The sequence below is a fragment of the Rana temporaria genome, chromosome 8 (assembly GCF_905171775.1).
Source record: "Rana temporaria chromosome 8, aRanTem1.1, whole genome shotgun sequence".
NCBI classification, from domain to species: Eukaryota; Metazoa; Chordata; class Amphibia; order Anura; family Ranidae; genus Rana; species Rana temporaria.
Window position 1 is genome coordinate 13,480,880 of NC_053496.1, and position 72,089 is coordinate 13,552,968.

At 44.2% G+C, this 72,089-nt stretch overlaps 5 protein-coding genes across 5 annotated transcripts; all 5 read right to left on the bottom strand.

The window, feature by feature from the left end:
* Nucleotides 1–2,209: 2,209 nt before the first annotated feature.
* Nucleotides 2,210–3,275, bottom strand: LOC120910368 (olfactory receptor 50-like). Its single transcript, XM_040322128.1, has one exon. The coding sequence runs from the start codon at nt 3,273–3,275 to the stop codon at nt 2,334–2,336; it is 942 nt and encodes a 313-aa protein (XP_040178062.1). The 3' UTR covers nt 2,210–2,333.
* A 12,273-nt stretch (nt 3,276–15,548) lies between these two features.
* Nucleotides 15,549–16,481, bottom strand: LOC120910369 (olfactory receptor 50-like). The gene has a single exon (XM_040322129.1). The coding sequence runs from the start codon at nt 16,479–16,481 to the stop codon at nt 15,549–15,551; it is 933 nt and encodes a 310-aa protein (XP_040178063.1).
* Nucleotides 16,482–35,876: 19,395 nt separating this feature from the next.
* Nucleotides 35,877–36,828, bottom strand: LOC120910330 (olfactory receptor 50-like). The gene has a single exon (XM_040322105.1). The coding sequence runs from the start codon at nt 36,826–36,828 to the stop codon at nt 35,881–35,883; it is 948 nt and encodes a 315-aa protein (XP_040178039.1). The 3' UTR covers nt 35,877–35,880.
* Nucleotides 36,829–57,571: 20,743 nt separating this feature from the next.
* Nucleotides 57,572–58,411, bottom strand: LOC120910370 (olfactory receptor 50-like). Its single transcript, XM_040322130.1, has one exon. It carries the CDS (start codon nt 58,409–58,411, stop codon nt 57,572–57,574), a length of 840 nt encoding a protein of 279 aa, XP_040178064.1.
* Nucleotides 58,412–64,833: 6,422 nt separating this feature from the next.
* LOC120910331 (olfactory receptor 50-like) lies at nt 64,834–66,175 on the bottom strand. Its single transcript, XM_040322106.1, has one exon. The coding sequence runs from the start codon at nt 66,173–66,175 to the stop codon at nt 65,228–65,230; it is 948 nt and encodes a 315-aa protein (XP_040178040.1). The 3' UTR covers nt 64,834–65,227.
* Between the last annotated feature and the right edge of the window lie 5,914 nt (nt 66,176–72,089).

Consider the following 72,089-nt stretch of genomic DNA (forward strand, 5'->3'; position numbering starts at 1 on the left):
TTGACCACGCGGTCTCTAAAAAGAGAGGCGAAGGACTAACGGGGCTGGTTGAGCGGGCTAGATCCTCTCACTCCCTTTTAGGGAGTCCCTCTGCCCTGTTGGGCTTCAAAGCGGAGCAGGTAGGGCGGGCTGTGTGGGAGGACCCCCTCACACACCCACCATTGCCACCCGGGGCATGGAGAAAGGTGGCAGATTGCCTCTGGGGGAGGCCTGCCTACTCCCAACTACTGCAGTCCGGCTCCTCTCTCAAGTACACGCACAAAAAATACACTTTAAAAAAAAACAAAAAAAAGAGCAGTGCTGGATTTAACTCTTTGGAAGCCCCTAGACCAGTGATGGCGAACCTTGACACTCCAGATGTTTTGGAACTACATTTCCCATGATGCTCATCTACACTGCAGAGTGCAAGAGCATCATGGGAAATGTAGTTCCAAAACATCTGGAGTGCCAAGGTCCGCTATCACTGCCATAGACAATCTAGTTCTTGAGGCCCCCCCACAGGTTTCTGGAGATTTCTCTTGTGAGTGCTCTAGTGGGAGAACATTGAACTGTAGTAGTGTGCACGTCAGCTGCTAGATGGAGATCACTATTGTACATTACACATACTTAGGTTGCACCAAATTTTTTTACAAAATTGACAGCTGAAAGAAGATGAGCTTTGAAGGGATAAACTGTTAAATGAACCTGATGTCTATGGTTTATGTCATTTAAGTTGGTATTGTGTACATTACATTAATACAGTATTTTCTTTATAGAGTCTGTAATGATTATTAGTTTTTGTTTCTTTAACCACTTCCCGCCCGGCCTATGGCCGATTTACGTCCGGGAAGTGGTTATGAAATCCTGACAGGACGTTCTAGAACGTCCTGCAGGATTTCATGCCGCGCGCGCCCGTGGGGGCGCGCATCGCGGCGATCGGTGATGCGGGGTGTCAGTCTGACACCCTGCATCTCCAATCTCGGTAAAGAGCCTCCGGCGGAGACTCTTTACCACGTGATCAGCCGTGTCCAACCACGGCTGATCACGATGTAAACAGGAAGAGCCGCCGATGGCTCTTCCTCACTCGCGTCTGACAGACGCGAGTAGAGGATAGCCGATCTGCGGCTCTCCTGACAGGGGGGGTTAGCGCTGATTGTTTATCAGCGCAGCCCCCCCTCGGATCGCCACACTGGACCACCAGGGATGCCCACCCTGGAGCACCAGGGTGGGCAAAAAAAAAAAAAAAGCCCAAAAAAAAAAAAAAAAGTCTAAAAAAAAAAAAAAAAAAAACCATAAAGAAAAAAGATGCCAGTCAGTGCCCACAAATGGGCACTGACTGGCAACAATCAGTGCTGCCACCCCAGTGTCCATCAGCGCCACCCCAGTGTCCATCAGCGCCACCCCAGTGTCCATCAGTGCCACCCCACAGTGCCCATCCATGCCCAGTGCCCACCTAGCAGTGCCCATCTGTGCCACCCATAAGTGCCCATCTGTGCCGCCCATGAGTGCCCATCTGTGCCGCCTATGAGTGCCCAGTGCCGCCCATGAGTGCCCATCAGTGCCGCCTATGTGTGCCCATCAGTGCCGCCTACGTGTGCCCATCAGTGCCGCCTACGTGTGCCCATCAGTGCCGCCTATGTGTGCCCATCAGTGCCGCCTATGTGTGCCCATCAGTGTCGCATACCAGCGCCGCCAATCAGTGCCACCTCATCTGTGCCCGTCAGTACTACCTCATCGATGTCCATCAGTGCCATCTCATCGGTGCCCATTAGTGCCGCCATATCAGTGCCCGTAATTGAAAGAGAAAACTTATTTACAAAAAAATTAACAGAAAAAAATAAAAACGTAATTTTTTTTCCAAATTTTCAGCCTTTTTTTAGTTGTTGCGCAAAAAAAAAAAATCGCAGAGGTGATCAAATACCACCAAAAGAAAGCTCTATTTGTGGGGAAAAAAGGACGCCAATTTTGTTTGGGTACAGTGTAGCATGACCGCGCAATTGCCATTCAAAGTGCGACAGTGCTGAAAGCTGAAAATTGGCTTGGGCGGGAAGCTGCGTAAGTACCTGGTATGGAAGTGGTTAAGTTGATTCGCTTCTTCTCTCTTTTGTAAACAATATAAGAAAACTTCATTGTAATTCTCTTTCTAAATCAAATCAATATTATTTTGATCTTTTGTCACGGGGCCCTTAAAAAGGCATGGAACCCACTCTGCCGGGTGCCTACTCTGCCTATTTGATGATCCGGCACTGCTGATGAGGGATTTTTAACACCGTGCCAAATCCATGTTAAAATGTTCTGTCCCTTTGTGCACATGGCTCTAATACAGTAGATTACTTACAGTATCTGGCAAATAATTATTCATTAATCATATTCCATTTCCTTTTTAGATACTTTATAGCATTTAAAATATCTTTGTTCCTCAAAGTGTAGACAAACGGGTTGAGCATTGGAACCACCGCTGTATAAAGCAAGGTTAGCAGTATGTCCATTTCCTTAGAACCTTCAGATTCTGGTTTGCCGTACAATATAACGATTGGACCATAGAATAATATTACCGTAGTGAGGTGGGAGGTGCAACTGGAATAAGCTTTCAGTCGTCCCTCTGAGGAATGAATTTTCAGTATGGTGGAGATGATGAACATGTAGGAGGTCATAATAAGCAGAAAAGGAAAAGATGCCAACAGTACGTCCTCGCATAACATAAGTATGTTTCTACTTGTAGCGTCACTAGAGGTTATTGAATTCAGTGTTTTCTGATCACAAAAGAAATGGTCAACCTTTTGTGTGTGGCAGAAGGATAACAGAGATGTGGATAACACATTGATTGTTGAATTAGTCACAGATATAAGCCAAGGGGACAAAGCCAATGAAATGCATACATCTTTACTCATGAGTAAGGAGTATTGTAAGGGCTTACAGATTGCTACATATCGGTCATAGGACATGGAGGCCAGTAGAAGCAAATCACAAACACCTGACAATGAGAAGAAGTACACCTGAGCCATACAGGCAGAGAAAGACATCCGGTGGTCATGTGTTAGGAGTATGGAGAGAAGTTTTGGAAGAGTGACTGAAACATATATAACATCACTAATAGCAAGATTACTCAAGAAGAAATACATTGGAGTATGGAGCTGGGGAACCCAACACACCAATAGAGCAATGGTCATGTTTCCAAGGACAGTCATCAGATACATCAATAGAACTGCAGTGAAAAGGAGACATTTTCCAGTTTCAGAGATAGAAAATGCTGAAATGTAGAACACATTTTCTGTACTGTTTGTGCATTCCTCCATCTTTTTTGCATAAAAAAAAATAAAATATAGTTGTTATTTTTTGAATATATCTAATATGAACAATGTTTGTTCCATATAAAATGTTTTGCATTTACGTAGAAACAGCTAAGAAGAAATCCTGTACATGATCGACCAAAAGTATGATTGAACAGGTTGGTCCAATCCTGTCATTTCACCTGGATAACTACCTTAGCCAAATCAGTCAATAGCTTTATCTTTTAAAACACTAACACTAAATTCAAAATCCTCTTCAAGAGCTACTGCTGCAGAAAAACCCTCTTTATCTAACACACGTCTGGTAGTATCAGGGGCCTGGCTCCCCAGTGAACATAGTAATGATGTAGGGGCCTGGCGGAAGGAACCAGAGTGCTTGGCAGAAGACCAGAAATCTGACAATCCTGGAAATGTGTCAGTTGAAGAGGATCTTCTGGGCACTGTAGCTCATGAAAAGAGCAAACACTGGTGGCACAAGGAAGCCGGTACCTGTATTTTCTGTTTTTAAACTCCAGGGCCCGGATTCATAGACACTGGCGCACATTTATGCCGCTGTAGCGTATCTCCTTTACGCTACGCCGGCACAGCGCAGTAAGGCAAGCATGGAATTCACAAAGCACTTCCTCCCAAAACTGCACTGGGTTTCCTAGGCGTAAGCCGGCGTAGGTAGAAGTGGGCGTGAGCCATGCAAATGAGGCGTGACCCCATGCAAATGATGGGCCGAGCGCCAGACAGATACGTATAACGAACAGCGCATGCGCCGTCCCGTGGGCGCATCTCAGTGCACATGCTCACAATCACATCGGAACAACTGCCTAAGATACGCCGGATCACTGCCTACGGCGTGAACGTAACCTACGCCTAGTCATATTCACGTCCAACGTAAACTACGTAAAATACGCGGGCTTGTGTTCCCTGGTGCAGCCCTTTGCATGGATGCTGCTGAGTTACACCTCCTTTATGGGGCTTAACTTTACGCCATACGTACAACCTACGCGCAACCAGTCGTAGCCTGCATCGGGCGCAAGTACGACCGTGAATCGGCGTACCTCCCTCATTTGCATATTTGAATAGAAAATCAATGGGAGGGCCACATGCGTCCAGCGTAAATATGCGCCCTCTCTACGCCGGCGTAGGCAAGTTACGTTGGTGGAATGAAGCCTGTTTTTAGGCGTATCTTAGTTTTGTGGGCATGGCGCACAGATACGACGGCGCATATTTGCACTTACGCTGCATATATCGAGATACGTCGGCGCAAGTGCTTTGTGAATCCGGGCCCAGGTCTTCTTTCCTCTATTTTTCCAATAAGGAGATAAAGTCAATAAAGTCAACCCGTTTCAGGGGAGAGGACCCCTTCTTCAGGGTTATTGCTGCATGATATTTCAATGGGAAAAAGCTTCTAAGCTGGATAGATATTTACAAGGTATCGGAAGGCAGATTGATAGAATGACAGCTGTGGTTGCAGGTGTGTGAATGTTTGGAAATGCTTATACTATTAAAGTGTCAGTTTTTTTAAATTTACTGTCCAGCTCTCCACCTGTTTGGCCTTGCCCATCCACCTGTTTGGCCTTGTCCAATGCATTATTAAGTGTAAATGTTTCCCTGAACTTCCTGTCAGGGAGTACTTCACTACAAGTTACCTGACTGTCCTCAAAACTATATTGCATCTTCACTAGCACTATGCAAAATACATTCATGCTCAGTCCTTATAGCTGCTGTCAATTTCTTCCCTTGGGGTGTGTATTTGAAAGAAGACACTCCCCAGTTTCCACTCTTGGTCCCTTCATGCCTTGAACTTTAAAATATTACACCTATCCTCTTTCTATGCAAGAGCAGGCAGCATCTTGACATTGGGTTTTAGTTCTCAACCGGAGGGTAACTCCACTCTGCAAGGCAATGGGGCCACCATAGAAGAGGAAAACTGGGGCAGTGATGTTTGAACCAGCTCAAAGAGGATGAAAGGCAAGATTATAAACCAGCAGCAGACAAATTAAGTGCTGATTTTATACTTGTATAGGGTGCAGTGCCAAAATGTAATATGAAAACAATCAACAAGTGAGAAGAAAAAGAGAACTCACAAAAAAAGTCATTCACCATGAAACTCAAGTGAATATATAAGAAAGTGCCCCTTTAAGAGCAAATATCATATATTGTAATATAGTAAAGTCTCCTAATTAAATCCACATGTCTGTGTGTTTCTTCCACCAAATAAAGAATAATGACACCACTGTGTTATGCAGCCACCATCAAAGCACGCTTACCGACTCCCAATCTGCATGTAGGTAAGCAGCAAACAACACATGTTAAACTTAAAGCCAACAAGCTCTGTAGGACTTCCTCAGTTATAGGAGCCAAGTGAACTTCCTCTTCAGAAAGCCATCCACACACCCCCTCTCTGGTCAGACACCCCATCACTCTCACAAGTTTGTGTGTGCTGAGGAGTGAAACCAAAACATATCTCTTAAAACATAAATCCCTGGGGTGGAAAGGCAGGAAGGGCATTTCAAAAAAGAGAAAACAATATTTTTAAGCATTTCGAAGTGAAAATTGATTTAAGCAGACATATAACCAGCAAATTAATTAATAAACTACCTCATACCCATCCCCCCATACAGTCACCCATGTTTTTAGAAGTATTTTTTAAATCCATATGTGTCGTGTAAAGCAATATTAAAGGCTAAATTCACCTTTCTGAACATGATACATGTTACACCCGTATTTCGGAGCATGCCCCCCCCCCCCCCCTGAATTAGTCGTGTATTCAAGGCTTACATAAGTAGCAGCACCATTTCTGTTTTTAAATCATTTAATTTTTCATGTCTATAGGGTGAGCACAATATATATATATATATATATTTTTTATATTATTATTAATATGTCTTGTAAGTTCTCGCTAGAAATTTTTTAATCATAGGTGATAAAACGTTTATTTGGAAACAACTATTCACCATTTTCCATTCTTGGTCCTCCAAGCCTTGAAAACATTATGCCTATCCTCTTTCCTTGCTGTCTTGAAGTTCACATACACAAAAGTTGTTGTTTAGGGTGTGTCGTGCAAATAATTAGCTTCGCCTATAAGCAAATAATTCTGTTGCGCTAATAAACACAGTTACGGTTCTTTTGTATAATTCCGGGAAGGCACAAACACAGAGGCTGGTATCACGTTGAGCTTAAAAGTCCTGCTGGACTAGGACAGGTCTTGTTTTTTTATAGGGCTGAAAAGGGTTTAACAAAGAAAGGTGGTGGCTTCACAATCAGCCAATCAGACACTTGTATAACTTCAAAAGAACCATCCAGACACTTGTATACTTTAAAATAGATATCCAACAAGCTCACCCATATACTCTGTAATAGCTTCAAAAAATTTGATAAGATATGGAACCCATAGATCAGCTATAACTCGACTCTGTAGGGAACTCCAGGATGACCCTCTCTTCCTCTCTCTTCTTTCTTTTATCTGTTTAGCTTCCTTTTTCTCCCTTTCTCTCCATTTCCTTCTTATTTATTTCTGTTTCTGGTATTTACAGGTACGATACTTTTGATAGCTTATGTGGCCTCACACTATAGTGAGCCCTAAGATAGTCTCAGGGAAATTCACCAAGACTACTCGGTGGCTTCCCAACCATCCTTTTCTCTAACTCAAACCCGTATTCAAGTTCTCCATCACTTACTATATGTGATGGCATTCTTGATCATTGATGGGAAGTACCTGTTCAGTCCCACAGCACTAAGTTGTTTGTTTGGCCTTTTGTTTTTTGATGTAAGGATAAAAGTTGAATATATATTGGGGCCTTATTTACTATGTATCTATGATGCTATGTCGACGACCTGAGAGTCAATTGTGTTGCATTATTGTGTCTGTTCATACCAAGTTTTGTTTCTTTTCCAATAAAAATATTGAAATATAAAACAGATATCCAGCAGTGACATATGCAATCGTTAATGTGCAGACTGCAGAGCAACGTGTGCAGTATCCCGTTGCTCTGATCAGGGCCGTGTGTCCCACCATTACCATTGGTGCGAACCCTACTCCATGAGGCTCACGAGCCATGGCTTTGTACGGTTCTACTATTGTTTCCATGTACGTGGGTCTATTTGCCGGGATGCAGTCACTATGAGGTGGCCAGTCTCTTGGTGAGGCATTTAAGGGAACATCCCTTACATGGTGAACAGATCTCCCGCATCTACGGGAAAGGTTCTGCAAAAAACGGTTCTCCACCGGTGTCTGTATGTGCGGACACGCTCGCATGAGCGTATTGCAGCAAAACTGACACTGGGAGACATCTGATAATATACATTAATAAAAATGTACACAGCAGGTGAAATGTAGGTGATCAGATGGTGTATGTATAAAGAAAAATGCAGAGATGGGCTACAGAAAAAAACAAAGTATACCATGGCTTGATTTCGTTTTTTTATACTATCTTGTCACTTACCATTTTTCATAGGTTAACCAGAGGACAACAGTCTGAAGGACCATTTTCATCAGTCAAAACCGATCGTGTGTGGGCCCCATAGGTTATTTAACCATAGGTTAAAAAAAAGCCAACTTGCTTTAAAATTAACCTATGGATTCCTAACCGATAGATCAAAACCGATCGTTAGCAGGCACGACCATCGGTTAAAAATCCACGCATGCTCAGAATCAAGTCGACGCATGCTTGGAAGCATTGAACTTAGTTTTTTTCAGCACGTTGTTGTGTTTTACGTCACCGCGTTCTGACACGATCGGTTATTTAACCTATGGTGTGTAGGCGTGACGGACCATCAGTCAGCTTCATTGGTTAACCTATGACAACGGTCCTTCAGACCGTTGTCCTCTGGTTAACCTATTGTGTGTACAAGGCTGTACTTAACCCCATGACAAGTGACTATAGGATAAAATGACTGTTGAGGTTTTGCTAACTTAATCATCTCCCCTTCCACTAGAATGTTGATTGGATACTGATAAGGACATCCCTCTGCTTTCCGCTCCTGGAAGAAAGCTCTAGACCAGGGGTCTCCAAACATTTTAAACAAAGGGCCAGTTTATTGTCCTTCAGACTTTAGGAGGGCCGGATTGTGGCCAGCAGGAGTAGAAATTGAACTAGCATCAGCGAGAGTAAACATCACCACATTTGGTATTGGGAGGGGGAAGGTAGCCTCATTGTTGGTATCCAAGGGAAGAATAAAGCCCTCATTATTTGTGTCGGTGGGAGAAATGGTGCTCCATTTTTGGTGTCAGATGGCAGAATAGTGTCTTGTTTCAGTGGGAGGAATAGTGCCCCAAGGGCCGGGTAAAGGCAAGCAAAGGGCCACGTCAGGCCCTCGGGCCACAGTTTGGAGACCACTGCTCTAAAATGACAATATTTTACAATGCAACACCATATTGATGGCCATCCTATCTCAGTTTTAGTTCATGTACACAGGAAATTAAACAAAAAATATTTCATATACTTCTACTATAAGATCTAAAATGTAAAATTTACCAACGCAAAAAGATAATATAAAACAGATCAAAATAGCTGCTGAACACACCAGGAAAATGTACAAAAAAATCCCAGATAATAAAAATAAAATAATATAGTACAGCGCTAAAGTAACATCATCAAATAAGTAATGATTTTTTCTTACTTATTTGATGAAGTTACTTCATTATATTATTTTACATACATATATTATTATTTTACATACAGTATACCTATAAAAGAAATATGTAAAAATACACCCAAGTGTTTCAATTATCAAACAGCAGAAATAATTTAGTTTTTTATATGCATTTCTTCTTCCATCTACTTTATTTCAATGCATTTATAAACCATCAAAGGATCATAGTTAAACCTATATCTCAATCATACTTTTAAGTATGTCTACATAAAAAAAAAATGCTGTGCACATAAGGGTTATAACTAGAAAGCTTTCTTGCAAACACTATGGACAGCAAATGTTACCTCACAGCATGACACATACTTAAAGGATCACAAATGTCTCCTTACTCTGTGATGATATATATAAAGAACATCTGTGGCCTAAGGGAGGACATAGATGGCACCTCAGTGGGATTAAGATACAAAATAAAAATGATTGGAAATAATGATACACTTGTGAATTAAATGATAAAGTAAAAGAAAAAAAAATATTCCAATTTAGAAGCAAATCTAATCCAGTCTGACTTTAGGTACATTTGGGGTAATATGATGGATTTGGATCAGATTTGGATCTGCAGCTTCTGTGGGTGATGATAGTGTCATTGTCTTTCATAATGTCAACAGATGTCTTGGGGGCAGAGAGAGTCAGATCCTTAGATACAGGATTGTATTCTACCTTGTGGCCAAGAAGCCAGCACAATGTATTATCTGATGCCATGATTGGTCCTATGTCCCTTCTGGCTTGCAAAGTATGTTTCAATATGGTCACCATAATGCATTGTAGCCAATATAGCCAAGATAGGCCCCACATGACCTGAGGAATGTGATGCTACAGTATGAAGGGGATTAGTGAATTTATTTTTCATTTCTTCACACTTTTCATGCCCATAACTAAGATGACACCCTTCTTGCCCATGTACAGTTGCTATCCATTATTGATTGTAATAGTTGGTCACATTCAGCTAGACTTGTTTTGTAATGTTGAAAACCTTTGGCTACTTTTCCAAGAAGCTTTGTTGGGTCTATTGGGTGCCCCCATCATGCCCCAGAATTTATAACACACAGGTACCCTATTCACCACAATGTGCTAAGCCTCATGGAATGTGTCAAGTAAGATGTTGATTATCCAAAACTAGGGATGTGATTCAAGTTCAGGTCAAGGTAGGGTTATCCTTTTGCATGTCCTGTGTTCGAGAGCACAGCAAACTATTGAGTTACTTTGCCTCTGCACCCAACCCTAATTACTGTAATGCATTTCATGAACTGTGGTCAGGTGGCCTTTTATTGGCAATAATAGGGTATTGTAAATGTTCCAGCCCCATTCCAAAGCAGTCAACTCTCCCAACAGCCTTCTAGAAATCAGTTTGTGCTGGAGTTGGATTCCCCTATTTTATTCCCAGTAAATAGACTTAGGCCCAGATTCACGTAGGAGTTACGCCGGCGTATCTCCAGATACGCCGTCGTAACTCTGAGTTTGAGGCGTCGTATCTATGCGCCTGATTCTTAGAATCAGTTACGCATAGATTTGTCTTAGATCCGACCGGCGTAAGTCTCTTACGATGTCGTATCTAAGTTGCATATTTATGCTGGCCGCTAGGTGGCGCTTCCATTGATTTAGGCGTCGAATATGGTAATGAGCTAGATACGCCGATTCTCAAAACGAACGTGCGGCCGGTGCTTTTTTTTTTACGTCGTTTACGTTAGGCTTTTTTGGGCGTAAAGTTACCCCTGCTCTATGAGGCGTACCAATGTTAGGTATGGACGTCGGAACAGCGTAGAATTTTTCGTTTGCGCAATTTGTCCGTGAATAGGGCTGGACGTAAGTTACGTTCACGTCGACTAGGCATTGAGCGGGCGCAATTTAATTAGAAAATTCGGCGTGATACTGAGCATGCGCCTGTTCGAAAAAAGCATCAATTACATGGGGTCACGATTCATTTCCATAAAACACGCCCACCACTTCCACATTTGTATTAGGCGGGCTTACGCCGGCCTATTTACGATACGCCGCCGCAACTTTGCTTTGTGAATACTGCACTTGCCTGTCAAAGTTGCGGAGGCGTAGCGTAAATAGGATACGTTACACCTGCTCACAAATACACGCTCCATACGTGAATCTGGGCCTTAAAGTGGAATTCCAGTCTATACCTAACTAATCTTAGGCCTTGTACACACGACCGTTTCCCTCAACATAACCCATGAAGAAAATTGGTGGCAGAGCTTTTTTGCCGAGGAAAACGGTCATGTGTATGTTTTTCGTCGAGAAAACTGTTGTGGACATGTTCTCTTTTTTCTCATCCGGAGTCTCAATTACCTCGTCGTGTTTCTCGTTGGGCTGGTTTACGATGAGAAACGCGTTTGTGTGTATGCTTAGAAACCCGCGCATGCTCAGAATAAAGTATGAGACCGGAGTGCACCTTCGGTAAAAGTAGCGTTCGTAATGGAGATAGCACATTTGTCACGCTGTAACAGACTGAAAAGCGTGAATCACGCAGTAACATGAGATTAGCAAAAGCAGCCCCAAGGGTTGTGCCAGTGGAATAGAACTTCCCCTTTATAGTGCCGTCGTACGCGTTGTACGTCACCGCGTTTGAGAACAACGAGATTTTGTCTTGACAGTGTGTACGCAAAGAAAGCTTAACAAGATTCTCGACAAGCCTGACAAGAACCTCGTCGAGGAAAACAACGTTTCATTTACGACAAGATTCTCGGTCGTGTGTACGAGGCCTGACTAACTAACCTTAAAAATGCTCCCTCCCCCACCCTGACACTTATGCTGACTTGCCTGTGTAAGACAGATCTGTATACTTACACATTTTGAGGCCAGTGTGAGCACATGATCTTCTGTGCCCAGGGCAGCCATCACAAATGTAACCCTTACACAGCTTTTAGGCAGGGCCTTTCTGGAGCAGAGAACGAGCCCTCCTCTCTCCTGCCACGAGATGATAAGGGGGTGGGGGTTGTTGCTGACAAACAAAACAAAGTTAACTCAAGTCTTCTCTTCTCTCTCCTGCCGCGAGTTGCTAAAAGTCAGACAAAAAAAAAGAAAAAATGAGGGGGTGGGGGGGGGGGGGGGCCCTGGGGACCATCGGACCCCTTACAGGTGTAATGCCTGTACCCCCCTGATGGCGGCCATGTCAGTGGTGGCTGCAGGGGAGAGGAGAAAGCATTGACAACAGATGGGCCACAGGAGCCTTTAGGTGATGTCACTGCTCCTAGGCATTACCAGCCATTGTCAAGCTCTGAAGGAGAGGTTTTTTTTATCACTTTAAATGCATTTCTCAAGTCTGTAATTGGAGAAATTGGTGTTTTTATCATTATCGAAGTATGTTATCGAAGTTCTATAAAATGGAAGGCCCTTTTCCTGCTACACAGTATTTCTTCACACTGTTTTTTGCATTGGTACAAGTCCCCCATGGCAGTGCCAAGTACTCAATGGCCTTTGCTTGACAAGTCTGTGCCTATTAGCCTTGAAAATGTTCAGAATTGATTTCCAAGATTTGTCCCCCCATTGACTTCAAAGGCCCCGTACACACGACCAGTTTTCTCGGCAGAATCCAGCAAGAAACTCGATGGGAGACGTATTCTGCCGAGAAAACCGGTCGTGTGTACACTTTTCGCCGAGAAACCCGTCGGGAAACTCGTCGAGCCAAATAGAGAGCATGTTCTCTATTTCCTCGTTGGGCAATGGGAACATTTGGCTCGACGAGTTTTCTGACAGCCGAACAAGGAACTCGACGAGAAAAACGATGTGTTTTGCTCGTCGAGTTTCTCGGTCGTGTGTACGGGGCCAAACACATTCGCTCTTCACTATCCAAGGCCAATCAACATCTGAAAGGCCCCGTACACACGAGAGGATCTATCCGCTGGAATTGATCTGCGGATCAGTTCCAGCGGATAGATCCGCTGGTGTGTACAACCCAGCGGATCTTTTTCCGCGGATTTTTTTCGGGCCGACCGATTTCCAGCAGATAAAAATTTCTTAGCATGCTAAGAAATCTAAAAATTGTTAATATGCAAATACAGTGCTACCTAATGTGAAAAAGGTACCAAATGTGATATTAAACAGCGCTCACAAATTAATACGTGAAAAATGAAACAACATATATAATATTAGTACAGTGACACAGTGAAAAATATGTGAATAATCCACCCTCTAAGTGAGATAATATATACGTGTCCAAAATATGTGCCAAAATTGCACCAAAAATAACAGGTTGGCAAAAAAGTCCATTAACTGACTAGGTGAACATAAATAAAGTTCATAGGTGAAAAACAGAAGAAATTCCTTCACAATCTTCAGTGAGTGCTTTCACCACACCATAGTGACTGCGTGCTTCCACCACCAGAAATGCAAACTCACCGCAACAAATGGCCTGACACTCTCGTGTTTAGGCACACAGGCTTTTTAACTGACCCAATTAATAACTATTTATGTTCACCTAGTCAGTTAATGGACTTTTTTGCCAACCTGTTATTTTTGGTGCAATTTTGGCACATATTTTGGACACGTATATATTATCTCACTTAGAGGGTGGATTATTCACATATTTTTCACTGTGTCACTGTACTAATATTATATATGTTGTTTCATTTTTCACGTATTAATTTGTGAGCGCTGTTTAATATCACATTTGGTACCTTTTTCACATTAGGTAGCACTGTATTTGCATATTAACAATTTTTTGAATTCATACTTTTATAGCAGCAGCTCATGTATATTTAATAATTTATTCATTTATTTTATTAATATCACTATAGTTCACATTTATTCTCCAGCTACGCGCAGTGAGGGTGGCCACAGTAGACGGCCTTTATCTCCACCCCCTTTTTCCATGCTAAGAAATCTATCCGCTGGAATCAGCTTCAGCGGATCGATCCGGTGGTCTGTACAGACTCACCGGATCGATCCGTCCGATTCCCTCCCTCGCATGCGTCGTAATGATTCGACGCATGCGTGGGTATCCTTATATGACAGCGTCGCGCACGTCGTCGCGTCATCATCGCGGCGACGGCGCGACACGTCATCGCGATAGGATTTCGGCGCGGATTTCGATCCGATGGTGAGTACACTCCATGGGATCCAAATCCGCGGAAATCCTCGAGAGGATTTATCCGCGGATACGGTCCGGCGGACCGTATCCGCGGATCAATCCTCTCGTCTGTACCCGGCAAAAGTGTGTTAACCACCCTGTTCTAATAAAGTAGATTCAGGTGATATCCTTTCACATTACATGATGGTAGGATAGTTTCAAAAGCTTTCACACCTTTTCTAATATTCTGGGGCAGTCAACAGCTATCTTGACTTGGTCCATGGTGATTGGAAAATGTAACTGGTTTACTTGTGTTGCTATAAATGCAACGGTATGTTGCTTGCCTTCATTAGAAATTAGGTAACAGGTTGGATAAGTAGCAAAACATCTTCACCATGACAACACAACTGCTTTTTTAATATGACTGATTTCTGATTATAAAATAATCTGGAGAAATTAGAATCTTCTCAATCATCTAGGACCAGACAGCTGAAGGAATAAGCTTGACAAACAACCATGAGTTTGACCCAAACCCAATTTAAATTAAACAAAGTTAAACTCTGTAAGCATTTTTATTCTTGTGATCACTAGATGTTTATTTTGTATATACTTATACCAACAAATGTACTATGAGTATGATATTATTTTATGTTATAGATGGATTACCCTTTTGATTATCTGAATATCTTTTATATGGCTCAGTCCTGAAGAAGCGGCGAAGAAAACGTGAAACGCATTGATGAAGATGGTTGTTGTTTTATCTGTGAATGATCTATGCACATAATTTATAGTTATTTTAACCATTTCCTGTCTGGCCATTGCACATAAATGACCAAATGGGAGCTTCCCGGATGTGGGTGACATACCTGTACATCTTTCTTCTTCTGCCGCTTGTGCACAGAAGCAAGAGGATGGGCATGCAGCGACACCTACAGCCTACAAGCCTACAACCTACAGCCACACCCCCCTACAGTTGTAAACACACATGAGGTCACACATAACCCCATCAGCGCCCCCTTGTGGTTAACTCCCAAACTGCAATTGTCATTTTCACAGTAAACAATGCATTTTAAATGCATTTTTTGCTGTGAAAATGACAATGGTCCCAAAAATGTGTCAAAATTGGCCGAAGTGTCCGCCATAATGTCGCAGTCATGAAAAAAATCGCTGATCATCGCCATTAGTAGTAAAAAAAAAAATTATAAAAATGCAATAAAACTATCCCCTATTTTGTAAACACTATACATTTTGTGCAAACCAACCAATAAACGTTTATTGCGATTTTTTTTACCAAAAATAGGTAGAAGAATACGTATCGGCCTAAACTGAGGAAAAAAAATGTTTTTTTATATATATTTTTGGGGGATATTTATTATAGCAAAAAGTCAAAAATATTGAATTTTTTTCAAAATTGTCGCTCTATTTTCGTTTATAGCGCAAAAAATAAAAACCGCAGAGGTGATCAAATACCACCAAAAGAAAGCTCTATTTGTGGGAAAAAAATTACGCCAATTTTGTTTGGGAGCCACGTCGAACGACCGCGCAATTGTCTGTTAAAGCGACGCAGTGCCGAATCGCAAAACCTGGCCGGGTCCTTTAGCTGCCTAAAGGTCCGGGTCTTAAGTGGTTAGTGAAACTCTGCCTTGTGCTCCTAGGTTCCACTTCCTTTTTATATTTTTTATAGCGTTGAAAATATCTTTGTTCCTCAAAGTGTAGACAAACGGGTTGAGCATTGGAACCACAGCCATATAAACCAAGGTCAGCAGCTTGTCTAGGTCCTTAGAACCTTCAGATTCTGGTTTGGCATAAATTATAATGATTGGACCATAGAATAATATTACTGTGGTGAGGTGGGAGGTGCAACTGGAATAAGCTTTCAGTCGTCCCTCTGAGGAACGAATTTTCAGTATGGTGGAGATGATGAACATGTAGGAGGTTATAATGAGTAAAAAAGGCAAAAATGCCAACAGTACGTCCTGACATAACATAAGTATGTATCTGCCTGTAACATCACTAGAGGTTATTAAATAAAGTGCTTTCTGATCACAAAAGAAATGGTCAACATTTTGTGTGAGACAATAGGATAATAGAGATGCAGATAACAAATTGATAGTTGCATTAGTCACAGATATAAGCCAAGTAAACAGAGCCAATGCCATGCATATATCTTTACTCATGAGTAAGGAATATTGTAATGGTTTACAGATTGCGACATATCGGTCATAGGACATGGAGGTCAGTAGAAACATATCACAATAACCTGACAATGGGAAGAAGTACACCTGAGTCATACAGGCAGAAAAAGACATCCAATGGTCTTGTGTTAGGAGTATGGAGAGAAGTTTTGGAAGAGTAACTGAAACAAATATAACATCGTTAATAGCAAGATTACTCAAGAAAAAATACATTGGAGTATGGAGCTGGGGAACCAGAAACACCAATAGCACAATTGTCATGTTTCCAAGTATAGCCATTACATATATCATTAGAACTGCAATGAATAGGAGACATTGTCCAGTTTGAGTGAAGGAAAATGCTGAAATGAAGAACATGTTTCCGGTACTGTTAGAGCACTCCTCCATTTTCCCTGCATGAGAAAAAAATATATATAGTTGTTACTTTTTAAAGTGAAAGTCCATGATAAAGCTAAAATCTCTGCATCTATAGACACCCATGATCTAATGCCGCGTACACACGATGAGAAAAATGCTCTGGAGCCTACACACGGCCGTTTTTCACGACCAATTTAAAAAATTGAATTTTTCTCGTCATGAAAAAACGGTCGTGTGTTTGCAGCATTACACTAACCTATCTAGCCCTTTAAAGAAAAAAAAAGTAAACATTCATTTTTTAAAGGCGATCCAACCCGATCCCCAGTGGTGGAAGCTCTGACATCAACGGCTGTGAAATTAATGGGATGTGACGTCACCCTAAGGTCTCGTACACACGATAGGATAGCCATAGGACAACGGTCTGAAGGACCGTTTTCATCGGTCAAAACCGATCGTGTGTGGGCCCCATAGGTTAGTTAACCTTCGGTTAAAAAAATAGGAACTTGCTTTAAAATTGAACTGATGGACGCCTAACCTATAGGTCAAAACCGATCGTTAGTATGCAAAAGCATCGGTTAAAAACCCACGCATGCTCAGAATCAAGTCGACGCATGCTTGGAAGCATTGAACTTCGTTTTTTTCAGCAAGTCGTTGTGTTTTACGTTGCCGCGTTCTGACACGATCGGTTATTTAACCTATGGTGTGTAGGCGTGACGGACCATCAGTCAGCTTCATCTGTTAGGTAAAAGATGGCACTGAAAAAAAAAAATAAAAAAAAAATTTGTGTCTTATGCAGATCACTAGTGAAAAAATACTAATGACAAAAGAGGAAGTCCAATGAACAATCTAAAGGATTTCTTCAGATGTGCATATTAAAAAACGGTGATGTGGTAAACAGTTCAATGTAGAGACAGCTGTTGAGAACGTGTTCCAGCAAAGAAATGTAGAAAAACCAAAATTAGTCCAGGATGCCTGGTGTAGCAGACCCTTACCAGAGTTAATGATCCACAGGATCAAAACGAGCGGATAGCCATACACCTGGGCTAGACAGGAAAATGGATCCACAGCCAGACACAGACACCCGAGGATCCAGCAATAGTGAACATAAAAGAAAAAAGCTCCAATGGTGTGATATTGTATGGTATATAAGTAAATAACCCCAAGTGACTGGCAAACGGACAGTGTGACATAAACCTCCACCTCAGAACACACTGGTCCTTACCAGATTCATGTGAATAAAGAGCAAAGCAATCGTGGAAGATGACTATGCAGCTGCTGAAGGGAAACCTCAAGTCCAGCGATCCTCAGAGAAGCACTCAGGGCAATGATCCAACCATCAGAGAAAAAAGGCCACAATGGTGTGATATCGTTTTGTAAATTTAATAAAATAAAATATCTCACTTACAGGTTGGTAGATAAATAACAGCAGACAAACAGAGTTCCGACCGGTACGGAACTGCTCCTCACAAGCGGTGACGTCAAACACGCCTCCTCCCAACGTTTCATCCAATAGGACTTGATCACGGTTAACCTAAGGCCTCGTACACACGGACGGACAGTTCGCTGAAAACGGTCCGCCGGACCGTTTTTAGCGGACATGTCCGCCCGGAGATTTCTGTCTGATGGTTGTACACACCATCAGACAGAAATCCGCGCGTAAACAATACGCGGGGACGTGGCCGTGCCGTCGCCGCGACGATGACGCAGCGACGTGGGCGGCCCTGGAAGTTCAAAGCTTCCAAGCATGCGTCTAATCAGTACGACGCATGCGAGGAATGGCGGTCGGTCGGACGTGTCCGGTGAGTCTGTACAGACGACCGAACACGTCCGACGGACAGGTTTCCAGCGGACAGATTTGTTAGCAGGCTAAGCAATTTTTGTCCGCTGGAAACTGTCCGATCCACCGGACAATTGTCCGCTCGGGCCTACACACGACCGTATCTGTCCACTGGAACTGGTCCGTCGGACCAGTTTCAGCGGATAGATCCGGTCGTGTGTACGGGGCCTAAGACAACGGTCCTTCAGACCGTTGTCCTCTGGCTATCCTATCGTGTGATAGACTTACTTTGCACCCACCTCCACAGAGAGGCCACGGCTGACAACTCAGCGTGGGATCAGGTCGAATCGCCTACGGAAAAAGCATATATACTGATTTTTTCTTTATAGGGCAAGATAGGTTAGTGTTAGATCGTGGGGTCTAAACAGTAGATGCAGGGATTTAGGTTTAAGCATGAACTTCCACTTTCATTTGAAACATATCCTTTCCATAAAATGTGCTTTTCAATAATATACTAACAAATTAAAATACAGCTCAAGAACTGCCCCTGCAGTAAAATCCTTTTGATCCAACCCACATATGGGAGTGTCAATTGCCTGGCCACTCGCTGAGCGTAGTAGTGGTGTAGGAGCACTCCGAGGCCGCGTACACACGGTCGAACCAAACCGATGAAAACGGACTGAGGTTCAGTTTCATCGGTCCAAACCGACCGTGTGTACGGCCCATCGGACTTTTGTCCTTCAGACCAAAGTTTTAGAACTTGCTTTAAAATCGGACTGATGGACGCCTGACCGTCGGTCAAAACCGAGGGTTAGTACACAAAAGTTTAAAACCCGCGCATGCTCAGAATCAAGTCGACGCATGCTTGGAAGCATTGATCTTTGTTTTTTTCAGCACGTCGTGTGTTTTACATCACTGCGTTCTGACCCGATCGGTTTTTGAACTGATGGTGTGTACGCACATCAGACCATCAGTCTGCTTCAGCGGTGAACCAATGAAAACGGTCCGTCAGACCATTCTCATCGGATGGATCGTCCGTGTGTACGTGGCCTAAGAAGCATGTCAGATGAAAAGGATTTTCTGACCAAGACCAACAGCATGCATGAGTGATCAGTGGTGGCTGGTGCTCAATATTTTGGGAGTGTGCGTAAACAAACCTGCCCCCTTACTCAGGAGATGGACAAGAGGCCGCTATCCCCTTCCCTCGTAGGAGTTAGACAGGAGGCCCCACCATAAAGAGACAGATGGGATCAAGAAGAACCAAGCTGCGAAGAATAGATGAGCTTGCAGAGGGAAGAGCCAGGGCTTCTCTTCCTGGCCTAACAGGAAGTGAGTCCTAAGACTCCTGGCCAATCGAGTATCAGGAGCAGCTTCCTGATTGGCCGGGAGAAGAAGCAGGAAGACAATAGCGAATATTAATTCGCTATTATCACACAACTGGGTGGGCTCAGGGCGCAGTGCTCTGCGCCCCGAGCCCATCCTTTTCTGAAGCCCTTTTTCTGAAGCTGGCTCTAATCATGTGCTTAAAAAAAAAAACATTGGAACCCATGAATCAGGCACCCTACATGTAGATTAGGGGCCGGGCGCATGGATTATAGACATATGCATTTGTTTTTGTCCGAATGCATTTTCGTCCGAATTTCAGGTATTTTCGTTAACGTTTTAACAAACGAAAACCAACATGCAGAATCCGAAAACCAAAAGATCCGACATAAACATATGCTTTATTTTCGTTTTTGTTGCTACATCAGTTCGATATATATATATATATATCATCCCGTGACCACGTCTATTTGCGACGAAACGCTGGGCATGCCACGTTCTGACGTCACCGCGACACCAGCTGAACCCGGAAGACACGGGCAGGCACATCGAGGAGCCGGCCGGCTCGATTGTTTTCATATGCTCCATAACAATTGGCTAATTGTAAGTGCGCATTTTTATATTTCATAATAAATCACCTTGGATTTTATACTATGCAAGTCCTTCTCTTTCATGGCACATCTTTACTTGTGAAAGTTACTACGAAGACCCCCCTGGTGGAGAGCTGTTAAGAGTCATCTGTCTCATGCGTTTTTGATCTCCTACTTTGAGATCAATCCAGCTGGTAAGAGGCAGTATTATCTAAGGTGGTGGCTTTCCTATCTACATGTTTTTCTGGAATTTGGGAGAATTTCCTTTACAATGAATCTATTTAGTTCAATTAGTTCAGACGCCACTGTCATTTGGCGGATCTTGCTGTATTTTATTATTGGACTTTATTTACGCACATGTCACTGGGTTGTTATGCTTATTTATGTTCCAATTCATGTTTGCTTATAATATTAAGTTGTAATTGATTTTCACCAATTTTGATTGTTGCAATCTGTACTCATTACTGTTTACACTTATTATTTGTGTTATTGCATTCATTCATTCATTACTTTATTTCCCTATCAAGAGGGATCTTTATTTAGTCACTTGTTATAGTGCAGCTTTTTTGTATCCACAACAGTTGGATATAGATAGGAGATTCGACATGACGCTGACAATAGCAATCTGTGTCTATCGGACCTGTGGTCGAATGTGCCTAACCTAACTTTATTAGTCCGAGATTATTCTACATAGAGAGGAAAGATTTGACATAAAGAGAAAATATTCAACATAGAGAGAGAAGATTTGACATAGAGAGAAAAGATCGCTGCTGGAATTGGGTGGGGGAAGTAAAATAAAAATGATGATGATGATGAATGTTATTGGCTGATTGTAACCAAAGAGGAGAACCAGTAAAATAGCTAGAAGTTTTCACTTCTACACCTGCACTTGCACAAATGTGAAAGTCGCGTGACTATTGGGGTAGACAATTCAACATGAACGACGAAGATTCGACTTATCAGCGAAAAACATACAAATGCTGAATCTGTCATGGAAGGCTTATGGTGTCTGTCGAAAGTTCTAAGAAGATTTGACGGAGCAGCTAAACTGTACGACGCCGCAATCGTACATTTCCGGTCAAATGCTCAGCCAATAGGCTATAGAAAAATTCTAATGTTGGTTGACTAGCAATAATAATTAATAAATATAATTATTACTAGTGTCATACAACATTAGAATTCTACTATAGCTTGTAGGCGGAACATTCGACGGGGAAATGTATGATTGCGGCGTCGAACAGTTTAGCTGCTCTGTCAAATCTTCTTTGAACACCATAAGCCTTCCATGACAGATTCGACCTTAATTAATTCGGATTTTCGGACGAATGCAAATTTTCTAACGAAAAACTAAAAAGGAATTTTGGAAGTAACTAAATAAATGTATTTTTCGGACGAAAACGAAATTCCAAAACAAAATATTTCAGTGTGCACATGTCTAATGGATTAGGGGGGCTGTGCCTCTAATGGACGGGCCACCACTGGTAATGATGTACGGTATTCTCTATTTTCATATCCAGATAAATTTTTCTGTGATGAAGAAACTTCTTATGTCATTGTTTGACAATTCTCAAACATGTTTCACTTCTTTCTATACAATTTACCAAACTATTATTTTGTTGTTTGAATTGTTTCATAACTGTTTGTGTTCTGCCTTTATACCTTTAAGGCCCATTTAAAGTCCCTAAAATAGGTATTCAGTTAGAAAGACATTGGCCCGGATTCACAAATTACTTACGCCGACGTATCTCGAGATACGCTGCGTAAGTGTAAATATGCGCCATCGTATCTATGCGCCGTGCCCACAAACTGAGATACGCCTAAAAATAGGCTTCATCCGACCAACGTAACTTGCCTACGCCGGCGTATCGTAGGCGCATATTTACGCTGGGCGCATTTGCCGCTCCCATGGATTTTCTATGCACATATGCAAATGAGGGAGATACGCCGATTCACAAACGTACTTGCGCCCGGCGCATAATATACGTGGTTTGCGTTAGTCGTAAGTCCTGTGTAAAGTTATTCCCCATATATGAGGCGCAACCCATGCAAAGGTATGGACCAGGGAACTCAAGCCATCGTATTTTACATTGTTTACGTTGGACGTGAATATGGCTGGGCGTAGGTTACGTTTACGCCGTAGGCATTGATCTGTCGTATCTTAGGGAGTAGATCTGACGTGATTCTGAGCATGCGCACTGGGATGCGTCCACGGGACGGCGCATGCGCCGCTCATTATACGTATCTGTCTGAGACTCAGCACATCATTTGCATGGGGTCACGCCTCATTTGCATGGCTCACGCCCATTTCCACATACGCCAGCTTACGTCTAGGAAACCCAGCGCAGATTTGGCAGCACTGGCTTTGTGAATCCAGTGCTTGCCTCTCTGCGCTGCGTCGGCGTAGCGTAAAGAAGATACGCTACGGCGGCATAAATATGCGCTGATGTATGTGAATCTGGGCCATTGTGCTAACAGGCCCCATTATAGTCTTCCCTCCACGTTCTTGTTGAAACTGTTGCAATAAAGTGGTTGTAAACCTGTACATATGCCCAGTGAAGGTAATAGCCACAGGTAATACGCAGAGATTAAACAAATCCTCCATAGGTTGTACCTGTCATAAGACATAGGTTGTACCTGTCTTTCTATAGTCTTCTCATCTTTACATCCCTTCAAAGTCCAGAATTTCTAAAGCTTGCCTGAGCTGTTAGAAAACAAACACAATTTTACACTGCAGAACCTACTAAGGAGAGCTCCCCCAACCTCCTTCACACCACACACAGGAACAGAGCTGAGGCTGTCAATCACAGGCTGTGTGCTGGAGCTCCTTCCCATGTCTCTTTTTTTTTTCTCTTGATGTCCGGAAACCTTGCCAGGAGTGACCCATGCAGATAGCAGAGGAACGGGGCAGCAGAAAGAAATGACACTTAGTGCGCTGGATTGAGACAAGCACACACTATAGAGGGATGTGCTTTGTTCATGTTTCATGTCTGAGGTTTACAACCACTTTAAACATGACTGTGCAGTCCAATAGATGCCAGAGTTTGACCGTGCTGCCCAGGGCACTCTGAAATGTTCCTTCTTTGGTCAAACACGCCCCTTCTATCCCTGTGCACTACAAGTCTTTCTGAAGATGCTTGTGCTGGGAGATGTGGCCTGTACTTACCTATGACGATATAGAGCACTGGAGAGAGAGCGCAGGACGGACATATCCACTATAAGAAAATATTGTTATTTTTAATACTTAATAACATTTTAGTAACATTCCATGGGCCAAATTCTCAAAAGAGATACGCAGACTTAACTGCTGTTCAGCCTGCGTATCCCTGTGCCTAACTTTGGAAACGATTCTCAAAAGGCTTTTTCCAAAGTTAGGCAGAAAATCTGACATGTGTAAGACACTTACACGGTCAGATTTTAGGATGCAGTACCGCATCCGCCACTGGGGGCATTTCTCATTGAAATCCAGCTTTGCGTATGCAAATGAGGACTTAAGCAGATTTTCAAAGCATTTCAGCACTTTGATTTCTGCCTAAGTTCCGAATTTGCCGGCGCAAAACTAGGGCTGGTTTTATAATGTGGAAAGTTAGCCAAACCTTGTAAAGGCCCATTCCAGCGACGGCATTTGGTATGCATTCCTGAGGGAGAACTCCACGGCAATTTTTAAATTCAAAACCGGCATGGGTTCCCCCCCAGGAGCATACCAGGCCCTTAGGTCTGGTATGGGTTGTAAGGAGACCCCCCCACGCCGAAAAATTGACGTAGGGGGCCCCCCTACAATCCATACCAGACCCGTATCCAAAGCACGCTACCCGGCCGGTCAGGAATGGGAGTGGGGACGAGCGAGCGTCCCCCCCCCTCCTGAGCCGTGCCAGGCCGCACGCCCTCAACATGGGGGGGTTGGGTGCTCTGGGGCAGGGGGGCGCACTGCGGGCCCCCCCACCCCAGAGCACCCTGTCCCCATGTTGATGAGGACAGGACCTCTTCCCGACAACCCTTGCCATTGGTTGTCGGGGTCTGCGGGAGGGGACTTATCGGAATCTGGGAGTCCCCTTTAATAAGGGGGCCCCCAGATACCGGCCCCCCACCCTAAGTGAATGGATATGGGGTACATCGTACCTGCCGGAGCATGATGGGACGGTGATGCCTATATAAATGTGATGCAAGGCGCGCTTCCATCATTGCAGCGACAAGAGGCGACGAGGCAACATCGGAAGAAAGGAAGAGAAGACCCTGACGTCACAGAAGACCGCGCCGGCTGCCTGTTTGAAATCGAGCTAACACACAAACATAGCAGGCAGCCAGCGCTGAAGAAGAAGGCACCGGACATCTGCAGAAGAACCGGGGTTCGCCGAGTCAACAGCGGAAGAGGGGAGAAGATGGAAGAAGCCCCCCGGAGTCCGGAGAAGCCCCCCCCCGGAGAGCGGAGAAGACCCCCGGAGAGCGGAAGACCCCCGGAGAGCGGAAGACCCCCGGAGAGTGGAAGAAGAAGCCCCCCCTGCTAATTGAGCTAATAACGAAGACAGGGGGGGCATCCGGAGCAGAATAATAAATTATTTTAAAAAGCCTTGTGTTGTGTGTTTACTAAATTTTACTTTTTGCCTCCAGGTGAATGGATAGGGGTACGATGTACCCCATATCCATTCACTTAGGGTGGGGGGCCGGTATCTGGGGGCCCCCTTATTAAAGGGGACTCCCAGATTCCGATAAATCCCCTCCCGCAGACCCCGACAACCAATGGCAAGGGTTGTCGGGAAGAGGTCCTGTCCTCATCAACATGGGAACAGGGTGCTCTGGGGTGGGGGGGCCCGCAGTGCGCCCCCCTGCCCCAGAGCACCAAACCCCCCCATGTTGAGGGCATGCGGCCTGGCACGGCTCAGGAGGGGGGGGGACGCTCGCTCGTCCCCACTCCCATTCCTGACCGGCCGGGTAGCGTGCTTTGGATACGGGTCTGGTATGGATTGTAGGGGGACCCCCTACGTCAATTTTTCGGCGTGGAGGGGTCTCCTTACAACCCATACCAGACCTAAGGGCCTGGTATGCTCCTGGGGGGGGAACCCATGCCGTTTTTTTCTTTGAAAATTGGCATGGAGTTCTCCCTCTCAGGAATGCATGCTGAGCGACGCTGACATTTTTTTTATAATTATTTGTTTTCCCGGCGCGTCTTTTTTTTTCACCCGTCGCAACTTTAGTGTCCCGTCGAAATTCTCAAAGCCGACCGGTGTTAATTACGTTCGCGCGCTGCACGTCGGGAAAATGACGTCACACGCATGCGCAGTACGGCCGGCGCGGGAGCGCGCCTCATTTAAATTTTAAACGCCCCCAGGAGAGGAGGACCGCCTTACGACGGCGGCACTTAAGTTACACAGCGTGTAATTTCTACCTAAGTGCTTTGACGATCAGGCACTTAGGTAGAAATTTTAAGTCAGTGTAACTTAACTGCTGAAATTTAAGTTACGCAGACTTTTTGAGAATTTGGCCCCATATTTTTAAGCATTTTCATGTAAGAATACGTTAAACATAATAACGTGCATCAAAGCAGAATTATAAAAAAAATGTTTTGAGACTTCATTTGGAATTTAAACATTAAGGCCCAGATTCTCAGAAGAGATACGACGGCGTATCTCCAGATACGCCGTCGTATCTCTGCGTTGCGCGGTCGTATCTATGCGCCTGATTCTTAGAATCAGTTACGCATAGATTTCCCATAGATCCGACTGGCGTAACTGTGTTACACCGTCGGATCGTAACTGCATACTTACGCTGGCCGCTAGGTGGCGCTTCCGTCGAATTCCGCGTCGAGTATGCAAATTAGCTAGATACGCGAATTCCCTAACGTACGCCCGGCCGACGCAGTAAAGTTACGCAGTTTATGTTAGGCTTTTACCGGGGGAATAGTTGCCCCTGCTATATGAGGCGTATATGCGGCGCACCAATGTTAAGTATGGACGTCGTTCCCGCGTCGAAATTTGAAAAAGTTACGTCGTTTGCGTAAGTCGTCCGTTAATGGGGCTGGACGTAATTTACGTTCACGTCGAAACCAATGACGTCCTTGCGGCGTACTTTGGAGCAATGCACACTGGGAAATTCCACGGACGGCGCATGCGCCGTTCCGCAAAAACGTCAATCACGTCGGGTCACAGTAGTTTTACATAAAACACGCCCCCCTGATCCAAATTTGAATTAGGCGGGCTTACACCGGCTGATTTACGCTACGCCGCCGCAACTTACGGAGCAAGTGCTTTGAGAATACAGCACTTGCCCGTCTAAGTTGCGGCGGCGTAACATAAATCGGATACTATACGCCACCGCAGAGATACGCCGCTGACTGAGAATCTGGCCCTAAATATACAAATTACATAAATGGATTGAGCTGTATATCTTACTGCATGATCCCTATAAATACAGTACAATCAAATATATTAATAATAATTAATAGTATTTATAATAATAAATAATACATATTCCTACAGCGCAAGTTAGAATACATTAACATGTAAATTGCAAAGTCTTGGAGAGCAAAAAATAAATAAAAAATACACAACCATTTTTTATGTTCCTAAAAATGTGCAAAACTGTTACTAACATGGAAAGTCAATAAAACGATAGGGCTTGTATAATAAAAGATAAATGTTCACAAACATTTGGGAGGCAATTTATGATAAGACAAAGGAAAATGCATTTTGAAAGGTTTTACTTTAATCTTGTTCTGCTGACTGCTGATATTCATGTATCAGATACCAAGATTAACCGCTTGTCAACCGTATGCCCACAGTTCAAACCCCCCCCCCAAATCACGATCATGTTAAGCCGGGTATACACTAATAGAATTAAATGTTTGATTGCAAGAACATTATACTAATGTTTGTTCACTTTTGTACTACCGTATTTATCGGCGTATACCACGCACTATTTTGCCCTGAAAATCAGGGCAAAATCGTGGGTGCGCGATATACGCCGATACCCGCTTTCCCGCCACGAGTTTGAATACTGCGCCGGCATATACAGAGCTCAGTACACTCGTGTATCTTCGGGCAGTCTCGGCGCCTCTCGCACTGACGTCCTGAGCGTACAGGACGTCAGCGCGACAGTTGCCGAGCCTGCCCGAAGATACACGAGTGTACTGCGCTCGGTATATGCCGGCGCAGTATTCAAACTCGTGGCGGGAAACGAGCGGGGAGGACGCGAGGACGCCGTGAGGACGCCGCAGAAGGACGCCGGACTCGCCGAAGATGACACCCGACCCGCCGAAGAGGACACCCGACCCGCCGAAGAGGACACCCGACCCGCCGAAGACGGACGCCGGACCCGCCGAAGAGGACACCCGAAGCCGCAGAAGGACGCCGGACCCGACGAGGCCGCCGATGGACGCCACGCAAGACACCAAAACTGTAAGTACAAAAAAACAAAAAAAAATTTTTTCCACAGGATTGGGGGCCACTTTAGGGGTGCGCGGTATATGCGGGAGCGCGTTATACCGCGATAAATACGGTAATTAGTGGAGTCAAATCAATGATCATTTTTAAACTCAACAATGAGAAAAATTGAGTAGGATGAAAAAAAATTCTTGAATGTATACATTTCTAATGCCCTGTACACACAAACGGAATTCCCGTCGGAAAAAACTTGGATGGTTTTCCAACAGAATTCCATTCAGACCTGCCTTGCATACACACGGTCACACAAAATTTCGATGACTGCCTAGAACATGGTGACGTAAAAGACTACGGCGAGCCGAGAAATTTAAATTCTATGCTTCCGAGAATGCGTCGATTTTTTTCCGAGCATGAGTCGGAATTTAGCACATTGGGATTTGTACAAACGATCCGAAATTCCAATCGGATTTTTTCCCAACGGGAAAATAGAGAACCTGCTCTCTATCTTTTTCCAGCAGTTTTTCCATTGGAAAAAGTCCGATGGAGCATACACACGGTCGAGATTCCCGACCAAAAGCTCTCATTGGACTTTTTCCGACGGGAAAACCGATCGTGTGTAAGGGGCAAAACAGTGTGCGTGTGCTTTTTATTTGGCAAAGTAAATTTATTCTAAAAATTGAATAACATTTTGTACAAATTTCGAGCAACAATTGAATGTACTGAGAATTTGTAATAATTATTTTTTTACTAATTTTCTTTCACAATTCTACTAGTTTGTACCCAGCTTTACTCATCTACCTGACAGGTGACTGTGGGATAAAACGACTTCTGATTTTCTGTTAACTTAATTACCTCCCCTCACCCCGACATGTTGATTAGATACTTATGAGAACATTCCGCTGCTCCCCCTTCCTAATAGCAAGCTCCAAGCTCCAGACTAAACAATATTATACAATGCAACCTCATAGTGATTGCCTTCCTCTCTCAATTTTTGTCCAGGTATGCAAGGAATTCAACAACAATGATTTCATATACCTATACTGCAAAAATAAATGTTTTAATTCAAGAAAAAAAAATACATTTAATGTATTAAATCAGAACAAAATATGTTTTTATATGCACATGCCAATCTACCCGCTTTATTTAATTTATTTAATTTATTTAATCAACTCTCAAATGTCCCCAGATAAACATATAGGGGCAGATTCACGTACCTCCGCGCATTTCTCCGCCTGGCGCAGCATATCTAAGTTACACTACGCCGCCGTAACTTCTTTTTTTTTTTTTGAAATCCACAAAGAATGCGCGCCGTTTTAGGGGTACCCCTAAAATGGAGAGATCTGGAAAGTCTGCAAATGTGGGAGTGGATCGACTCCGTAGAGGATACTTATAGGAGAGAGAAATTAAAATATGGAGTTTATAAAAACAAGGTAGGGGAAAAGGATATGTGGGCACCCTGGTTGGAATTTAAAAAGTCCTGGAGTTTCGCAGAAAACCTGAGAGAGGAATAGGAATGTATTTGCAACTAAGGGAATGAATTCATTAAGTGGAGTCGTGGGATGGTCCAGGGCGGGGGTAGGGTGGGGGGAGGAGGGGGGTTTTTCTGTTGGGGAGGGGGGTAAAGGGGCTTTTGTTTTTTCTCTGTCACGCGGATAAAAAAATTTTTTTTATTGAAAATCCGTACTTAGTACATTGGATATAGTTCCCGATGAAGGAAAAAAAAAAAGGGGAACGGTCTATAAAAATAAAATAACAAGTATAAAACATGATAAGTAATAGACCACAAATGATGCTAAACCAGATGTAGAGACGGAATTATGAATAAAATCATGAGCGTGTCTCTCGCTGTGGTGAAGTCTGAAGTGGCGAGAAAAAAAAAAAAGAATGCGCGCCGTACGTTACAGCGGCGTAGTGTATCTTTGGCGGCGTAAGGGCGCGGAATTCAAAACGATGTGATGGGGGCGTGTTTTATGTAAATACGTCGTGATCCGACGTAAACAACGTTTTTTTTTAACGGCGCATGCGCCGTCCGTGGGGGTATCCCAGTGCGCATGCTCGAAATTAAACCGGAACAAGACAATGCTTACGACGGTGACGTCATTCTACGCAAATCCCTATTCGCGAACGACTTACGCAAACGACGTAAAAAATTTAAAATGCAAGGCGGGAACGACGGCCATACTTAACATTGAGTACGCCTCCATATAGCAGGCGTAACTATATGCCGGAAAAAGCCGAACACAAACGACGTAAAAAAAAGCGCCGGCCGGACGTACGTTTGTGGATCGCCGTAACTAGCTAATTTGCATACTCGACGCGGAAATCGACGGAAACGCCACCTAACGGTGAATGCACCTGAGATCCGACGGCGTACTAAGACGTACGCCTGTCAGATCGATCCGAGATGCCGTCGTATCTTGTTTTGTGGATACAAAACAAAGATACAACGCGCAAAATGTGAAATTACGCAAGGTATCAAGAGATACACCGGCATAATTCTTTTGTGGATCTGCCCCATACTGTATATTATTTTTATGTATGCCTGAATGAAAAAAAATTTGGGGAAAAATAAATATTTTTTGTTCTAAAGGGAAACCTTTCCTGGGAACCTTGTAACTAATTTAGTGATTGCCTTCCTCTCTAAATTTTTGTCCAGGTGTGCAAGGAGTTAAGCCCTGTACACACGATTGGATATCTGATGGAATCTAATCCGATGGATTTTTTCGTTGGATATCCGATGAAGCTGACATTCATCAGTCTTGCCTACACACCATCAGTCAAAAATCACGTTGTGACGTAAAACACTACGACATGCTGAGAAAAATTAAGTTCAATGCTTCCAAGTAGGCGTCAACTTGATTCTGAGCATGCGTGGATTTTTGACCGATAGACTTCCACACAGACGTTGTTTTTTTAACCATAGGAAAATTTTAAAACATGTTCTATTTTATTTTCACTGATGGAAAACAAACCGATAGGGCCCACACACGATCGGTTTGTCCGATGAAAGCGGTCCATCGGTCCGTTTTCATCACACAAACTGATCGTGTGTACAGGGCTTAAAACAACAATGATTTCATATACCTATACTGGAAACATTTTTTTTTTTTTTATTCAAGAAATAAATACATTTAATGTATTAAATCAGAAATAAAATGTGTTTTTATATGCATTTATTTCATTTATTTAATCAACTCTCAAATGTCCATAGTTAAAGTTTAATATATATATATATTTTTTTTTTTATGTATGCCTGAATAAAAACAAATTTTTGTATAAATAAATATTTTTTGTTCTAAAGGGTTATAACTAGAAACCTTCCCTGGAAAGCTTTTAATTTGTTATGGACAGCAAATGTTACCTCAATGCATTTCACATTCTCAGCAGATCATAAATATCAGGCTATGAGGTGATGAGATATATAAAGAGTATCTGTGGCCTAGGGGAAGACATAGATGGTACCTCAATGGGATTAGGATACAAAATACAAATTATTAGAAATAACAAATGCATTTGAGAATTAAACGATAAAGCCAATTAGATTTAGAAGCAAGTCTATTCTAGCCTGCGTTTAGGTCTGTTCTGGGTAAGATGAACTAGATTTGGGTCTATGATAACTGTAGGTGCTGATAGTACTGTTGTCTTTTATGATGCCAACAGATGCCTCAAGAACAGAGAGGCTCAGATCCTTATGCCCTGTACACACGATCGGTCCATCCGATGAAAACGGTCTGATGGATTTTTCCATCAGTTATCAGATGAAGCTGACTGATGGTCAGTCGCGCCTACACACCATCAGTTAAAAAAACTATCGTGTCAGAACGCGGTGACGTAAAACACAACGACGTGCTGAAAAAAATGAAGTTCAATGCTTCCAAGCATGCGTCGACTTGATTCTGAGCATGCGTGGATTTTTAACCGATGGACTTGCATAAAGACGATCGTTTTTTTCTATAGGTTTTTTATCCATCGGATAATTTTAAAACAAGTTCCTAATTTTTTAAACGATGGATAAATAACCGATGGGGCCCACACACGATCGGTTTAGTCTGATGAAAACGGTCCATCAGATCGTTTTCATCAGACAAACCGATCGTGTGTACGCGGCATAAGATGCAGAAAAATGTTTTGCCTTGTGGCCAAGAAGCCAGCACAATGAATTCTGGGATGCCATGATAAATCTTAAGCTGTCTGAAACTTTTTCTAAAATGTGAACTGTGACCAGATGGTCACCATAATACATTAATATATAATGGCTTCTGCGCTACTACTAGTGAATAAAAAGTCTTCCAAAATAAACAGTCAGGCCCCGTACACACGACTGGTCCGAACCGATGAAAACGGACTGAAGTTCAGTTTCATCAGTCCAAACCAATCGTGTGTACGGCCCATCGGTCTGTTGTCCTTCGGACAAAAATTAGAGAACTTGCTTTAAAATCGAACCGATGGACGGCTGACCATCGGTCAAAACCGATGATTAGTACAGAAAAACATTGGTTCAAAACCCGCGCATGCTCAGAATCAAGTCGACGCATGCTTGGAAGCATTGAACTTCGTTTTTTTCAGCACGTCGTGTGTTTTACGTCACCGCGTTCTGACCCGATCGGTTTTTGAACTGATGGTGTGTACGCACATCAGACCATGCGTCTGCCTCAGCGGTGAACCGATGAAAACGGTCCGTCGGACCATTCTCATCGGATGGACCGGTCGTGTGTACGCGGCCTTAAAGAACAGCAACAACTCGCAGTGTATACAAACAGCAATAAGTAAATAAGTAAAATAAGGTTATTGCGCAAAATATAAAAAAACACATAATAATAAATAGTGATAAAATCACAAGTGCAACGTGGAAAAAAGTGACAAAATAGAACAAATAATAAATGGACAAATAATCAAGTCCATAAGTGAAGTGGCAGTAAACACTGCTATAGAAGAGAAATAGTAGATGTTCACCAATCCCAGAGAGGAATGAGTAACTGCACCAAAAAACTTCAATCTTGTCTCCCAGAACTCTCACCCCACTTGATCCACTGGTGAGGTGAGAGTTCTGGGAGACCAGTTACTCATTCCTCTCTGGGATTGGTGGACATCTACTATTTCTCTTCTATAGCAGTGTTTACTGACACTTCACTTATGGACTTGATTATTTGTCCTTTTATTATTTGTTCTATTTTGTCACTTTTTTCCACTTTGCACTTGTGATTTTATCACTATTTATTATTATGTGTTTTTTATATTTTGCGCAATAACCTTATTTCACTTATTCACCATAATACATTGTATAGCCAAGATTGGCTGTGCGCCCCACTTGACCTGAAGAATATGATGTGAAAGGGATTAGTGAACATTTTTAATTTCTTCCTCCCTCTTATGCGTATAAAGGAGATGATGACACCTTGCTTGCACACATATGTACAAATATTATCTAGTATTAATAAATGCAGTAGTTAGTAACACAAAAATAGGCTTGTTCCTTAATGTTGAAGACATTTGACTAAACAGCTTATTTAGTTCTAATCAATGGTAGGGTCATACCAATGGATTGATACCACATAGATACCTCAATCACCTTAATTTACTATACACCATGGAATGTGTCAAAGCAGATGTGGATTTTCCAAGACTAGGAATCAGTGGCGGCTGTTGCTCCCTTTTTGGTGGGGGGCAACAAACAAACACCCCCATCCGCCAGCCTGCCTGCCCCGCACTTACCCCATTCAGGTCACAGGTGGCTTCCCCGGCTTGACTGCCATATTGACTGCTAGTCTTCCAATTACTGTATAAAGCTCCTCTCACATACAAGTCTTCACTCTTCCAATCGATGCATTTGTATTAGAAAAGAGAAGAAAGGAAAAGACGAGGGGCACCATTCCCAATTGGACGTTTTATAGATAGGCAACTCCTATCCTCATATTGATTAGTGGTTCCAAATGAATAATAACTACTGCAGTAGAGAACGGACACAAAAGATACACTCTGCATCTTTCCAAATAACTGTTCTGCTTTAATGTGACGCAATTGAAGGTTTTTATACACATGATTACGTAGGTATCACATTAATATTACAATTGTACGTTTATGGTAACACGGGGCGTAACATAGGCAGGCTAATTCTAATCAGGACTCAAAAGAATGCAAACATGTAATGAAAACATTTTTATTGCCGTGTGCACAGTGAAGAAAGTATGCAATACATACAAAATAGAATACAATTATATACAGAACTTACAAATATCCTTTACAATAAGAGTCAAACAGACACGTGATTCAAAAGCCATAAGGGCTTGGATATCCAAAGATATCCGAAGATGGATAATTTAAGCTGAAGAAGTCATTTTTGATCTGAAGATATTCTACAATCTCAGAAACGGGGAGTTTATATTTCTGTTGAAAAGTCACAAAGCTTTTCGGGCCCAAATTAGTGCATCACTTATAAACACTTTTGGTGAACCATATTCAGAGGCCATCTGGGTTTTCCAGCCCTGGCAAGAAGGATAGGTTATGCAAAGTTGACTGCAGGGGTGAAGAGGCAATAGAGCACCAGAGTACTTCAGGTCACGCTGAGTGAATGAGCAGCAATTGGATTGGAGATGGGATTTCAATCCTTGGGCAAAACCAAAAAAGATTATCCAAAGTGGATACATATCTAATAATTCAGACTCATATTGGAGTTTCCTGGGTTACATGATATTTTGGCAGTTGTGCCATTTGCAAGGTGTAACAACACCCAGAGTATGAAAGGGGATAAAGTTGTTTAGGACATTCCATTCCCGAACACAAAGGCAGCTACCGAACACTCCAATCAGCCGAACAAGAAACCCATACGAATAATTCTCCCCCCCCCCCGCCCCCCGAGGTTCTGTATTGAGGGTCAAGCAGGAATCAGACCCTTTATTGAAAGGAATGCAGGCTCTTTATATACACTTGAGAATACTGCAGTCACCACATGAACAATGGCCCGGAACCACCAACAACATCACACAATGGTTACATAACGAGCTCCCAATACACACTATTCTGAGTGTCAATACATCCCTAAGCAGACAACAGGTGAGTTCATTAGCACACTTAATAATAGGTGAAGGGAAAGTTGCCTCAGATAAGATTAACACAATTTACTTATCCAGACAAAAGCAACATCGTTAAGCAATTGACGGTCGGTCTCTTACATTGAACTTCCTGGAATGCCCATATTAGGAGTTACACTTCCTGGTCATAGACTTCACAGTGAACAGGGGAAAAAATCTTCATATTTCTTGAGAAATATTGTTAATGAATATTACTGTCCCATTTGAAGTAACCCAATCATATTCTCAGTGTTCATTATTTTCTTGGTCACCCTGCGCCCAAAAGTGACTCCCGTCACACGAGGCCTGGACATTTTTAGCAAGGTGTTGAACACCAGGCCCCCAGGAAATTTTTACAGATACATTATAGTGTGGTGAATTCTAGGTTTGGGATATCCACATATAAATTTGTCCATCTTCCTCTGCATGCTGTATAGAATATAAGATGGTACGGGAATTCAAAAACATCTCCTACACCTTTTCTGCTGCTATTGATCTCCAGGTTTGAGGCACTCCAATAATCTGTGAGAGTTTGAGGAAGATACAGAAATGTCACTATGGGATTGGTGATCAGGAGTAACATGAACAGATTTCAATTTCATTTTCCTAATGGAAGAAGAACCTGACAGCAGTTGCTGAGAAGCAATGGAGGCCTCCATTGCTACCAATCAACTGCTGTCAATTTCTATCTCCATAAGGAGAGTTCAGTACCGGTTCTAACATAGATCTGTGAAGCAACTTGTTTATCTGAGTCCATCCAAGTGTTATTCTGTGTTGAGCCCTGATAAAGGGCAAGTGGTGTTGCCCCCCAAAATGTATTAAATGTATTAAATGTATTTTTATGTTAAAATTGCGGTTTGTGCTCTCAAATACAGATGGCTGTGTCTGATTCTGAATCTTTTGGTCTAAAGTTGACTAATTCCCCATACAAACGATCAGGCTTTTGACACATCAGAATTCAGACGGCATTCTATCGGAGAAAAAGAGAACATGTTCTATATCTAAACTCCGAATTCTTGAATTCCTCGGAAAAAAGTCCGATGGGGCATACACACGGTCGGAATTTCCGATGGAAAAAGTCATTCTTAAGTGGTGGATAGCAAAAATGTATGGTGGACGGAGCTGAAGATCCCACATGATGCTATCAAGAAAACATGAAAAAATCCTTGAAGAGGGTTTCATACACCGTTTTTAATCCATAATAAAATATTCTGGCCCTTTGTGCACATGGCTCCCATACAATAGATTTGTTTCATAAACGTTGATAAATTATTTAATGTAAAACATGTTCCATTTCCTTTTTATATTTTTTATAGCATTTAAAATATCTTTGTTCCTTAATGAGTAGACAAACGGGTTGAGCATTGGAACCACTGCCGTATAAAGCAAGGTCAGCAACTTGTCCAGTTCTTTAGAACCTTCAGATTCTGGTTTGCCATAAATTATAATGATTGGACCATAGAATAATATTACTGTGGTGAGGTGGGAAGTACAACTGGAATAAGCTTTCAGTCGTCCCTCAGAGGAGCGAATTTTGAGTATGGTGGAGATGATGAACACGTAGGAGGTTATAATAAGAAAAAAAGGAATAGATGCCAACACTACATCCTGACATAACAGAAATATGTATCTGCTTGTAGCATCGCTAGATGTTATTGCATAAAGTGCTTTCTGATCACAAAAGAAATGGTCAACATTTTGTGTGAGACAGAAGGATAAGAGAGATGCGGCTAACACGTTGACGATTGTATTAGTCAATGATATAAGCCAAGGGGATAGAGCTAGCGAAATACATACATCTTTACTCATGAGTAAGGAATATTGTAATGGCTTACAGATCGCTACATATCGATCGTAGGCCATGGAGGTCAGTAGGAATACATCAGAAGTAGATGACAATGAGAAGAAGAACACTTGAGTCATACAAGCGGAGAAAGAAATCCAATGATCCTGTGTTAGAAGTATGGAGAGAAGCTTTGGAAGAGTAACTGAAACATATATAACATCACTAATAGCAAGATTACTCAAGAAGAAATACATTGGAGTATGGAGCTGGGGAACCAGACACACCAATACAGCAATGGTCATGTTTCCAAGGACAGTCATCAGATACACTAATAGAACTGCAGTAAAAAGGAGACATTGTCCAGTTTCAGAGATAGAAAATGCTGAAATGTAGAACACATTTTCTGTAATGTTTGAACATTTCTCCATCATACCTTGAGTGGAAAAAAATATATATATAGTTGGGACTTTTTCAATGTAACTAATATGAAAAAGATTCTTTACATAACACTTTCAATTTACATACTAACCAATAAAAGCAAAGTATGGCCAAAGCTTTTTTGTGCACTTACTTTTGCTCTCCTGTGACCCATAATCGGCCGACAGCGGGCTAAAGCCCACTCTTGGCTGACGTCATAGAGCCACTACTAATAATGTCAGTATCCACCCAGATATCTGATGGGCAGCTGGCTCAGCCTTTCAACACATGGCTGAGAGCCTGAGCCAGCTGTTCCTGCCCCCACTCCAGCCTGGCATTGCAGTGAGCGCTGGAGGGGCAGAGCAGGGATCAATGACTGACACTCAACTCTCTCAGCTCCGAGTGCATTGACAACTGAGCAATCATGTGATCACTTAGTTCTTGTGCTTAGAGTCAATGGGGGACAGCTGCAGCATCAGACCGGGGCTTTGATCGTTGCTTTAAACGCATGATTTGAAGTGCTGGTTTTAACTGCTTGTATTGCTAAACTATTATTTTGCTGTCTGCATTCTTTTTTGCAAACCACTTGTTTTCTGCCTTTATTCCACTAAGGCCCAACTGAAATAAATGTGCAATAGATAATTAGTTACAAAGACATTGCATTAACAACCCCCATTAGAGTCTTGACTTCAATGTCCTGCTATAGCAGTTGCACAGTTGATTAAATATGACTGTACAGTCCAATAGACACCAGAGTGTGACCAAACTGCATAGAGCATTTTTTATGCAGCAGAATTAGTCAGACACACCCCCTCTCTGGTTAGGCACACCCCCTTGCTGGTCAGACACACCTACTCTCTGGTCAGACACACCCCTCTCTGGTTAGGCACACCCCCTTCTCTGGTCAGACACACCTCCTCTCTGGTCAGACACATCCCTTTCTGGTTAGGCACACCCCCTCTCTGGTCAGACACACCCCTCTCTGGTTAGGCACCCCCCCTCTGGTCAGACACTCCTCACTGTGCCCATGCCTCACTGTGTCCATGCCTCACTGTGCCCATGCCTCACTGTGCCCATGCCTCACTGTGCCCATGACTAGACTGATGTTTAACATGGGAGTCTATGGAAGGGGTGCCCAGCTTTGAAAAATCAGTGCTCCCCTGTCATAGGTTCCCCAGACAGAAAACTTTGCACACTTGTAGAGGAGAAATAACAGAGGAGAAAAACTACACGTGTGCCAAGTTCCAGGTCCAGGGGACCTACGACCGGCCGGTACTTGGTCCCCAAATTCACCAGAGAAATGACCATTTAACATGAGAGTCTATGGAAGGGGTGCCCGAGTTTGAAAAATCGGTGCTCCCCAGTCGTAGGTCCCCCAGACACCAAAATTTGCACACTTGTAGAGGAGCTACATGTGTGCCAAGTTTGGGGTCCAGGGGACCTATGGCCGGCCGGTACCGGGTCCCCAAATCTGGGAGATCAGGCGCAAAAAGGTGACTCGAGTATAAGCCGAGGGGGGCATTTTCAGCACAAAAAAAATTGCTGAAAAACTCGGCTTATACTCGAGTATATACAGTAATTTATTCAGATCCTCTTGTAAAGTTTCTATGTCCTGCTGTGATGTTATTGCCCTACTTATTTTTGTGTCATGAGCAAACACTGAAATCAAGCTATTTATCCCATCTTGTATATAATTTATAAATAAAGTAAACAGAATTGGCCCCAAGAGTAGGGTTGAGCGAACCCGAACTGTAAAGTTCAGGTTCGGCACGGACTTTGGGTTTTTTGTACCCGGACCCGAATAATTTTCTGAAAGTTCGGGTTCGGGTCCGGTGTTCGGCAATGTTACGGCGGGCTGCAGTGCAGCCAATCGCCATTTGTTTTACTACTGTGACTAAGAAGCCATCACAGCCATGCCTACTAATGGCATGGCTGTGATTGGCCAGTGCAGCATGTGACCCAGCATGTGACCCAGACTCTATATAAGCTAAAGGGACAGAGCACAGCTCGTCACTCTGCATTAGATAGGGTAGGGAAAGGCTGCTGCTGATCTGAGGGAGAGAATTAGATAGGAGTCAGACTGTCCTGCTACAGAAATCATATTACACCAGTGCTGCATAGGTTCCTGTGAGATACTCTGCATTAGATAGTTTAGGGAAAGGTTCCTGATTGTTCTTATAGGGAGAGAAATATATAGGAGTCAGTCCTGCTTCACAAATCAAAATGCAGCAGCATTGCATATTTTCTTGTGAGATACTCTGCATATTACACCAGCACTGCATAGGTTCCTCTGCGATACTCTGCATATTACACCAGCACTGCATATGTTACTGTGAGATACACCCTCTATATACTTTTCTTCTATTGTGCTATTCAAAAAACATCCATTTAGGGAAAAAATAAAAATGTTGCAGTGTTTCCTCTAGTTTATGCAGTCTTGCCTGCATATCTGTATGTGTGAAATACACACTTTACATACTGTTTTATATTGTTCTATTAAAAAAACAACCATTTAGGGCAAAAAAAATATATTTTACAGCCACATCCACCTCAACCTCCTACTTCATATGGACCTCGTCCTCCTATGTCAAGATTATTTTTTTTATTTTTTTTATGTTATTTTAAGTTATTTCCCTATCCACATTTATTTTCAGAGTACTTGCCATGCTCTTACCGACATTTTGCTGCCATTTGCAGCCCTCTAGCCCTTTCCCTTAGTGTTTTAAAGACAATTTTGTACTGAAAAGTTCGGGTCCCCGTTGACTCCAATGGGGTTCGGGTCTGGGGTCAAGTTCGGGTCCCGAACCCGGACTTTTTTCCGAAGTTCGGCCGAACCCGTCGAACCCGGACATCCAGGTGTCCGCTCAACTCTACCCAAGAGTCTTGGGGTACACCAGTAACCATTCTACACCATTCTGAGTATACGTTATTTCTCACAACCCATTGGACCCGTCCCCATAGCCAGTTTTCTATCAAAGAACAAACCCTATGGTCTATGCCCACAGACCTCAGTTTGTAGATTAAGCATTTGTGGGCGACTGTATCAAATGCTTTTGCAAAATCCAGATACACCACATTCACCGGCCTTCCTTTGTCCAAGTGGCAGCTCACTTCCTTGTTGAATGTTAATAGGTTGGTTTGGCAAGAGTGACCTTGCGTAAGCCCATGCTGATTACTACTAATGATACTCTTTTCATTAGCAAATTTTTAGATGCGGCCCCTTATCACCCCCTCAAATAGTTTACAAACTATTGATGTTAGCCTGCAGGCCATTTGTTTCCAGAAATAGATCTCTGCCCTTTTTTTTATATAATTACATGGTAAGTTTAAATAAAGACAACAGTCTATCCATGTATAAAGTAGAGTGCAGAGATGTGCTACAGAAAAAAAAAAAAAGGTACCATGGCTTATTTTTTTTTTTTCTAATATCTTGTCACTTACCATTTTGTCAAAGAGGTAAAAGTACGGTAATTAAAAAAAGCCAGATGAGTATAAATGTAGAAGTAGTGCTGCGCTGTGCATAAATAGATGATAAAGTGCAAATGTGCTCGCGTGACAGGTACACTTGAAAGGCAAAAAATGAATGGTCAAAATAGCAACAATAAAATATAAATAATCAGCAGCGACAGTATAAACGATGGACTAATAAAATGTCCAATTTTTTTTAAAAGTGTACCACAAAATAGATGTGCGAATAAAACTCATAAAATCCTTAAAATGGCATCATCATGTGACATATGCTACCATAAATAGATACATTCACACACAGTGTAGATAATGTCCATAAGGTGCAAGCTGGATGGATGGCTGTGTGTGCACAGTGATCAGGGTGAAGGTTCTGGTGCTAGTAGTCAATCTCTGGTATGGAGTGCTACCGATAGGTGGTTGCTGGTTCTCCGTGCAACTTAGGCCTTGTACCAGTGGCGTAACTAGAACCTTCAGGGCCCCGATGCAATAAACCATAAAGGGCCCCCCTGACCCCCGGACAGGGCTCTTTTCTCTGAGCCCGTTGGCGGAACAGGACCCGGTTGCAAGTGGGTGGCTGCATATAAAGGAACCGATTTCTCCAGTTCCCCCTGCTTCTCCTCCTCTCCCTCCTGCAGGCATTCAGCGGCTGCAGGAGGAAAATGGAGGCATCGGTTGCTCTATGTCGGTGTTTCTCAATCTTTTTCCAGTCAGGGCACCCTTGAAGTATACCCCTAGGTCAGGGGTCTGCAACCTTTAAGACATAAAGAGCCACTTGGACCCGTTTCCGAAGGGAAAAAAAATCTGGGAGCCGCAAAACCAAAAACCAGTGTATTTTATACTGCCCAACTCCCAAATACTCCGCACCCCTCTCATGTACATACCACCCACCTCATACACTCCGCACCCCTCTTATTTACATACCACCCACCTATATACACTCCGCACCCCTCTCATGTACATACCACCCACCTCATACACTCCGCACCCCTCTTATTTACATACCACCCACCTATATATCCTCCACACCCCTCTCATGTACATACCACCCACCTCATACACTCCGCACCCCTCTTATTTACATACCACCCACCTCATACACTCTGCACCCCTCTCATGTACATACCACCCACCTCTGATATTGTACAGTATTGCATTTGCTGGGCATGTGGAGGTGGAATCTTATCTGATATTGTCAATATCAGATAAGATAAGATTCCACCTCCACAAATGCAAATACTGTACAATATCAGAGGTGGGTGGTATGTAAATAAGAGGGGTGCAGAGTGTATGAGGTGGGTGGTATGTAAATAAGAGGGGTGCGGAGTGTATGAGGTGGGTGGTATGTAAATAAGAGGGGTGCGGAGTGTATGAGGTGGGTGGTATGTACAGGAGAGGGGTACGGTGTGTATGGGAGTTGGGCAATATGAAATATACACCATTGGTCACCAGTGGCAGTTAACCCCATTTGTGCTGCATTAGTGACACCAGCATCAGTGTTTATGAAACCCTTCCATGCTGCACCATATAGAGGGGTTAATAAACACTGACACTGGTGTCACTAATGCAGCACAAAGGGGTTAATTACCTGCCACTGGTCACCAATGCATCAGTGACCAGTGGCAGTACATTAACCCCCTCCATGCTGCATAATAAAAATACCATTGTAAATTACCCCCCCCCCCCTCAAAAAAAAGAGTTAATTACTTCAGGGCAGGTGGAGTGTGATTGATATTGTACAGTATTGCTGGGCATGTGGAGGTGGAGTGTGATGATGAATGATATTGTACAGTATTGCTGGTGGGCAGCCCAGCAATACTGTACAATATCAATCACACTTCACCTCCAGTCCTCCACATGCCCAGCAGCAATACTGTACAATGTATATCAGATTCATCAGTGTGTGTCACACTACTCCACCGGCACCTCCACAACATGCCCAGCCCCAGACTACCGCTCCTCACCTGCGCAGGGCCACGGTCGGTGCACTGCTGCTGAGCTGGCTGGACCGGTGGAGCGGAGCCTCCGCGGAGGAGATGTCGGGGCTGACGGCTGAGGTGAGCCAGACTGAGTCGTCACACTGCTGGCGGGCGGGAGACTCCAGGCCACATGACTGTGGCCACATGACCCAATCACAGGCCAGCTCAGGCCTGTGGCCACATGACCCCCTGACAGTCACATGACCCCCTCTGCCTGGACTTCCCCCCCGCGCGCGGTAAATTTTATTTCGGTAACGCCGCCCAAGTAATGGGAACGCTGCAGTCAGCAGCGCATTGCGGGGGGAATATCTCCTAAACCTTACAGGTTTAGCAGATATTCTTTATACCTACAGGTAAGCCTTATTATAGGCTTACCTGTAGCTTTTCAGTCACTGTGCCATCAAATGCAGCCACTGTGCCATCAATTTGCACCACTGTGCCATGCCATTAAACGCATTCACTGTGCCATCCATTGTCACCACTGTGCCATGCCATTAAACGCAGCCACTGTGCCATCCATTGTCACCACTGTGCCATGCCATTAAACGCAGCCACTGTGCCATACATTGTCACCACTGTGCCATGCCATTAAACGCAGCCACTGTGCCTTCCATTGTCAACACTGTGCCATGCCATTAAACGCAGCCACTGTGCCATCCATTGTCACCACTGTGCCATCCATTGTCACCACTGTGCCATGCCATTAAACGCAGCCACTGTGCCATACATTGTCACCACTGTGCCATGCCATTAAACGCAGCCACTGTGCCATCTATTGTCACCACTGTGCCATACATTGTCACCACTGTGCCATGCCATTAAACGCAGCCACTGTGCCATACATTGTCACCACTGTGCCATACATTGTCACCTCTGTGCCATGTCATTAAACGTAGCCACTGTGCCATCAATTGTCACCACTGCGCCCTTTAATGGTCGCCGATGTGCTAATTGTCCCCACTGTGCCCTGTAAATTGCTCCCCCCCCCCCCGCCCGGCACTTACCTTTACTGGTTTTAGGCATCCACGTCCCACGATGTCTTCTCCCGCCCTTGATGACTGACAGGCGTCTCAGCCAATCAGGTTACCGGTAGCCAGAACCGGCCAACCTGATTGGCTGAGACACCTGTCATCTTATTCAAGGGGCGTACAGTCTGTGCGCTCCGAGAATAAGCTTCCGGGACCCGGGGGCTGTATTGGGAAAGCCTATCAGAGCTGTTGGCTTTGATAGACATTTCCGTACAGCCAACCAGCAGGCGTTATTCAGATGGCCGGACATTGAGTGCCGACCATCTGAATAACAGCGGCAGCGGCGAAAATAACATAGATTCGTGCAATGCATGAATCTATGTTATTTGACTCAGTGGCGGTGAGAGCCAGAGGGGGCGGCGCTCCAGCGCCCTCTATGGACGAACCGCCACTGGCGGGAGTGATGACATCGCCGCTCCAGCCAATCACAGACACGTCAAGGAAAGATGACATCTCTCTTGGCGTGGGCCAGGTTCGTTCCAAGGTAAGTATTTCATAATCAGTTAGTATGCGGTGCATACTAGCTGATTATGGCTTTTGCTTTTCAGGTTTAAAAAAAAAAAAAAAAATGACAGTGGGTATACAACCGCTTTAACATACATACATATGCACACACACATGCATACATACATGCACACACACACACACACAGACACACATATATACATACACACACACACACACACACACACACACACACACACACATACAGTAGATAGATAGTCATAAAAAAAAACGGCAGACATTTACCTTGGCTCTTCCTGCCGGGTACTGCACTCTAGGGGGAGACAAAGCGCACACACTACTTTCATGTGACGAGGTCCTTCTCTGCACAGTTCGGCTGACGATCGAGGAGCTCATCTCAGCCGCCCGTGCCGCTCAACTGCCGATCCTTCTATCGAAGAGTACAGGGGGCCCTCAAGGGCCCCCTGCAGCAAGGGGCCCGGTCGCCATTGCGATCTCAGCGACCCCTATAATTCCGCCACTGCCTTGTACACACGATAGGTTAACCAGAGGACAACGGGACGACGGAAAATCAGTCAGCTTCATCAGTTAACCTATGACAACGGTCTGTCGGTCCGTTCTCATTGGATGGACTGATCGTGTGTACGAGGCTTTAGGGTATAGGTGTCCCCCACTGCCGATCCTGACCTCCCTGGGGCCCTAAGCAAAATCACATGTCACATTAAAGATTAAAGTTGAGAAGTGGGGGGGGGGTGTTCTGATGTCGGAAATTACATAATTACATCTTGCATTAAAGTTGAGAAGTGGGGGGTGCTGACTTCTTACCTCTTCTCCCATGCATCCAGTGAATTGAGAAGTGGGGTGGGGGGCCGGAAATGACTTCTCACCAGACGGCCTCTAGTAATTTGGGGGGCCCTCCGCAGCTTTGCGGGGGCCCTAAGCGGCTTGCATAGTGAGCCTATAGGGCGGATCGGGCCTGGTGTCCCCTTACCTTACCACTGTAAGGTAACAGCATATGAGTGTGTCTTTCAATCTCCTGGTGGCTCCTGACATCTCAGGCTCCGCTGGTATGTATCTTTACTTTGGCATCAAAGTCCCCTTTAAGTGTCCCTGGTGTGTCTGTATCTGATAGCCTCACATTGGGGCATGGGGGAATGTAAAGAGGGATGCTCCATAGGGTAGTATTTAAAACATTTATTGGAATCAGCAGCAATAATAAAAACAGGTACTCACAATGTGAAGTATCAGACAGGCATATCAAATACGAGTCACGAACTCGTCCAATATCATTTCCGGTGCCCTGATTAATTCACAACCATATATAAAGCCACTTCCTAAAGACCTCGAGTTATCCCCTGATGAAGTTGCGTGACTGTAACGAACACGTGTGGAAACGCAGGGCACCGGAAGTGATGTTGGACGAGTTTGCGACTCATTTTTGATATGCCTGATATTCCCAGCAGCGCCTCTGATCTGTGTTTCTCCTATCACAGATGCCTTCTCATCCTCGGACAAGAGGACGTCCGTGATAGGCGGAACACAGAACAGAGGCGCTGCTGGGAAAATTTGTGTTCCGCCTATCACAGGACACGCTGAGAAGAAGGCGTGGCTTTCAAATCATGGACGCTCGTAGCACGGAGACTGTGGGGGAAAGTGATGGCACAGTGGGGGGAAAGTGATGGCACAGTGGAGGCAAGTGATGGCACAGTGGGGGCAAGTGATGGCACAGTGGGGGCAAGTGATGGCACAGTGGGGGCAAGTGATGGCACAGTGGGGGCAAGTGATGGCACAGTGTGGGCAAGTGATGGCACAGTGGGGGCAAGTGATGGCACAGTGGGGGCAAGTGATGGCACAGTGGGGGCAAGTGATAGCACAGTGGGGGCAAGTGATAGCACAGTGGGGGCATGTAATGTGATGGCACAGTGAGGCATGTAATGTAATGGCACAGTGAGATTTGAAAAAAAGCCTGTTTCTCTCAGCAGTTCTGGCTACCCCTCAGCTTCCAGACAGATTAAAAGGAAGGGGGTAGTCTTATATGGCGAGTATATCCCAAAACCAAAATTTTTCCTGGAAAATTAGGGGGTCGTCTTATACGCCCAGTCGTCTTATACGCCGGCAAATACGGTACCTTTTTTTTATTATTGCTGCTGATTCCAATAAAGGTTTTAAAAACTGTATTTATCGGCGTATAACACACACATTTTTACCCTGAAAAAAAGAGGGTAAACCATGCCTGCGTGTTATACGCCGATCTCTGTTTTTTTTACCAACAGGGGGCAGGGATTGGGCCGGCCGATCCGCCTCTCCTGGCCATGGGACAGCGCTGGCAGTAAACTTTGAAGTTCAGGAAACATTACTGCCAGTCCTTTGTCATATACAGCTCCTCCTGTGTAAACTCTCAATGTAAATCTAAGCCTCTGCATTCCTTAATTAACGCCGCTCGTTGTGGCTGCTCTCCTCCTCCCGCTCCGCCTCCTCCTCTTGTGTATCTTTTGATTGGAGGAGGAGAGTGGTCATGTGATAGTCAATGAAGGAGAGGAGAGCAGTCACATGACCGGGTTCACGAGAGAGAACGGCGTTAATGGAGGTATTTTTAGAACTTTGCTTTACAATGAGAGTGACACAGGAGAGCGGTGTATGAGAAGGGGCTGACAGTGTAAAGTTGTCTCAACTTTAGAGTATGCTGGCAGCGCTGTCCCTGTCCCAGTGCTGGGAGTGCAGGGGGGCCTTTATAATGAAAGGGGGCTGTGTTGTTGTACAGGGGGCTGTGGTGTTGTACAGGGGGCTGTGGTGTTGTACAGGGGGCTGCGGTGTTGTACAGGGGGCTGTGGTGTTGTACAGGGGGCTGCGGTGTTGTACAGGGGGCTGTGGTGTTGTACAGGGGGCTGCAGTGTTGGCTGTGGTGTTGTACAGGGGGCTGCAGTGCTGTACAGGGGGCTGTGGTGTTGTACAGGGGGCAGCAGTGTTGGCTGCTGTTTTGTTCAGGGGGCTGTGGTGTTGTACAGGGGGCTGCAGTGTTGTACAAAGGGATGTGGTGTTGTACAGGTGACTGCAGTATTCTACAGTGGGCTGCAGTGTTGGCTGCGGTGTTGTACAGGGGGCTTCGGTGTTGTACAGGGGGCTTCGGTGTTGTACAGGGGGCTGCTGTGTTGTACAGGGGGCTGCAGTGTTGTACAGGGGGCTGCGGTGTTGGCTGCAGTGTTGTACAGGGGGCTGCAGTGTTGTACAGGGGGCTGCAGTGTTGTACAGGGGGCTGCAGTGTTGGCTGTGGTGTTGTACAGGGGGCTGCAGTGTTGGCTGCGGTGTTGTACAGGGGGCTGCAGTGTTGTACAGGGGGCTGGGCTGAGGTGTTGTACAGGGGGCTGCAGTGTTGTACAGGGGGCTGCAGTGTTGTACAGGTGGCTGCAGTATTGGCTGCAGTGTTGTACAAGGGGCTGCAGTGTTGTACAGGTGACTGCAGTATTCTACAGTGGGCTGCAGTGTTGGCTGCGGTGTTGTACAGGGGGCTTCGGTGTTGTACAGGGGGCTTTGGTGTTGTACAGGGGGCTGCGGTGTTGTACAGGGGGCTGCGGTGTTGGCTGCGGTGTTGTACAGGGGGCTGCAGTGTTGTACAGGGGGCTGCAGTGTTGGCTGTGGTGTTGTACAGGGGGCTGCAGTGTTGGCTGCGGTGTTGTACAGGGGGCTGCAGTGTTGTACAGGGGGCTGCAGTGTTGTACAGGGGGCTGCAGTATTGGCTGCAGTGTTGTACAGGGGGCTGCAGTGTTGTACAGGTGACTGCAGTATTCTACAGTGGGCTGCAGTGTTGGCTGCAGTGTTGTACAGGGGGCTTCGGTGTTGTACAGGGGGCTTCGGTGTTGTACAGGGGGCTGCGGTGTTGTACAGGGGGCTGCGGTGTTGTACAGGGGGCTGTAGTGTTGTACAGGGGGCTGTGGTGTTGTACAGGGGGCTGTGGTGTTGGCTGTGGTGTTGTACAGGGGGCTGCAGTGTTGTACAGGGGGCTGAGGTGTTGTACAGGGGGCTGCAGTATTGGCTGCAGTGTTGTACAGGGGGCTTCGGTGTTGTACAGGGGGCTCTGGTGTTGTACAGGGGTGTATTATGCAAGGGGTCCATGTATTGTGCAGGGGGTCCGTGTACTATGCCAGGGGGCTGTGTTAAGTGTTTTCCTGAAATTTCCCTCTGAGGCCGGGTACACACGGACAAACATGTATGGTGAAAGCGGTCCGTCGGACCGTTTTCACCATACATGTCTGCCAGAGGGCTTCTGTACGATGGTTGTACACACCATCGTACAGAAGTCCGCGCGTAAACAATACGCGGGGCGTGTCCGCGGTGTCGCCGCGTCGATGACGCGGTGTCGCCGCGACAATGACGCGGCGACGTGGGCGGCCCGCCTTTAAAATGCTTCCACGCATGCGTCGAAGTCATTCGACGCATGCGAGGCACGGCGGGCGGCTGGACATGTACGGTAGGTCTGTACTGACGACCGTACATGTCCGAGCGGGCTGAATTCCAGCGGGCTGTTTTAAAACAAGTCCAGGAATATTTGTCTGCTGGGAAAAGGCCCGGCGGGCAAATGTTTGCTGGAATTCGGCCCGCTCGCGCCCACACACGACCAAACATGTCTGCTGAAACTGGCCTGCGGGCCAGTTTCAGCAGACATGTTTGCTCGTGAGTATGGGGCCTTAAAGTTAAGGTGCGTGTTATACGCTGATAAATATGGTACTACACTATGGAGCATCCCTCTTTACATCCCCCATGCCCCAATGTGAGGCTATCTGATACAGACACACCAGGCTGGAGGAAAGCTCCAGACTGATAATATTGTACAATGCAACACCATAGTAATGTCCTTCCTATCTCAGTATTAATCCAGGTGTGCACAACATTGATTTCAAATACCTGTAATATTAAACAGCAGAAATAAATAATGTTTTATTTGTACCTGTATTTCTATAATCTAATCTACAGAATATCTCAATAATACTTTTAAGTATGCCTAAATAAAAAAAATAAAAAAGTTTGAGTGGGTGTGTGTGTCTGTATATCTATACACACATTTGTTTTCTCCATAAAGGGTTATAGCAAGGAACTTTTCATTTGTTCTGGACAGCCAATATTACCTGACAGCATGTCACATACTCAGCAGATCACAAGTTTATAAAATATCTAGCTGTGGCGATTAGATATATAAAGAGCATATGTGTCCTAGGGGGAGGACATAGATGACATCCCAAATGGATTTAAATACAAAATAAAGATTATTGGAAATAATGAAGGCAGCTGGGAGTTAAAGTGATTGTAAAATAACCCATTCAGTTTAAAATAGAAATGAAAGACAAAAAACATTTTTGTATAGATATAAAAAACATTATAAATACCTATTTTCCCTTTTTTTATTAGTGATCACATAGATTTTCCCAGTGAATGGCTATGCAGTGGGGGCGTGTCAGGACACGTCTGATCATTGGAGAACAGGCTAAGGCTGGCCATACATTATATAATTGTCTTATTCAATTTTCCTTTAGATTTACCAAATTCATATAATATGAGGTAAAACCTAAACACTTTCAATGCGTATGCAGTCAGGCAGGCCCTTGCATTTCATAGCTGACCCATCTTCCACTTCTAAATGCTTCCCCAGCTCCTCTCCCATATAAATGCATAAATTAGAAGAGTGAAGGTTTGTATTAGGAGAAGAAAGGAGAAGACAAGGGGCACCATTCCCACCTGGACATTTTATAGATAGGCAACTCCTATCCTCATATTGATTAGTGGTTTCATATTAAAGGGGTTGTAAAGGTAAATGTTTTTTCATCTTAATGCATCCTATGCATTAAATTCGGACGAAAATGCATTCGGATGAAAACGAAAGCACATGTCTAGTGTGCAATACATAAAAAAATAGAATACAATTCCATACAGAACTTACAAGTTTGCTTTACAATAAAGCCCTGTACACACGATCGGATATCTGATGGAATCTAATCAGATGGATTTTTTCGTTGGATATCTGATGATGCTTTCATCAGTCTTGCCTACACACCATCGGTCAAAAATCCGACCGTGTCCAAAGTTGTGACGTAAAACACTACGACGTGCTGAGAAAAATTAAGTTCAATGCTTCCGAGTATGCGTTGACTTGATTCTGAGCATGCGTGGATTGTTGACCGATGGACTTCCACACAGACGTTGGTTTTTTAACCATAGGAAAATTTTAAAACATGTTCTATTTTTTTCACCGATGGAAAACAAACTGATGTGGCCCACACACGATCGGTTTGTCCGATGAAAACGCTCCATCGGTCCGTTTTCATCACACAAACTGATCGTGTGTACAGGGCTTAAAACAACAATGATTTCATATACCTATACTGGAAACATTTTATTTATTTTTTTATTCAAGAAATAAATACATTTAATGTATTAAATCAGAAATAAAATTTGTTTTTATATGCATTTATTTAATTTATTTAATCAACTCTCAAATGTCCATAGTTAAATATATAGGGGAAGATCCACGTACATCGGCGCATATATGGACCGGCGTAGCTTAGAGAGGCAAGTACCGTATCCTCATAGTATTTGCGCCCAACTTTGCGCCGGCGCAACGTAAATTCCGAGGTGTAACCCGACGTAATTCAAAGTGGGAAGGAAGTGGGCGTGTTCCATTGAAATGAGCCGTGACCCCATGCAAATGAAGGGCTGAACGGACGGCGTATGCGCAATGACGCTGACTATGTTCAGCGCCTCTCTGTGCATGCTCAGAACTCGGCCCGGCGTAATCAGTGAGATAGGAACTAGGCCCGGCGTAATTAGTGAGATACGCCCAGGGCATAAATACACCCAGACATGCGCCCGTCCAGTGCAAAAGTACATCCTCTTGTTTCCCCCCCTGAAGCAAGGTACTTTTGTTCTGTTGTCTGTTGGTGTTTGTCGGTGTGTTTTTTGGAGAGATGTCTGCAGCTCCCAAGAAGAGGAAGCTGAATTACTCCACCCAGGAGAGGGCTATTATTGTCAGGGCCATGACCCTGTATGATAGGTACCTCCATGGGCCTGAGAGTATCAACACCACGCAGGCCAGGAGGAGGGATATCCTGCAACAGATTGCAGACAATGTTAATGCATTGGGGAGGGATCAGGCGCATTGTCCAAGGTAAGCTGGCTAAGATTTCCCCTCATGCCAGGGGCACTGGAGGGGGACCATCAACCACTCTCAGGCTCAATGCTGAGGAGCGGGTGGTTGCTCAGTGCATCTACAGGCATCAAGTGGAGGGAGTGCCTGGATTTGACTCCATTGAGGAGGTCTTGAGGACAGGTAAGTGTTTTTTTTCTATCTGGTGTTTGTATGTGTGGGTGGGGGAAGGGAAGGGAATATGTGACAAGTGTGAATGTTTTGTGTCATCCACAGATGTGCAGGAGGGTGCGGGGCCATCTGGCCAGTCCACAGCCTCCCCCGGACATGAGTCTGAGGCAGACCCCCAGGCAAGTCACAAGTCATCTGTGGAGGGGAGTGGCCACAGCTCTCCTCAGGAAGAGGTTGAGGAGGAGGAGGTGCTGAGTGGCAATGAGGTCCTTCTCCATTTGGAGGAGTCTCCCCCTAGGGCTGGCAGCAGTCAGGCCTCTATCAGGGGTAGCCCCTCCCACTCCTCCCCCAACAGGGCTTCCCCCCAAGGGTCTCCCCTACTCCTAGGACCCAAGCCACATCAGGAGCCAGGAAGGCCACCAGGAAGACAAGGGGGGTGGCAGACGTTCTGCCTGAAAATCTGCGGAGGGAGCAGGCCCGCCAGACCCGCCATCTGGGTCAGGTTCCCCAGACTATGGAGCGCATGGCAGATAGCATGGCCTCCATAAAGGAGTCTGTGGAGGATCTGGCCTGCAACTCCTTGGCTGTGATAACCTGCCTGAATGACCTGCAGACCACCACAGCAGGCGTGGGTCAGGAGGTGCGCACCCTGACCGAGGCTGTCCGGGCCAACACGGCAGCCAACCAGGTGGGGGTGAGGCTGCAGGAGGACACCAATGTGGTCCTAACACGCATCGCCCTGGCGTTGGAGGGCAGGCCGACAGGTGGGCAGAGACCAGTGGATGCTCCTCCTTCTCCTGATTTCCCCCCCCCCATGAGTCTCCCCTGAGGAGCCGGGGCCGGTAGTTTTTTTTTTTTTACTCAGGTTATGAGTTTTTATTTTATTTTGTAGACCCAGCACACGGTTAGTAGTGCTGGCTACAGTGTGAATGATGTTTGAATGTGGGGGTGACACTCCTGCCGGAAAAGGGATGTCACCCTCGGTTGTGGTGGAGAAGGGATCCCCAGGACCAGGGAGAATTGATCCCCAGGTCCGTGTGAATGGTGTATGAATGTCCAGCAACATAATTGGAGCCTTGTCATGGCGTTGTTGCTCACAAGTCCAGAATGGGCTTTCACTAATCCAATTTGATGAGGATGTGGGGTGTGTGTGCTAGGGACCACAGTGGTGTGCATGCATGCATTCTCCTTGTACCATGATTAATGTGTGTGTTTAATGTGCAAAGATGCCTACTGTGAGGCATCTCCTGACTGCTGCTCCCTCAGAAGATGGGGTAGCCTCAGTTATGGGGGGATTGTCTGGTTCGGGGATCAGGTCATCACGTATGTCAATCTCCATGCCCTTTCTCACGGCAAAGTTGTGCAGCATGCAACATGCAGCGATGATCTGGCATACAAAGTTTGGGGAATACAACAGGGTACCCCCAGACTTATCCAGGCATCGTAAACGGGACTTCAGGAGGCCAAAGGTGCGTTCCACCACTTCACGGGTACGTGCGTGTGCATCATTGTATCTTTGTTCTCCCAGGGTTTAGGGATTCCGGTATGGAGTCATGAGATGGGGTCCAAGTACATACAGTATGCAGAGTCACCTGGAAGGGAAAAGACAGGAGGATGTTAGTCGTGCACGTGCCCCTCGTGATGTCTGCATCATGGGGGCGGACAGTCAGGCCTCGTACACACGACAGAGTTTCTCGGCAGAATTCACCGAGAAACTCGGTCAAAACCCGGATTCTGCCGAGAAACTCTGTCGTCTGTACAGTTTTGGCTCGATGGAGCCGCCGAGGAGCTCGACGAGGAAATAGAGAACATGTTCTCTATTTTCTCGTTGGCCGCGTTGTTCTATAGGAGAAGGCGGCCCGCCGAGGTCCTCGGCGGCTTCATCCCAAAACGAGACGAGGAACTCGACGTGCCAAGCACGTCGAGTTCCTCTGTCGTGTGTACGGGGCCTCATGCCTGACTCCCATGTCACTCACCAACCAGCCAGCTGTCCCCATACACGTTCTGTTCGAATTCTGTTGGGATGGGTCTCTGACGGTATATGTAGCTGTCGTGGCTGGACCCGGGGTGTTTGGCACGGACGTGCCATATGAGGCATTGGGCATCGGCTATCACCTGTACGTTGATGGAATGCCAGTGCGTGCTCTGTGTCATGGGGGGGGGGCTGTAGTGCCACATGTGTGCAATCAATGGCCCCCACGGTGCGTGGGAATCCTGCAATTCTGTAGAAATCACGCATTGCCTTCACCCGCAGGTCCTTCTGGGTGGGTCTGATGATTTGGTTGGCCATGCGTCTGAGGATTGCGGGGATAACCTGGTGCACACATCTGCTAATGGAGGATTGTGCCATCCCAGCCACAACTCCACTTGTACGCTGAAACGAGCCACTGGCAAGGAAATGGAGTGTTGTCAGTACCTTGACCAGTGGCTCCACTGCATGTGAGCCATGTGTCTGGCTGGTGATGTCATCTTTCAGGGTTGTGGTTAATTCCATGATGGCAGTAGGGCTGAATCTGAAGATGCGATACACCTCCGTATCACCCATGCCAAAGACGTTTATGCGCGGTCGGTATATCCTCTCCCGTGCCCTCCTCCTTCTACGCGCATCTAAAGCCAGTAGTATAGCTATGACCATGGATGCCCCTGGCATGTTGGCATACAGATTGTTGTCCTGCAAGTGTGGCTGCTCAGCTTGTCCCTAACGGTGCTGCTGAAGCTGACCTGCACACGTCTGGTGCAAAGTTAAAGCTGCTTTTATGAGGGGTAACTTTAGACCGGACGTACAGCTTACGCGCACAGCACGTAGCTTGCGCCGGACAAACGTACTTTCGTGGATCACCGTATCTCCCCTCATTTGCATATTTGCATAGCAAAACAATGGTGCGTCCAGCGTATTTTTGCGCCCACGATGCGCCGGTGTAGAAAAATTACATCGGTCGGAAAAACCTATTTTTCAGGCGTATCTTGTTTTGGGGATACGGCGCATAGATACGACGGCGCATATTTACACTTACGCCGCTCGCATCTCGAGATACGCCGGCGTAAGTGCTTTGTGGATCTGCCCCTCTGTGAACTGTGGCCACCAAATTGCATTGTATAGCCAAGATAGGCCGTGTGTGTAGAATATGATACTACGATGTGAAAGGGATTAGTGAACATTTTTTAATTTCTTCTTCCCTCTTACGTGTATAATGGAGATAATGACACCTTACTTGTACACATATGTACAAAGGTTATCTAGTATTAATAAATGTAGTAGTTAGTCACAAAAAAATAGGTTTGTTCCTTAAAGCGGAGGTTCACCCTAAAAACATGTATTTAACATTCCATTCAGCATAATTCCAACATTTACACTATGTCGTTTTTTTTTTTTTTGCTGTACATACCGTCTTATTGTTATTTTCCACCCAGCTTCCGGGTTCTCACTCCCGCGGGAGTAAGCGTTCCTATGCAGAGGCTAGATGATTGACGCCTTGTGAAAAACGTCCTCCCGGCGCATAAGGCGCGTCACCAGTTTTCCAAAAGTAGCTGAACTGCTAGTCGGCTCTATACGGCGTTATACGGCGATTGCACCTGCCGTGTAGAGCTGACTGCGCAGGCGCCGTACAGAGCCAACTACTTTCGGAAAACTGGTGACGCGCCTTATGCGCCGGGAGGAAGTTTTTCAGGGGAGTGAGAACCCGGAACCCGGGTGGAAAATAACAATAAGACGGTATGTACAGCAAAAAAAAAAAAACGACATAGTGTAAATGTTGGAATTATGCTGAATGGAATGTTAAATACATGTTTTTAGGGTGAACCTCCGCTTTAATGTTGAAGACATTTGACTAAACAGCTTATTGGGTTCTAATCAATGCCAGGGTCATACCAATGGATTTATACCACAGAGATACCTCAATCACCTTAATTTACTATACACTATTGAATGTGTCAAGGCAGATGTGGATTTTCCAAGACTAGGAATGAGTGGCGGCTGTTGCTCCCTTTTTGGTGGGGGGCAACAAACAAACCCCCCCATCCGCCAGCTTGCCAGCCCCGCACTTACCCCATTCAGGTCACAGGTGACTTCCCCGGCTTGACTGCCATATTGACTGTTGTCTTCCACTTATAAAGCTCCTCTCACATATAAATGCATAGATTGGAAGAGTGAAGGTTTGTATTAGGAGAAGAAAGGAAAAGACAAGGGGCACCATTCCTAATTGGACATTTTATAGATAGGCAACTCCTATGCTCATATTGATTAGTGGTTCCAAATGAATAATAACTACTGCAGTAGAGAACAGACACAAAAGATACACTCCGCATCTTTCCAAATAACTGTTCTGCTTCTGTGATGCAATTGAAGGTTTTTATACACATGATTACGTAGGTATCACATTAATATTACAATTGTACGTTTATGGTAACAAGGGGCGTAACATAGGCAAGCTAATTCTAATCAGGACTCAAAATAATGCAAACATGTACTGAAAACATTATTATTGCCGTGTGCACAGTGAAGAAAGTATGCAATATACACAAAATAGAATACAATTATATACAGAAGTTACAAATTTCCTTTACAATAAGAGTCAAACAGACAGCTGATTCAAAAGCCATAAGGGCTTGGATATCCAAAGATATCCGAAGATGGATAATTTAAGCTGAAGAAGTCATTTTTGATCTGAAGATATTCTACAATCTCAGAAATGGGGAGTTTATATTCCTGTTGAAAAATCACAATGCTTTTCGGGCCCACATTAGTGCATCACTTATAAACACTTTGGGTGAACCATATTCAGAGGCCACCTGGGTTTTCCAGCCCTGGCAAGAAGGATAGGTTATGCAAAGTTGACTGCAGGGGTGAAGAGGCAATAGAGCACCAGAGTACTTTAGGTTGAGCTGAGTGAATGAGCAGCAATTGGATTGGAGATCAGATTTCAATCCTTGGGCAAAAGCCAAAAAAGATTATCCAAAGTGGATACATATCTAATAATTCAGACTCATATTGGAGTTTCCTGGGTCACATGATATTTTGGCAGTTGTGCCATTTGCATATGAAAGGGGATAAAGTCATTTAGGACATTCCATTCCCGAACACAAAGGCAGCTACCGAACACTCCAATCAGCCGATCAAGAAACCCATACAAATATTCCCCCCCCCCCCCATAAGTACGAGACGAGGCTCTGTATTGAGGGTCAAACAGAAATCAGACCCTTTATTGAAAGGAATACAGGCACTTTATATACACTTGAGAATATTGCAGTCACCACATGAACAATGACCCGGAACCACCAACAACATCACACAATGGTTACATAACGAGCCCCCAATACACACTATTCTGAGTGTCAATACATCCCTAAGCAGACAACAGGTGAGTTCATTAGCACACTTAATAATAGGTGAAGGGAAAGCTGCCTCAGATAAGATTAATACAATTTACTTATCCGGACAAAAGCAACATCCTTAAGCAATAGACGGTCGGTCTCTTACATTGAACTTCCTGGAATGCCCATATTAGGAGTTACACTTCCTGGTCATAGACTTCACAGTGTACAGGGGATAAAATCTTCATATTTCTTGAGAGATATTGTTAATGAATATTACTGTCCCATTTGAAGTAACCCACTCATATTCTCAGTGTTTATTATTTTCTTGGTCACCCTGCGCCCAAAAGTGACTCCCGTCACACGAGGCCTGGACATTTTTAGCAAGGTGTGGATCCCCAGGCCCCCAGGAAATTTTTACAGATACATTATAGTGTGATGAATTCTAGGTTTGGGATATCCACATATAAATTTGTCTATCTTCCTCTGCATGCTATATAGAATATAAGATGGTACGGGAATTCAAAAACATCTCCTACACCTTTTTTGCTGCAATTGATCTCCAGGTTTGGGGCACTCCAATAATCTGTGAGAGTTTGAGGAAGATACAGAAATGTCACTATGGGATTGGTGATCAGGAGTAACATGAACAGATTTCAATTTCATTTTCCTCATGAAAGAAGAACCTGACAGCAGTAGGTGAGAAGCAATGGAGGCCTCCATCGCTACCAATTATCTGCTGTCAGTTTCTATCTCCATAAGGAGAGTTCAGTACCGGTTCTATTATAGATCTGTGAAGTAACTTGTTTATCTGAGTCCATCCAAGTGTTATTCTGTGTTGAGCCCTGATAAAGGGCAAGTGGTGTTGCCCCGCAAAATGTATTGGATGTTTTTATGTGACTTTTTTTTATCAACAATTAAAAGCATCTTGGACTTTATCTAATTTTGGTCTGGCACTCCTTTATGTATTTCTATGTTAAAATTGCGGTTTCTGCTCTCAAATACAGATGGCTGTGTCAGATTCTGAATCTTTAGGACTAAAGTGGACTAGGTGGTCGATGACAAAAATGTATGGTTGACAGAGCTGAAGATCCCACATGATGATATCAGGAAGAGTGTTTCATACACTGTGCTTAATCCATAATACAATATTCTGGCCCTTTGTACACATGGCTCCCATACAATAGATTAGTTAACCAGTAATAAATTATTTAATGGGAATCATGTTCCATTTCCTTTTTATATTTTTTATAGCATTTAAAATATCTGTGTTCCTTAAAGAGTAGACAAACGGGTTGAGCATTGGAACCACAGCCGTATAAAGTAAGGTCAGCAACTTGTCCAGTTCTTTAGAACCTTCAGATTCTGGTTTGCCATAAATTATAATGATTGGACCATAGAATAATATTACTGTGGTGAGGTGGGAAGTACAACTGGAATAAGCTTTCAGTCGTCCCTCTGAGGAGCGAATTTTCAGTATGGTGGAGATGATGAAAACGTATGAGGTCATAATAAGAAAAAAAGGAATAGATGCCAACACTACATCCTGACATAACAGAAATGTGTATCTGCTTGTAGTATCACTAGACGTTATTGCATACAGTGCTTTCTGATCACAAAAGAAATGGTCAACATTTTGTGTGAGACAGAAGGACAACAGAGATGCGGCCAACACGTTGGCGATTGCATTAGTCAACGATATAAGCCAAGGGGATAGAGCTAGCGAAATGCATACATCTTTACTCATAAGTAAGGAATATTGTAATGGCTTACAGATCGCTACGTATCGATCGTAGGCCATGGAGGCCAGTAGGAATACATCAGAAGTAGCTGACAATGAGAAGAAGTACACTTGAGTCATACAAGCGGAGAAAGAAATCCAATGATCCTGTGTTAGGAGTATGGAGAGAAGTTTTGGAAGAGTAACTGAAACATACATAACATCACTAATAGCAAGATTACTCAAGAAGAAATACATTGGAGTATGGAGCTGGGGAGCCCAACAGTCATCAGATACATCAATAGAACTGCAGTAAAAAGGAGACATTGTCCAGTTTCAGAGATCGAAAATGCTGAAATGTAGAACGCATTTTCTGTAATGTTTGAACATTTCTCCATCTTCCCTTGAGTGGAACAAAATATATATAGTTGGGACTTTTTCAATGTAACTAATATGAAAAAGATTCTTTACATAACACTTTCAATTTACATACTAACCATTAAAAGCAAAGTATGGCCAAAGCTTTTTTGTGCACTTACTTTTGGTCTCCTGTGACCCATAATCGGCCGACAGCGGGCTAAAGCCCACTCTTGGCTGACGTCATAGAGCCACTACTAATAATGTCAGTATCCACCCAGATATCTGATGGGCAGCTGGCTCAGCCTTTCAACACATGGCTGAGAGCCTGAGCCAGCTGTTCCTGCCCCCACTCCAGCCTGGCAGTCCAGTGAGCGATGGAGGGGCAGAGCAGGGATCATTGACTGACACTCAACTCTCTCAGCTCCGAGTGCATTGAGAACTGAGCAATCATGTCATCACTCAGTTCTTGTGCTTAGAGTCAATGGGGGACAGCTGCAGCATCAGACCGGGGCTTTGATCGTTGCTTTAAACGCATGATTTGAAGTGCTGGTTTTAACTGCTTGTATTGCTAAACTATTATTTTGCTGTCTGCATTCTTTTTTGCAAACCACTTGTTTTCTGCCTTTATTCCACTAAGGCCCAACTGAAATAAATGTGCAATAGATAATTAGTTACAAAGACATTGCATTAACAACCCCCATTAGAGTCTTGACTTCAATGTCCTGCTATAGCAGTTGATTAAATATGACTGTGCAGTCCAATAAACACCAGAGTGTGACCAAACTGCATAGAGCATTTTTTATGCAGCAGAATTAGTCAGACACACCCCCTCTCTGGTTAGGCACACCCCCTTGCTGGTCAGACACACCCCTCTCTGGTTAGGCACACCCCCTTCTCTGGTCAGACACATCCCATTCTGGTTAGGCACACCCCCTCTCTGGTCAGACACACCTCCTCTCTGGTCAGACACACCCCTCTCTGGTTAGGCACCCCCCCTCTGGTCAGACACTCCTCACTGTGCCATGCCTCACTGTGCCCATGCCTCACTGTGCCCATCCCTCACTGTGTCCATGACTAGACTGATGTTTAACATGGGAGTCTATGGAAGGGGTGCCCAGCTTTGAAACATCAGTGCTCCCCTGTCATATGTTCCCCAGACAAAAAACTTTGCACACTTGTAGAGGAGAAAAACTACATGTGTGCCAAGTTCCAGGTCCAGGGGACCTACGACCAGTCGGTACCGGGTCCCCAAATTCACTAGAGAAATGACCATTTAACATGGGAGTCTATGGAAGGGGTGCCCGGGTTTGAAAAATCGGTGCTCCTCAGTCGTAGGTCCCCCCAGACAACAAACTTTGCACACTTGTAGAGGAGCTACATGTGTGCCAAGTTTGGGGTCCAGGGGACCTATGGCCGGCCGGTACCGGGTCCCCAAATCTGGGAGATCAGGCGCAAAAAGGTGATTCGAGTATAAGCCGAGGGGGGCATTTTCAGCACAAAAAATGTGCTGAAAAACTCGGCTTATACTCGAATATATACGGTAATTTATTCAGATCCTCTTGTAAAGTTTCTATATCCTGCTGTGATGTTATTGCCCTACTTATTTTTGTGCCATCAGCAAACACTGAAATCAAGCTATTTATCCCATCTTTTATATAATTTATAAATAAATTAAACAGAATTGGCCCCAAGAGTCTTGGGGAACCCCACTAACCATTCTGAGTATACGTTATTTCTCACAACCCATTGGACCCGTCCCCATAGATGCGGTCCCTTATCAGCCCCTCAAATAGTTTACAAACTACTGATGTTAGACTGACAGGCCATTTGTTTCCAGAAATAGATCTCTGCCCTTTTTTTAATATAATTACATGGTAAGTTTGAATAAAGACAACAGTCTATCCATGTATAAAGTAGAGTGCAGAGATGTGCTACAGAAAAAAAACATGTACCATGGCTTATTTTTTTATTTTTTATTTATTTTTCTAATATCTTGTCACTTACCATTTTGTCAAAGAGGTAAAAGTACGGTAATTAAAAAAAGCCAGATGAGTATAAATGTAGAAGTAGTGCTGCGCTGTGCATAAATAGGTGATAAAGTGCAAATGTGCTCGCGTGACAGGTACACTTAAAAGGCAATAAGTGAATGGTCAAAATAGCAAAAATAAAATATAAATAATCACCTGCGACAGTATAAACGATGGACTAATAAAATGTCCAAAAACTGTGAAAAGTGTACCACAAAATAGATGTGCGAATAAAACTCATAAAATCCTTAAAATGGCATCATCATGTGACATATGCTACCATAAATAGATACATTCACACTTAAATTCCATAAAAATTTTAATAAAAATGAATAAAAAAATAAATAAAAAAAACGCAGTGCAGATAATGTCCATAAGGTGCAAGCTGGATGGATGACTGTGTGTGCACAGTGATCAGGGTGAAGGTGCTGGTGCTAGTAGTCAATCTCTGGTATGGAGTGCTACCGATAGGTGGTTGCTGGTTCTCCGTGCAACTTAGGCCTCGTACACACGATAGGTTAACCAGAGGACAACGGTCTGATGGACCATTTATATCGGTCAAAACCTATCGTATGTGGGCCCCATAGATGATTTAACCTTCGATTAAAAAAAGCCAACTTGCTTTAAAATTTAACCGATGGATTGGTAACCGATAGGTCAAAACCGATTGTTAGTAGGCACGACCATCAGTTAAAAATGCGGTGTTGTACAGGGGGCTGCAGTGTTGGCTGCGGTGTTATACAGGGGGCTGTGTTGTTGTACAGGGGGCTGCAGTGTTGTACAGGGGGCTGCAGTGTTGTACAGGGGGCTGTGGTATTTTCCAGGGGGCTGCAGTGTTGGCTGCGGTGTTGTACAGGGGGCTGCAGTGTTGGCTGTGGTGTTGAAAGGGGGCTGCAGTGTTGTACAGGGGGCTACGGTGTTGTACAGGGGGCTGCAGTGTTGTACAGGGGGATACAGGGGGCTGCAGTGTTGTACAGGGGGATGCAGTGTTGTACAGGGGGCTGCAGTGTTGGCTACGGTGTTGTACAGGGGGCTGCAGTGTTGGCTGCGGTGTTGTACAGGGGGCTGCAGTGTTGTACAGGGGGCTGCAGTGTTGTACAGGGGGATACAGGGGGCTGCAGTGTTGTACAGGGGGCTGCAGTGTTGGCTACGGTGTTGTACAGGGGGCTGCAGTGTTGGCTGCGGTGTTGTACAGGGGGCTGCAGTGTTGTACAGGGGGCTGAGGTGTTGTACAGGGGGCTGCAGTATTGGCTGCAGTGTTGTACAGGGGGCTGCAGTGCTGTACAGGGGGCTGCAGTGTTGTACAGGGGGCTGTGGTGTTGTACAGGGGGCTGTGGTGTTGTACAGGGGGCTGCAGTGTTGGCTGCAGTGTTGTACAGGGGGCTTCGGTGTTGTACAGGGGGCTTCGGTGTTGTACAGGGGGCTTTGGTGTTGTACAGGGGTGTATTATGCAAGAGGTCTATGTATTGTGCAGGGGGTCCGTGTACTATGCCAGGGGGCTGTGTAAAGTGTTTTCCTGAAATTTCCCTCTTAAAGTTAAGGTGCGTGTTATACGCTGATAAATATGGTACTACACTATGGAGCATCCCTCTTTACATCCCCCCCATGCCCCAATGTGAGGCTATCTGATACAGACACACCAGGCTGGAGGAAAGCTCCAGACTGATAATATTGTACAATGCAACACCATAGTAATGTCCTTCCTATCTCAGTATTAATCCAGGTGTGCACGACATTGATTTCAAATACCTGTACTGGCAATATTTGTTTAAGCAATTAAAAAAAAAATACAATTGTTGTATTCAAATATTAAACAGCAGAAATAATGTTTTATATGTACCTGTATTTCTATAATCTAATCTACAGAATATCTCAATAATACTTTTAAGTATGCCTAAATAAAAAAATAAAAAAAGGTTTGAGTGGGTGTGTGTGTCTGTATATATATATATATATACACACATTTTGTTTTCTCCATAAAGGGTTATAGCAATGAACTTTTCATTTGTTCTGGACAGCCAATATTACCTGACAGCATGTCACATACTCAGCAGATCACAAGTTTATAAAATATCTAGCTGTGGCGATTAGATATATAAAGAGCATATGTGTCCTAAGGGAGGACATAGATGACATCCCAAATGGATTTAGATACAAAATAAAGATTATTGGAAATAATGAAGGCATCTGAGAGTTAAAGTGATTGTAAAATAACCCATTCAGTTTAAAATAGAAATGAAAGACAAAACATTTTAGTATAGATATAAAAAACATTATAAATACCTATTTTCCATTTTTTATTAGTGATCACATTGATTTTCCCAGTGAATGGCTATGCAGTGGGGGCGTGTCAGGACAAGTCTGATCATTGGAGAACAGGCTAAGGCTGGCCATACATTATACAATTGTCTTATTCAATTTTCCTTTAGATTTACCAAATTCATATAATATGAGGTCAAACCTAAACACTTTCAATGTGTATGCAGTCAGGCAGGCCCTTGCATTTCATAGCTGACCCGTCTTCCACTTCTAAATGCTGCCCCAGCTCCTCTCCCATATAAATGCATAGATTAGAAGAGTGAAGATTTGTATTAGAAAGGAATAGACAAGGGGCACCATTCCCACCTGGACATTTTATAGATAGGCAACTCTTGTCCTTATATTGATTAGTGGTTCCAAATTAATAATTACTACTGCAGTAGGAAACAGACACAAAAGATACACTCCACATCTTTCCAAATAACTGTTCTGCTTTATTATCAGGCAAATTAAGGTTTTTATACACATGATTATGTAGGTATCACATGGTTTATGGTAACAAGGGGCGTAACATAGACAGGCTAATTCTAATCAAGACTCGAAAGAATGCAAACATGTAATGGAAACATTATTAGTGCCGTGTGCACAGTGAGGGCAGTGTGCAATATACAGGTGCACACTGAAATATTTTGTTTGGGAATTTCGTTTTCGTCCGAAAAATAAATGTATTTAGTTACTCCCAAAATTCGTTTTTATTTATTTAGTTCCGGTAAAAAAATGCATTTGTCCAAAAATCCAGATAAATTAAGGTTGAATCTGTCATTGAAGGCTTATGGTGTCTGTCGAATGTTCAAAGAAGATTCGATGGAGCAGCTAAACTGTATGACGCCGTACATTTGTGGTTGAATGGTCCCCTAAAAGCTATAGAAGAATTCTAATGTTGTATGACTAGTAATAATTATACTTATTATTATATTATTACTAGTCAACCAACATTCAAATTCTTCTATAGCCTTTGGGCGGAGCATTTGACCGGAAATGTACAATTGCGCCGTCGTACAGTTTAGCTTCTTGTCGAATCTTCTTAGAACTTCCGACAGACACCATAAGCCTTCAATGACAGATTCAACGTTTGTATGTTTTTCACTGCTTCGTCGAATCTTCATCGTTCATGTCACAGGCAACGCTGTATTGGGCACAGGTCATGCCACATTGGGCACAGGCAATGCTGTATTGGGCACAGGTCATGCTGTATGGGGAACAGGCAGGCCAGGCTGTATTGGGCACAGGTAGGCCAGGCTGTATTGGGCACAGGCAGACCAGGCTGTATTGGGCACGGGCAATGCTGTATGGGGCACAAGTCACGCTGCGTTGGGCACGGTCAAGCTGCATAGGGCACAGGTCACGCTGCATAGGGCACAGGTCACGCTGTATGGGGCACAGGTCACGCTGCATTGGGCACAGGTCACGCTGCATTGACACTAGGGCAGTTCTGGGGGGCCCCATACAACATTTTGCTATGGGGCCCTGTGATTTCTAGTTACGCCCCTGCTCCGTAGAGTTCAGTACCGGTTCTAACAAAGATCTGTGAAGTAACTAGTTTATCTTAGTCCATCTAAGGCCCCGTACACACGATAGAATCCATCCGCTGAAAAATCTCAGCGGATCGGTTTCAGCGGATAGATTCTATAGTGTGTACATTCCTGCGGATATTTATCCGCGGAAATTTCCCAATTCCAGCAGATAAAAATTTGTAGACATGTCTACAAATCTATCCGCTTGAATTGGCTCCCGCGGATCGTTCCGGTGGTCTGTACAGACTCACCGGATCGATCCGTCCGAAGGGATCCCCCGAATGCGTCGTAATGATTCGACGCATGCGTGGAATTCCTTTTATGACAGCGTCGCGCACGTCGCCGCGTCATCATCGCGGCGACGGCGTGACACGTCATCGCGAGGGGATTTCGGCGCGGATTTCGATCCGATGGTGAGTACACTCCATCGGATCCAAATCCGTGGAAATCCTCGAGAGGATTTATCCGCGGATACAGTCCGGTGGACCGTATCCGCGGATAAATCCTCTCGTGTGTACTAGGCCTAAGTGTTATTCTGTGTTGAGCCCTGATAAAGGGCAAGTGTTGTTGCCCCCCAAAATTTATTTTTTTGTGACTTTTTTTTATCAACAATTAAAACCATCTTGCGCTCTTTTATCTAATTTTCGTCTGGCACTCCTTTCTGAATTTCTATGTTAAAATTGCGGTTTCTGCTCTCAAATACAGATGGTTGTGTCAGATTCTGAATCTTTTGGACTAAAGTGGTCGATTGCAAAAAGATATGGTGGACGGAGCTGAAGATCCCACATGATGCTGTCAAGAAAACATGGAAGAAAATCCTTGAAGAGGGTTTCATACACCGTGCTTAATCCATAATAAAATATTCTGGCCCTTTGTACACATGGCTTCCATACAATAGATTAGTTACAGTAACCGGTGATAAATTATTTAATGGGAATCATGTTCCATTTCCTTTTTATATTTTTCATAGCATTTAAAATATCTTTGTTCCTTAACGAGTAGACAAACGGGTTGAGCATTGGAACCACAGCCGTATAAAGCAAGGTCAGCAACTTGTCCAGTTCCTTGGAACCTTCAGATTCTGGTTTGCCATAAATTATAATGATTGGAACATAGAATAACATTACTGTGGTGAGGTGGGAGGTAAAACTGGAATAAGCTTTCAGTCGTCCCTCTGAGGAGCGAATTTTGAGTATGGTGGAGATGATGAAAACGTAGGAGGTCATAATAAGAAAAAAAGGAATAGATGCCAACACTACATCCTGACATAACATAAGTATGTATCTGCCTTTAACATCACTAGAGGTTATTGCATACAGTGCTTTCTGATCACAAAAGAAATGGTCAACATTTTGTGTGAGACAGAAGGACAACAGAGATGCGGCTAACACGTTGGCGATTGCATTAGTCAACGATATAAGCCAAGGGGATAGAGCTAGCGAAATGCATACATCTTTACTCATGAGTAAGGAATATTGTAATGGCTTACAGATCGCTACGTATCGATCGTAGGCCATGGAGGTCAGTAGAAACAAATCAGAAGCAGCTGACAATGAGAAGAAGTACACTTGAGTCATACAGGCAGAGAAAGAAATCCAATGATCCTGTGTTAGAAGTATGGAGAGCAGCTTTGGAAGAGTAACTGAAACATACATAACATCGCTAATAGCAAGATTACTCAAGAAGAAATACATTGGAGTATGGAGCTGGGGAACCAGACACACCAATACAGCAATGGTCATGTTTCCAAAGACAGTCATCAGATACACCAATAGAACTGCAGTAAAAAGGATACATTGTCCAGTTTCAGAGATAGAAAATGCTGAAATGTAGAACACATTTTCTGTAATGTTTGAACATTTCTCCATCATCCCTTGAGTGGAAAAAATATATATACAGTATAGTTGGGACTTTTAGAATGTAACTAATATGAAAAAGATTCTTTACATAAAATACCCTTTTTCCATTTACATACTAACCATTAAAAGCAAAGTATGGCCAAAGCTTTTTTGTGCATTTACTTTTGCTCTCCTGTGACCCTGAATCAGCCGACAGCGGGCTAAAGCCCACTCTTGGCTGATGTCATAGAGCCACTACTAATAATGTCAGTGTCCACCCAGATATCTGATGGGCAGCTGGCTCAGCCTTTCAACACATGGCTGAGAGCCTGAGCCAGCTGTTCCTGCCCCCACTCCAGCCTGGCATTCCAGTGAGCGCTGGAGGGGCAGAGCAGGGATCAATGACTGACACTCAACTCTCTCAGCTCCGAGTGCATTGAGAACTGAGCAATCGTGTGATCACTCAGTTCTTGTGCTTAGAGTCAATGGGGGACAGCTGCAGCATTAACTGCTGCTGTAGTTTCTATTATTTATATAACATCTGTACTTGTATTGCTAAACTATTATTTTGGTGTCTGCATTCTTTTTTGCAAACCACTTGTTTTCTGCCTTTATTCCACTAAGGCCCAGCTGAAATAAATGTGCAATAGATAATTAGTTACAAAGACATTGCATTAACAACCCCCCATTAGAGTCTTGACTTCAATGTCCTGCTATAGCAGTTGCACAGTTGATTAAATATGACTGTGCAGTCCAATAGACACCAGAGTGTGACCAAACTGCATAGAGCATTTTTTATGCAGCAGAATTAGTCAGACACACCCCCTCTCTGGTTAGGCACACCCCCTCTCTGGTCAGACACAGCCCCTCTCTGGTCAGACACAGCCCCTCTCTTGTTAGACACACCCCCTCTCTGGTCAGACACACCTCCTCTCTGGTCAGACACACCTCCTCTCTGGTCAGGCATGCCTCTCTCTTTGCACACTATACGTTTGTGCATGCTGGAGGTAGGGCCAGTATTTCTCCATTAGAACATAAAGCCCTGCAGTGAGAGGGTAGGAAGGTAATTTCTGCTAAAAGAAAACAGTATATTTAAGCATTTCTAAGTGAAAAGTAATTCAAAACAACCATGAAACGTAATTTAGGCTTTAAATTGTTATTTATTGAAGTATACAAATAAAATAAAAAAATATTTAGTTAGCTTTTCTGGTAACTAAAAAAAATAAAAAATAATAACAAATAAATATATATATATGTAGCACTACCCTCGTAAGAGCTGCTGGATTAGATTTGGACCTTGCACGTTACCTCAACATTCGCTGTCTAGGGGAAGAAAGTCTAGGGGGGGAAAAAGAAAGTCTGCAAAGAACTCCAATGTCCACACAAATTGTAAAACCTTTAGCGGTTTTATTTTTTTCATAACTTGCAAGAAAGTAGAAGGATGGAGGAGCAGGCGAAGGTTCAGGCGCATAGTACAGATCACTGGGGAAAACTTCCAAAAAGTCACTCACCGCTTCCTCCCGAGTAGGTATTGCTCACCCGGATAGGCCCCTCTCACCTGGCCTAGTAGCTGGAATGAAGCATGAACAATGATCAGTAACAGTCTCTGACACAGACTGGTTGCAAGCAAAAGTGAACAGCCTGGAATCCTCTGCCACAGGATTTGGTACCCGAACTTCCAGCCATACAGTTTAAGAGCCTTTAAGCCGACCTGGCGAAACTGTAGGGTAACATGGTTTGTAGATCATCCCTTAATGGAGTCACCAGGCCTATCCCGAGACATCAGCCTTCCGCTTGGCCCCATCCTGGGCAGGTCCTCCCCTGGTTTCCTCCATTAAGTAGCTTCCTCTCGTGAGACGGACATCTCAGGATCACTTAAAATCATAGGCCCCAGTCAGCATGGCTGGGCCTACTTGGTAGAAGTACAGCCTCAGGCCAACAAGGCCCAGAGGCTAAACGACCATCACGGACCTCGAGCCAGGAGGGCCTCGAAGCAGAGCCTCTCACAACATGGTGTCTGTCTCTTGATTGGCAGGGTAAATAGCACAGGATCAATCTTTGAAAAGGAGTAATGGACGGAGCTTAGAGAGCACACGTCCAACTCCATGCTCCGTCAGGCCACGCCCCATGGCGTCTGTCTCTTAAGTATCCTTCCCCAGCATGCCCAGCAGGGAGACCACTCCCACTGGGCTGCTCCCGGGAAAAGACACCCAATGCACCATAGCCTGCCTGAGTTCTAACATTGGCCGGTGGTGGTATCGCCACCTACAGGCAACAGTGGGAAAATCCCTTCAAGCACAGCCACAGCCAGAACAGAGGCTGATTTTGTATCAATCATCAAAGTCTGAGCCAATTATCAGCTCAGACACCCACTAAATTTAACATAGCGCCTGGTCATCAGGAGCAGGGCGTATACCGTATTTTTCGCCGTATAAGGCCCCGTACACACGACCAAACATGTATGCTGAAACTGGTCCGCGGGCCAGTTTCAGCATACATGTTTGGTCGTGTGTAGGCGCGAGCGGGCCGAATTCCAGCAAACATTTGCCCGCCGGGCCTTTTCCCAGCGGGCAAATATTCCTGGACGTGTTAGTACAACCATCGTACAGAAGCCCTCTGGCAGGCATGTACGGTGAAAACTGTCCGACGGACCGCTTTCACCGTACATGTTTGCTCGTGTGTACCGGGCCTTAGACGCTCCGGAATATAAGATGCACCCAATTTTCAAGGAGTAAAGTCTAGAAAAAAAAGATTCTGAACCAAATACTGTAGTAAAATATTTTCCAGTGCCCATGGAATGCAGTCTGACCGTTGCCCATAGTACATGCAGAGTGACCATTGCCCATAGTACATGCAGAGTGACCATTGCCCATAGTACATGCAGAGTGACCATTGCCCATAGTACATGCAGAGTGACCATTGCCCATAGTACATGCAGAGTGACCATTGCCCATAGTACATGCAGAGTGACCATTGCCCATAGTACATGCAGAGTGACCATTGCCCATAGTACATGCAGAGTGACCATTGCCCATAGTACATGCAGAGTGACCATTGCCCATAGTAAATGCAGAGTGACCATTGCCCATAGTAAATGCAGAGTGACCATTGCCCATAGTGAATGCAGAGTGACCATTGCCCATAGTAAATGCAGAGTGACCATTGCCCATAGTAAATGCAGAGTGACCATTGCCCATAGTGAATGCAGAGTGACCATTGCCCATAGTGAATGCAGAGTGACCATAGTGAACGCAGAGTGAGAGATGCCACAAATGCAGCCTTACCTTACGTTGCTCTTCCACCTAGCAGAAGACAGAGCAGCCCGAGCCAACCAGCCGGAAGATCACCCGGCGAACAGGGGGGTTTGGAAAGTTTGTCCCCCGCTCTCTTGCCTCTCTTCCAGAGGTTGCGGCGGGAGGAGATGCGATCGGTGGCAGGGGGAGGAGCCAGCGGCGGCGTGGGGCAGTGTCATACCACCTAGCAGAAGACAGAGCAGCCCGAGCCAGCCAGCCGGAAGATCGCCCGGCGAACAGGGGGGTTTGGAAAGTCTGTCCCCCGCTCTCCTGCCTCTCTTCCAGAGGTTCCGGCGGGAGGAGATTCGAGCGGTGACAGGGGGCGGAGCCAGCGGCGGCGTGGGGCAGTGTCATACCGTATATTCGGACTATAAGACGCAGGGACTTTTTCCCCCATATTTCTGGGGGGGAAAAGTGCGTCTTATACGGCGAAAAATACGGTATACTGTATCATTCTCTGCAGCTATTACCTTTTGTACCTACCCCCGCTCCCTTTAGAATGTAAGTTCTATGAGCAGGGCCCTCCTGTACCTTCTGTATTGAACTGTACTGCAATTTTGCTGTCTCCCCTCTACTTTGTAAAGTGCTGCGTAAACTGTTGGCTATAAATCGTGTATAATAATAATTATAATATAAAGAGATATATATAATAATAATAATAATAATAATAAATTTTAATAATATCTATTTAAATATATATGTTTTCTAACAGCAACAGTTCTAATATATTCACATGTGATTAAGACTATTCTTTAGAAGTTATTTTTAATCCATATGAAAATTGCATAGTCATGGAAAGTACTATTAAAAACAAATACTCTAAATACCTAAAATGTGCAAAACTATTACAAATATGGTATAATCAAAGCTATTTAATTCGCAATAGTGTGAACCCAGGCCAAAGGAGGCTGTTGATAAAAGAGAAAGGCAAATAAATGCATTTCCTGACTAGTGAGATATTTCATATTCATGTATCAGATAATACAAGCAATACCAGAGATATATGAAGAAATAAAGTCTGTCTGTATTCTTACATTATAATTCCATATCCCTGTATTAAAGGGGTTGTAAAGAAAAAAAAAAAAAAAAAAAATCCTAAATAGCTTCCTTTACCTTAGTGCAGTCCTCCTTCACTTACCTCATTCTTCCATTTTGCTTTTAAATGTCCTTATTTCTTCTGAGAAATCCTCACTTCCTGTTCTTCTGTATGTAACTCCACACAGTAATGTGAGGCTTTCTCCCTGGTGTGGAGTGTCGTGCTCGCCCCCTCCCTTGGACTACGGGAGAGTCAGGACGCTCTCTACGTTGCAGATAGAGAAAGGAGCTGTGTGTTAGTGGGCATCCTGACTCTCCTGTAGTCCAAGGGAGGGGCGAGCATGACACTCCACACCAGGGAGAAAGCCTGGCATTACTGTGTGGAGTTACAGACAGAAGAACAGGAAGTGAGGGTTTCTCAGAAGAAATAAGGACATTTAAAAGAAAAATGGAAGGATGAGGTAAGTGAAGGAGGACTGCACTAAGGTAAAGGAAGATATTTAGGATTTATTTTTTTACCTTTACAACCCCTTAGAAGGCGTACGAAGAGGTACACCTGTCGGATCTAACCCAGAAGCCGTCGTATCTTGTTTTGAGGATTCAAAATAACGATACGACGCGGGAAATTTGAAAGTACGCCGGCGTATCGTCTGTGGATCTGGCCCATAGTGTTCAGAATGGACAATTTTTATTTATTTTGTTGCTTGTAAATACCTTTATTTTGTAGTCCTTCATTACTTCCTCCTCCTTATTAGCCTAGGCTATTAAGTCACAAGGCTATTCGCAAGGGTTTCTGGGATAGGCATCATGTATCCCAGTAGTCCTTGCAAATAGCCTATTTGCATAGAGAAGGGGCGGCAACTTCCTCTGACACTCCCGTTGCTATGGAAACCTGACTGAAACCTATTGCATCGCTTGTGCAGCACTGAGCATGTGCGAGATCTGCAAGGCTGAAATCCAGGAAGTCATACAGTCTGGCTTCATGATGCCCACACTTAAGATGGCCACGGTCTATTTCTAGATTATAAACTAACTAAATGCTGTAACAACCTAACAAAACGGACCTTAGTTTACAGACTAACTTTACTAGACTACATTAAGCTCGTGTATTACAGGGGTATTTATATTTAAAAAGTGAAATTGTGGGTGGAACTCCCCTTTAAGGACCAAGTTAAAATAACCATGACCTAAACTTGAGAACTGGTGACAATCTGAAAGAGATTCAAATATTATTATGATGTCTTGCAGTGCTTGTTAGAAAATTTTAATCACCGGTGATTAACATATATATGAAAATGTACGCTCACCAATTTCCACTCGGTCTCCCCATGCCTTGAATTTGAACATAACGCCTAACCTCTTTCTATGCGCAAGTTGTCACATGCACACACTCGACAGTTCCGGGGACAATGTAGGTAATCAGATGGTGCATGTACATAGTTACATAGTTGGTAAAGTTGAATAAAGACAACGGTCCTTCCAGCTCAACCTGTGTTGGTGTGCGTGTAGAAAATCATTTCCCATATCCCTGTATATTGAGTTCATTTAAATGCACGTCCAAGAGTCTTTTAAAACTATCCATACTTCCTGCTGACACCACTGATTGTGGAAGAGAGTTC

What these genes read in the sequence shown, in the direction of transcription:
- LOC120910368 (XM_040322128.1), bottom strand. Translation starts at nt 3,275, where the DNA reads ATGGAGGAATGCACAAACAGTACAGAAAATGTGTTCTACATTTCAGCA.
- LOC120910369 (XM_040322129.1), bottom strand. Translation starts at nt 16,481, where the DNA reads ATGTTCTTCATTTCAGCATTTTCCTTCACTCAAACTGGACAATGTCTC.
- LOC120910330 (XM_040322105.1), bottom strand. Translation starts at nt 36,828, where the DNA reads ATGATGGAGAAATGTTCAAACATTACAGAAAATGTGTTCTACATTTCA.
- LOC120910370 (XM_040322130.1), bottom strand. Translation starts at nt 58,411, where the DNA reads ATGTCTCCTTTTTACTGCAGTTCTATTGATGTATCTGATGACTGTTGG.
- LOC120910331 (XM_040322106.1), bottom strand. Translation starts at nt 66,175, where the DNA reads ATGATGGAGAAATGTTCAAACATTACAGAAAATGTGTTCTACATTTCA.